The sequence below is a fragment of the Cyprinus carpio genome, chromosome A9 (assembly GCF_018340385.1).
Source record: "Cyprinus carpio isolate SPL01 chromosome A9, ASM1834038v1, whole genome shotgun sequence".
Taxonomy (NCBI): Eukaryota; Metazoa; Chordata; class Actinopteri; order Cypriniformes; family Cyprinidae; genus Cyprinus; species Cyprinus carpio.
Window position 1 is genome coordinate 28,984,998 of NC_056580.1, and position 72,089 is coordinate 29,057,086.

A 72,089-nucleotide genomic window follows, 5' to 3' on the forward strand; every position below is an offset into this window, starting at 1 on the left:
TAAAGGCTATTTTCTTATTATTTTTTTTTTTTTTTTATGGCACCCTCAGATTACAGATTTTCAAATAGTTGTATCTCAGCCAAATGTTGTCATATCCTAACAAACCATACATCAATGGAAAGCTTATTTATTAATGGACACAGAATCAGGGTCACATATGATCAAACCAAATGACATCTTTTTTTCAAAACTAATTTCTGAGGCATTTTTATATTACTTAAACTACAGATGGTAGACAACCAAAATGGGTAATACCGCCGCGCGTACCGCCGCCGCAGGGCCGCGGCGTTAACTTCAAGTCAGTCAAGTGTTAAAATCCTTCGCGAAACTACCACCAGGTGGCGCAAAGGGACGGATTGCGAACTGAATGTAATTGTAAAATGAGATAAAAGGAGGAGGTAAAACAACAATAACATTATGATATAACATTGTACCATCTTTAAAAAACCATTAAAAAATGTACAGTGAGTTAATTTCAAAATGTAGGATAGTCTTAGGCTACAGTCTACTCATCAAAAATTAAAAGAAGACCTTTTACACAAAGGATCTTATGCTTGCTATTGTTATTAAACAGTCATTAAATATAAGGCCTATATATACGGATAAAAAGCTAAATGTTTTCATTTCGGTTCATTCTTGGTTAAAAAAAAAAAAATCCTTCAGGTTCCATTTGCAGATAGAAATGAGAACGGTCCAGCATTTAGCAATAATTATGATTCATTCTGTTATTATTCTTGATTTTTCAAACTGCTAACACTTTGCATTTTTGAATTATGCCTTTACTGTGTGACCAAAAAATTTTGTATTTTCTGTTTCAGCTGTTTGATCGCGCTGGTGCCCAGCTCGCGCACATTCATTGGAAACAGTAGCCGTTCACCGTGCCATTCGGCGCGAGCAGCGGTCCACTTTGGCATATTTTTTGCTAATTATGATTTTTTATTTTTTTTTCCCCTCGATACTGAAACACGCGTGAACTACAAAGCCTATTTTTCCTAATGAATAATAGTTAAGCTTGAAATAGGCAACATCACGAATATGGAAACGTTTGGATTTTCTCCCGAATGAGAGCCCAACCTTACCTTATGGTTCGCTTTATATTATTATTCATTTATTTTTTTTTGTTTGTTTATAGCTAAGCCTATATTATTATATACTGCAATTTTATTTATCCATTAGAATTATATATTTGTAATTATTGTTCTGTTCTGATAAATTTGTTAAATTTAAAGGATTTGTTGTTAAGTGAAGAGAACTAAAAATATCCTGTTGGCACATTATAACATTATTAGGCCAGCCGTTATTATTTCTGAATGTAATAAAATGCAACTTATACATGACTTATATATTCTTATATATATACTTATATATTTTTTCCTCTCACAAACTTAATTTATTTTTTAGCCTGTTTTAAAAAAAATAAAATAAATAAATAAAATAACATGCAGCAAACGAAAATAGGTGATTAATCGGTTAAAATTTGTTACTGTGGGGTAATTATAATTATTATATACTTAGGAACAGAGTCTGGGCCTAATCTAGGCTATCCAGGGTTTTTTATTTATTTATTTTTTTTTCATTGCATCTGAAAATGACTTTGTGCAGCACATTCACGCTCAACCTGCCTCGCGCGTTGCTCAGCTGTGGACGTTTTAAAAATGTTTTGATATAAAGGTTGCTGTCCCATTTTATACAGGAATTGTTCATTTTAAAAAAAAAATCTAATTATATTGTTAGTTCTAATTATATTGTTAACCACAAGTTAATTTAGGCTATTTAACATGCACTGTGACATTTTACCCTTTTTAACTTATAAACTCCTTGAGATTTTAAAGTCAGTTTAATAGTATTGAAGTTCAAGTTTTTAAAAAAAGGTTTTAAATGCCTTAAATTATTTCTATGAATTAATAATATGTTATCAGGTTTTAATTGCTTAAATTATTTCTATGAATTAATAATATGTTATCATGTTTATTCTTGTAGAAAATAAGTGTTTATTCTTTAAGAAAATAAGGGAAAAAATAAGGGACGATCCAAATATTATTCAGATTTGTTCTGCTTCACCTATTTATGTAAGCTACAATTATTCTAAAAAAAAAAAAAAAAAAAAAACATATTGTAATTAAAAGTGCCATCGGCCTGAGTAAATTTGACCATTATAGAATTGTGACTTTAAAGGTTAGTGATTTAGGAGGTGAAAATACTGTGAAATTACAAATGTTATGGGATTTTAAAGCATAACAACTGAAGGGCTATGAAACGTTAGCCCAGTGGGTTCTCAACCTTTTTTTCCAACGGGCCGCACTATGGTCCAAGTGCAAGTCTCTCGGGCCGCGCGCATATAATTTACATATTACGTCACCATACAAACCAACCTGATTTATAATATTATAGCCTAAATATTATGATATTTAATCGATTACATTCATTGAAATAAATTAATAATTCTACTCCCCATAAATAAAACACCTGATGCTGTCGGGAGCTGACCAATTTTGTGAAATTCGGCTCGAAAGGAGTAACAGCACAATGAAGTTGCGATTAAGTTGCAGTCTGTAAGACGCGCACGGGAGCATGACTTGACGCGCGACATTGCAGAAAATGTGCGTTCACAAATGTAGCCTATGTTGATCCAAATATGGAAAGCACTTTCGAATTTAATAATATGAGGTTCTCTCCAGAGATGTTTTGCCACATTTCTGCAATTAAGGATGATTGCTGCGTAGTATGGGTGTTTTCTATTTGCCTGAACTTCTTCAAGTGAGTTACGGCGCAAACCGAAAATCCAGCCCTCTCCTTCACTGCTGATACTGTGACTATTCTTGTTTGTATGTGTTCATTTGCTGGCATTTCCACACTTCTTTTTACTCCCTTAAAAACAAAATTTGTCAATTCTGATGCTCAATTTTACCGAACTAATGGCTGTTGATGACTATTTGAATTGAATTCTGCCAAAGTGCGCGCTTGTATGTGTTCATAAAATGCGGAACGTAGGTCTGCTCATGTCTGAAAATAATATATGAAAAACAAAAGAATTTTACATATAAACATTAGGCTATAGCTTATATTTCTTTAGTACATTTTTAAATGAATGTAAAAACTAAAATGAATTGTAAAACTGAAAGTTATTTTTTTTTTAATTGTGTTCAGCATGGTGGGCCGCATTTGAATTCGTGACGGGCCGCATGCGTTAGCCAATAAAGCATTTTTTTAAATAATGGCACTTAAAGTTTTGAACTAAAATATTATTTCAACCATATAGCCTGTGAATAAACAAAATGCATACTTTTCAATGAAAGAACACTGAGAGTTTGCTTCTGGTGTTTGGATTTGTACTTCAATAATGAGCTCCAAGTTTAGGGAATAGCCAACACGGTTTTTTTTTATTTCTCTCTCTCTCTCTCTCTTTAACTCTCTATTTAATTAACAGCATTAACTTACAATGAAATACATCTTCCTTCAGGTAGACTGAATGTTTTTCTGTCTTGCTAAATGTTGGGCTCATGATGAGTAAGTTGTATTCGCTCAAACTGATTTAGTTAAATCAAAATTTGCGGACTTTGAAGCTGGGCGCAGTTAGCGCGAGTCACGCGCGCTGTGAAGCGGGAGCAGCTGATGGAGGACTCCGCTTGGTCTTAAAGCCTTCCGCAAACGCTACGTTCACAAAATAACAATGATTTTCGTAAAATAATGATTAATTATCAATTGATAATTTGTTATTATTATGGTCTTGTGAAAACAATAATATGGGCTGCGGGAAAATAATGAATAAAAAGAGTAAGGCTGCTGTGAGTGCAGGCATGTTTCAACACAGTAACATGAGAACACACCGTTCCTCACAGCCAAAAAACAGACCGAATTCAGTTCAGCTGGAGGGGGTTGGGGTAGTTATGTATACAGGGGCGTAGCAAGCTTTTCAAAAGTGTGGGGGATGGATGTGGTTTGTTTATAAACAATAAAAACGATGAATACAGTGACAGAGGGGTACAAAATGTATAACATACAAGATATAAAAAGCTTCCCATTTAAATGAGTGATACTAGATAAGTATAAAAACACACTCGGAACACACGGAAAATAAGTCAAAACTCTGTTGTGCAAATACACAACAGTAGACTTGCTAAATAATCAGAATCAGAAATACTTTAATAATCCCAGGGGGAAATTATTTTTGTTACGCCTCCTCAGCACGAGCTGACCGATAAATCTAACACAACAGGAGAGGCGTGACTTAAGGCAGAACAGCCAATCATCAGCCGGTCACACTCAAAGCCGGGCTGCGTTCAGCCCCGACAAAACGTTGCAAAACGTTTTTTAAACGGAAACGGAGGCGTGTTGAACACCCTGTTGTGATGACGCAAGCGTTGCAACTATGGCAGCTGAGAAGGCCATTCTCTGTGTTCTTTTTGAAGAATTTTCGGAGCCTGATGATATTGATATAAATACTTGTTTAATACTGCAAAGTACCCTCGATGTTACAGTCACTGCCCTTGCCGTCCAGAATGAAAGAGAACATCTTACCAAATTCTGACTGAAAACACATCTATTTTATCTCCTGGTAGCTAATCAATTCTAATTTAAATTATGTTTATTTCTAGTTCTTAATTTTTAAATACCTTGTATTAATTATCATTCTCATTTTTTGTAAAGCACTTCATTACCACTGTGTATGAAATTTGGTATATAAATAAACTTGCCTTGCAATGAAGTTAAAAATATAAACAACTACATCATCATGGTGATATGCTATATTTTACTATAAAACTCTTAAGGCAAACATGTCTTCTAATGTCTTCAATTGTTGCATATACCGAGCTGCAGCGGACACATTTGTAAACTACTTTACTAGGACCCATTGTGCGAGGTGTCTCTTTAAATACCGCGTGGTTTATATACATGCTGCCGCTGATTGGGCCGACATTTCTGACACACCCACCAAACAAGAGAAAACGCATCTCAAACCCGTTGCACACCGTTGCACACCGTTTCCAGGAAACGTGTCGTTCAACCCGGAAAAACGTAGCAAAACGTTGCGCACCGGTGTGAGCTTGAACGTGCCCCTGGTGTCATGTTTGAGAGGGAGGGGGAGAGGAGGCAGCCGCAGCGAGCGTAGACACAGAGCGGCAAGAGAAACAGAGGAGTGACTGTATTTAGGCGTTTGTGCAAAACTGCGGAAAAACAGCAGAAAAAGTGCGGGTGTTGAACCCTCTCACCGGGAAAAGTGTGGGTGTTAAAACACCCACATCCCCCACGGGTGCGACGCCCCTGTATGTGTAGCTTGTGGGGGTCGAGATAAAGGTGTGAATCTCTTGGTCTTTCATATGGACAGTGTCTTATGAGGGTATCAAACTTGCAGAACAGGTTTAGATAGGACTCGTCATTTTGGTTTTAGGGCAACTTTGAAGAAAGGTTTTGATCCACTTCAAATGTATGGGATTATTATCCTGCCATGATTCAAAACTGAAAATAAAGTTCTGAAAGGTTGAAACTAAGTGTTCGAAAGCTCAAAATCTTACAAAAAAAAGTTTTGCAAGATGGTTGGGTGATGTTTGTATGCTTGCAAAATGTAAAAAAAATAAAAATATCTCTGCAAACATTATGTTGTTTTTGAGATTTCCTTCTTCAGAACTGCAACATTTTTTTTTTTATGATGTTGCGCAAAGAATTTTTTCAGATTTACAAATTTGTCAGTGTTCTCCCACTGTATTAGTTTGTTTTCCAGGTTTGAAACCTTGTAAATGGTGATCTGAAAACTGGAGTGCGAATGTGTGAAAAAAAGTTTTGAAACTCTGAAAACAGAGTTTTGCAGGCTTGCAAAGTGGTAAAAAAAATAAAATCTCTGCAAACATAATTTTGTTTTTGAGTTTTCCTTCTTCAGAAGTGCAACACTCTTTTTTACGGTGTTGTGCAATAATTTTTTCAGAGTTTCGAATTTGTCACTGTTCTCCCAGTGTATAGTTTGTTTTCCAGATTTGAAACCTTGTAAATAGTGATCTGAAAACTGGTGTGCGAATAGGTGAAAAAAAGTTTTAAAACTCTGAAAACTGAGGTTCGAAAGGGCGAAACTTGTTACAATACATTACATTTGCACTCCTATTGCAGACTATTTTTTCAGAGCCGAGTTTACAACACCCACTTTGCGGAGATACGCCCACACAGTTGCGATTTTGCGACTCACGTGATTTGTGGCAGCGTTGTCACGCAGCTCCGCTCTGAAACTCTGAAACTCAGACTGAGCGAAAATGAAGCTTCGCAAACTCGCAACTTAAAAAAAAGCCTGGAGGGAGGGCCTTCTGCTCTTGGCCAATGCTTTGTTGTCTGCTGACGTACAGTCCAATCACAAGTCGTATTTACTGGAAGGTGGGATTGACCGACTGCTCCGCCAATGACGAAAGCGCACAGGATACGCAAACAGAGGATGCACGGATCTCTGGCCACAAGGCGGTCCCGTCTAGAGCTGCAAGAAGAACCGCGTCCATGGCTGGATAGCGTACGGTCCGGTCCGGTCCAAAAATAAGGCTACCGACTTGTCGCGGGAATTCACTATACAATTGCCAGTAGCCACTGAGTTTACCACTGATAGGCCGGCGGTGCATCATTATGCACACTCAACTCACGAGGCGTACGACTCACTTTCCGCAGCCGGAGACTCACTTTCAGCTCACTTCTTCTGAAAATGCACATTTATTATTTATTATTACATTTTTTTTGCCTCTCTCTGCCCACATACTGTATTTGGATGCAGCTAAGTTCTAAAAAAAAAAAAACTGTTTTCATTTATATATTTTACTGTTTCTGTTGTCTGACAATGAATATGAAATAGTGACCAGCTCTCCCTTCCGAAACATTAATCTGCACAAAAATCCTGATAATCGAGCCCTCGTCTTATGAAATCAAATACACATACAGTAAGATAAAAACAACAACTGTGCTGTGATTTCGGCTACACTTGCATGTAAAATTAGAGAAGCAACATCATATGCGTCTCTGTGCGTCTGAACACAGCAGACGCACAGAGAGAGAAAGCAAAGACCTCGCGCAGCAATAACGGCAAGTCTCAGGAACTAAATAGGCCTAAGGTTTGGCAAACCCTAAAGATTTGTCGCTAGGTGCTTTTTTAAAGAAGAAAAAACTTGCTAAAGGGGTCTGCAAAGGTGCTAAGTTGGCAACACTGTACATCTCCAGGCCATGGGTCAAACAGAAAATGAGTCGTTCGCTGCGTGAGGTGAGTCTGTATATTGATGCACCGCCGGCCTATCAGTGGTAAACTCAGTGGCTACTGGCAATTGTGAATTCCCGCGACAAGTCGGTAGCCTTATTTTTGGACCGGACCGGACGCTATCCAGCCATGGACGCGGTTCTTCTTGCAGCTCTAGACGGGACCGCCTTGTGGCCAGAGATCCGTGCATCCTCTGTTTGCGTATCCTGTGCGCTTTCGTCATCGGCGGAGCAGTCGGTCAATCCCACCTTTCCAGTAAATACGACTTGTGATTGGACTGTACCTCAGCAGACAGCAAAGCATTGGCCAAGAGCAGAAGGCCCTCCCTCCAGGCTTTTTTTTTAAGTTGCGAGTTTGCGAAGCGTTCATTTTCGCTCAGTCTGAGTTTCAGAGTTTCAGAGCGGAGCTGCGTGACAACGCTGCCACAAATCACGTGAGTCGCAAGCTCGCAACTGTGTGGGCGTATCTCCGCAAAGTGGGTGTTGTAAACTCGGCTCTGAAAAAAATAGTCTGCAATAGGAGTGCAAATGTAATGTAATGTAATAAGTTTTGCCCTTTCGAACCTCAGTTTTCAGAGTTTCAAAACTTTTTTTCACCTATTCGCACACCAGTTTTCAGATCACTATTTACAAGGTTTCAAATCTGGAAAACAAACTATACACTGGGAGAACAGTGACATATTCGAAACTCTGAAAAAATGATTGCACAACACCGTAAAAAAAGAGTGTTGCACTTCTGAAGAAGGAAAACTCAAAACCAAAATTATGTTTGCAGAGATTTTTTTTTTTTTTTACCACTTTGCAAGCCTGCAAAACTCTGTTTTCAGAGTTTCAAAACTTTTTTTCACACATTCGCACTCCAGTTTTCAGATCACCATTTACAAGGTTTCAAACCTGGAAAACAAACTAATACAGTGGGAGAACACTGACAAATTTGAAAATCTGAAAAATTCTTTGCGCAACATCGTAAAAAATTTTTTTGCAGTTCTGAAGAAGGAAATCTCAAAAACAACATAATGTTTGCAGAGATATTTTTATTTTTTTACATTTTGCAAGCTTGCAAATCTTATTTTTCGATCTTGCAAAACTTTTTTTTGTAAGATTTTTGAGCTTTCGAACACTTAGTTTCAACCTTTCAGAACTTTATTTTCAGTTTTGAATCATGGCAGGATAATAATCCCATACAAATGTTGACTAATGTATAGCAATATAGTTTATTAGTTATTATAACTTCAGAGGAAGTTGCCTTAACTCAATAAAATAAATAAATACGCAAACGACATCCAGAGCAGTCCAGACATCAGTATGATCCGTCTATGATGTTTTATAGGCTTTTTTAGATTTGGGAATACACATGCGTTACAGACATGACAAAAAAACTTTTTGGAACATTATTATTATTATTAATTATTTTATTTTTTTTTTATTTTTTTTTAGCCTATTTACAATGCACAAACCAGAAGCAACAATCTCTGCAGAGAAGGGTTGGCCATTCTCAAAAAAAAAAATCAATTTTATTTCAATTTTCGTTTTTGTGTTTCAGAGGAAAAATCAGTGTTAAGGCATCTCTCCATTACAGACCGTTCTGAAAGAAGAATTTATGCAAACGCGTATAAAATGCTTTAAAAACTTTAACAGAGATGTCTAGAGGCTATTTAATAGGTCTGCCTCCCATGTAAGATTTTTCTAGTTACTAGTCGTTCATTTGTCATTATTCAACTAATCGCAGGATTATATTACATTTACATCTATAATCCATAATGAGCCTTAATATATTTCGCGCTCAAGCCACATGCATTAAGTTTGCCCCAAAGCACAGGCAGAAGTAGCCCAATAATTGTAAAAAAAAGGAGACATTTTAATTATTTATTAATAAACAAATGTTTTCTTGTCGGCTGCAAGATGAAATTCACAGTGCTGCCTCTCTCCACATGGACGCGCCTTTAAAGAGACATACAACCTTCACAGATTACACAATGCTTTCGTTCTGAATTGATTCGTTTAAAAGACATTTCAAGCTTTCTGTAGATATATTTCTCATGTATGTGAGACACCACAATTTTAAGTTAATTCATTATCAGGAAAAAATTCAAGTGTTCTAGAGGGCGCCTCCCTGTCCTGCATGCGCATTAATAATTTTGGCACAAACACTTAAATATGAATAGTTATTCACATTTTGCATATGCATTACAACGTAAATTATTTTTTACATGCAATTATCCAAAATAAAACCAAACAAGATTTGTAGTGAAGATAAAACAAATAAGAATAAATGCTGCGCATGCACTCAGCATCACTCGCGCCGCGCAAATCTTGCACGCAGACATTTTACACACCTGCATTTAAATGCGGCTGCAATTTTTTTTTTTTACTTAAATTCTATGTAAGCAAGTAACGGCGGCTCCCTTTAAAATCACTGAAGTTGTCTATTAATGAAGCTCTTTTTTTTTTTTTTTTTTTTACATCATTTGCAGTTTGGTGATTATAATGAGAGAACTTGAGTTTAATCGTGAGGACGTTTTATTAATCCGTCCATTCTTTAGAATTTCAATGATTTAGCTAAATTGTGCAGGTTTAATTTATTCGTTTCTTGTTTTAATCAGGCCTAAATAATGGGAACGAAATTATACAGTGCCTCACGTTTTACTAAAAGAAAATAATTTATAAAACGAGCAACAATTTCTTACAGACAAATATATTTTCCCAAGAAGTTGTCTGTCAAAATAAAGGACAGTTAACGAATAACAAAAATGCATGTTGTTTTATTAAAGGAATTTTAAAATATAAATTAAAATATAGGCCTAATATATGAGAATATTGACATTTTGCATATAAATCCATGTAGCCTAGCTCACTAAAATAGGCTACCACTTTTAATGCTCTGATGCAAAGTAAACCACAATTTCTTTTGAATAATATAACACATAATTCATATTATATAAATAATACTGCACACCTATTAAATGTGTCAAATCTAAAATATGGTGTAATACTGTGTAGCTTAGAGAAAATATAAGCACAGGCTCAGGCACAGGCTTGACATTTATCCTGCTTGAATTCGTTCTAAGAAATGCACATAACTTCATAATTACCAAACTTTCATCAGTGAATATTAAATATTTTTAACTATAGTGTTTTTTCTTTCATTTTCCCTGACTGCGGCCGTCAAATGTAACACATCAGAGAGGCAAAACTGACGTCTATTTGCGAAAATGTGCTTTGATGCGCTTGTTTGAAAACTTGTGATTAAAGCGCCACTCAGCGGTCAAAAGCTACAAATGCACTTTGCAGACGCCGCGGCGGCGGTACGAGCGGCGGTAGAAGTGACGTTTTGGATGTCTACCTACTGTAATTTTTAAAATGAACTTTAAAATAAATACAACTAGGTTTGATCTTTTGATATATTATTTGAAGACATCATACGTTTTTAATATTCAAATTGAGCTGGAAAAATAATGTTAATATCTGTGATTAACATTTGCTGATTAATGCATTAAAATAAAAAACAAAATTAACATCTGTTTTTCACTTCCTGAGGTAAACGAAAATAAGGACCTACAACTACACTGAACAAAATTATAAACACAACACTTGTTTTTGCCCCCAGTTTTCATGAGTTGAACTTTAAGATCTAAGACTTCATGTACACAAAAGTCCTATTTCTCTCAAATATTGTTCACAAATCTGTCTACATTTTTGTTAGTGAGCACTTCTCCTTTGCCGAGATAATCCATCCACCTTACAGGTGTGACATATCAAGATGCTGATTAGACAGCATGATTATTGCACAGGTGTGCCTTAGGCTGGCCACAATAAAAGGCCACTCTAAAATGTGCAGTTTTATCACACAGCATAATGCCACAGATTTCGCAAGTTTTAGGGAGTGTGCAATTGCCATGCTGACTGCAGGAATGTCCACCAGAGCTGTTGCCCGTGAACTGAATGTTCATTTCTCTACCATAAGCCATCTCCAAAGGCATTTCAGAGAATTTGGCAGTACATCCAACCGGCTTCATAACCGCAGACCACGTGTAACCACACCAGCCCAGGACCTCCACATCCAGCATCTTCACCTCCAAGATCATCTGAGACCAGCTTCCCGGACAGCTGCTGCAAAAATTGTTTTGCAGTTCGTCATCATAACAGACCTGAGTGGGCAAATGCTTACATTCGATGGCATCTGGCACTTTGGAGAAGTGTTCTCTTCACGGATGAATCCCGGTTTTCACTGTACAGGGCAGATGGCAGACAGCGTGTTTGGCATCGTGTGGGTGAGCGGTTTGCTGATGTCAACATTGTGGATCGAGTGGCCCATGGTGGTGGTGGGGTTATGGTATGGGCAGGCATATGTTATGGACAATGAACATAGGTGCATTTTATTGATGGCATTTTGAATGCACAGAGATACTGTGATGAGATCCTGAGGCCCATTGCTGTGCCATTCATCCACAACCATCACCTCATGTTGCAGCATGATAATGCACAGCCCCATGTTGCAAGGATCTGTACACAATTCCTAGAAGCTGAAAACATCCCAGTTCTTGCATGGCCAGCATACTCACCGGACATGTCACCCATTGAGCATGTTTGGGATGCTCTGGATCTGCGTATACGACAGTGTGTTCCAGTTCCTGCCAATATCCAGCAACTTCACACAGCCATTGAGGAGGAGTGGGCCAACATTCCAACATGCACATTTTAGAGTGGCCTTTTATTGTGGCCAACCTAAGGCACACCTGTGCAATAATCATGTTGTCTAATCAGCATCTTGATATGCCACACCTGTGAGGTGGATGGTTTATTTGGGCAAAGGAGAAGTGCTCACTAACACAGATTTAGACAGATATGTGAACAATATTTGAGGGAAATTGGCTTTTTGTGTACATAGAAAAAAGTCTTAGATCTTTGAGTTCAGCTCATAAAAAAATGGGGGCAAAAACAAAAGTGTTGCGTTTATAATTTTGTTCAGTATATACAAAGTGGTAATGGTTAAAGGAGACACTGCTTTGGATGTGTGGATGCTGGAGTGCTGGACAAAAGGTCAAGAAGCCACTACATCAGGCGTATCAAATTCAGCTCCTGAAGAGCCACTGTCCTGCAGAGTTTAGCTCCAACTGTAATTAAACACACTTGGACTAGCTAATCAAGGTCTTTAGGATTACTAGAAACTTCCAGGCAGGTGTTTTGGAGCTACACTCTGCAGGACAGAAGTTTGACATGTGCTACATGCATCATGGGTTTTTTTTCTAAAAAATGCATCACATAGTTGTGCGCACTCACCGCTTCACTGAAAAGTTCTTTTAGGTCACTTCACAGAAATACTGCACAAAATGTGTACTGTAAAACATCAGACCATATTTAAGATTGAAAAATTATATTTATGTAAATTTATTTCAGGTACAAAATTCCATACTGCTACAGACAATGTAAACAAAATTATACTCTCAAAAAGAAAAAAAAATAATAATTTTGATCCTTCATAAATTAATTTTACTTGGGTTGGCTGTATGCATGCTGAGCACATGTCAAGAGTTTTTCCAAGAATTCATGGAGAAGGATTTCTTGGTCTTTATCAGCAGGTTTGCAGGTTTCCTGAAATAAAGTAAATGTCATGGTTATTCTTCTCAAATAGGACAGTGGTATCATATAGAGAAAACATCAAGTTCCAGAGTTCAACTTACCATATGGCGCTTGTTATACTCGTTTAAATTCCTCATTAGTTTCTTGTCAGTACGGAAATGCTCAAATTTGGCACCAGACAGCCCAGAAACCTTGTCTTTCAGTTCTTGCTCAGCCTGGCAGAAAAACTCACCCTGCAAAGATATTGAAATCACAGGTAACACTAGTTTGCATTGTTAGCATTAAAAAATAAATAAAAAAGCACTGACAAAAATGTAAAATTCACAGCAGGAAAATATTTTGTGCCTCAGCCTCAAATGTTACCACATAGGAGAGCAACAAAAGTGAACAAACCCAATAAAGCACTTAAAAGACACCCAGATATTAATATACTATCTTATTATTCTAACGAGTCAATAAAAATCTGTGTATCATCTCACCTTACAGCCATTCATTTCCAGTTGTGCCAGGAAGATTTTCTAGAAATAACAGATAAAATGAATATTGCAGTCACATTCTACTTTGTAAATTAAAGTACAGACCGTTTTGGCTTACTGCAGTTACTATACTAGTTACTACACTTACTTTGTTTAACCTTACCGTGGTATCATTTGAAAATCTTTTCACTTCTCTTTTCAGCTCATCAATAAGCTCTCCCAATAATTTCTTATCTCTGTTTTCCACAGGAGTGCTGGAGACCAAGACAGCGAAAGCGAGCAGTAGTATAGTCTTCATCTTGTCTGTCTGCTTGGGTTTCTCAAGACTTTGGTTGTCTAAATCCAGAGGTACCTGATTCCACCGCTGCTGAATGCTGTGTATATATACTCTCAGAAAGGCAAGACTTGGCTACCAAGCTTCCTTTTTGCATCGTAAGCTAAGCTTCGTTCATTGGCTGATAACGGCCCACTGATTATCTTGATTGAGATGTGGTTGATAATTTGTCATATTGTCCTGATTTCCTGGAACTGACACTGACAAACTGCCAAGAAAGATCATAATGATTTTTGGGTAACAGGCCTCTAGATGGGGTGCTGAAGGCTACATCTTCACTGTATTTGCCTGCTTGAGCAAATAAGTTTCAATACTGCAAAATCAAACGATCAATACTGATAGCTTTTGCAGCGAATCTGCATGTGTTTGTTCTTGCAGTTGCATCGATACACTGGAGATGCATTAGTCACTGATGACGGCAGCAGATGTCCGGTGATCAACAATGTTTGAAGATGTTGGTTGGCTGAACTTAAATGTTAAAGCTAATTTTAGAAGAATATATATGGCAAGTATTCCCTCTGATGACACATGGGTGAGTCTCATAAAATTCACACTTAATGTATGTGTGGATTTCATTGCTTAAAAATGATCAAACTAAATAATATCTTTTCAGAGTCATTTTTATTACCTAAACTATTTTTTTTTTAATACTGAATTTATTTTTGCCCTCATGTCCTAGCAGAATAACAACAGATGTAGTTCATCTCTTTAACTATGGACATGTTCCACGAACATCTGATGCTAGACATTAATTAAAAAAAGACAATATTTAAATAATTCCTCACAATATATGTATCATTTTAACATTCAAAACTTACTGCAAAACACTAGATTATTTCTTTAAAATAAATCTAACTTGGGTTGATCTTTTGATATATTATGTGAGGATGTTTTTTTACAACATTTTTAAAGTATCCAATTTAGAATTGGGAAATTAATTGTGACTAATATTTGCTGTTTAAATTAATGCATTAAATAATAATAATGCATTAATAATAATAATAATGCAATTAACAAAGCATCTGTTTTTGCACATCCTAAAGTAGCTACGTGTTTCCCCCAAATTATAGAATTATTATATGATGTGTTTGGTGCCAGGGCTGAGATTTAAATATGGTTAGGATTTTTGTGAATATTGTTTTACATTAATTAATAACTGAATGTGATTGATTATGTTTAATTATTTTAATCAATCAGCAGCACTAGTCCAAATACTTTTTGAATTGCCAACATAACAGATCATGAAATAAAAGAAATTAGAATCAGAATTAATTTTTTAATGTACATATATTTCTGAAAGAAGTCAACTAAATGAACAAGGCGGCCAACAAACACTTTGAGTAGACAGGTGCAGGGAGGCTGATAAGCCTTGTTTAGATCATGCTTAACAACTGTCCAAGAACTGAACTTTGATTCCGTCACCTCTGTAGACTAACAGTCTTTCTTCCCTCATCTGATCTGATGCATCAGTGCAGGTAGGAGTTCAGAGTGTTAATGTTACACTTGGTGATCTCTGAGCACTGGTCCTGGTTCTTCCTGATCCTGTAGAAATGCTCCACATAGTTGGATCGTCCCAGGAGCTCCACAAAATCCTCGTCGTGGGTGATAACAAGGAGCTGGAAGTTGCGTTGACGAGAGCGACTCTTAATTATCCTGCAAAGAAACCAAAAGTAATAAAAGTTGTTGTTTTGTCTTGTTCCTCCAGCTATAAATAGACTAAGTTTCCTGTTTAAAGGCTGGCTGTATTTTCTTTTTTAATAAAAACTTACTCCACCAGTGCGTGTGCCAAAGACTCTATATTCTCTCTGTCTAGGTTGGTGGTGGGCTCATCCAGAGCCAGAATCCCACAGTTCAGACAAAAGGTCTCAGCCAGAGCCAACCGTATTATGAGAGAGGCAAGGACCTGCAGACAAACACGCAGGAAACCAAAGATCACAAACATTTTATTGGAATTAATAAAAATAGACTTTGCTTTTATTTTGCAGTTACACACTCCGATCTACTAACAGTTTGATTTATCAACCAATAAAACCATGAGCCAGGTGTGGTTTGACTAAAAGAAGTGTCAGCATCCTCTTCTCATCTCCAAAATCTAATGACAAATTTGTCAACAGATAATGTGTGTGTACTGCATAGATAATGTTTTCATTAACCTCTTAACTGTCACCTGTCCCCTCTTGTGGGACGCCTAAGTTTACGAAAATGGTACATCAATATCATGTTACAAAATGTTTTCATTCATGCATTATATAAATTTATGTTACTTTGGATCATGCACTTTTAAGTCTATGTTCAAAAATGTAAGTGACAGTTAAGGGGTTAAATATGCATTAATTAATTAATGTATATTACATTTGATTGGGACCCAGGGGCGATTCTAAGAGTGACCTTAAAAAAGAACTCTTCAATGGAGTGGTAAGAGCACACAAACATACTATGCATTTTTCTAGAGAAATGCATGATGCATGTTGTGGCTTTTTGACCTTTTGTCCAGCACTGCACCGTCCACGCATGTCCAAAGCAGTGTCTCCTTTGACCATTACCACTCTATAGTTATAGGTCCTTCTTTTCAGGCCGGCGGAGGTGTTCTCATCCACATCAGAGCGTATCTCCACATACTCGATGTCTGTGAGAGATCAGGAGACGTGTAAACAACAATATATTTGTGTTTAAAGAAAGAATCATGGGATATATGAAGGCAGACCTTGTCCTCTGTATGTGCTCCGCCATAAATCTCTGATGATTTTATTAATCTCCTCCATCTTCATGCTGTGAAACTTCATTATTGTTCTGTAATGAATAAATAAACAAAATACCTTTGCCACTATCTAAAACTCCAAGTAAATCTTCAAAAACTGTAATCTTCAGCAAATCTCAACATGGGATTTTTTTTTCAAACTGTAATAACACTAAAACGCTTAAATTCACTTAAAATAATTCTGTCATTTAATCTGACTGATAAGAGTTTCTAGTATTTTATAATTATTAATAAGAATTAATATTAATAATAAATAAAAAAATATTATTTAGACAAAATCATAATGAAATTGGGAAATAATTTAGATTTAGTTTAATGCATTAAGCATTATGAACTAAAATATACATTTATAGCATTTATTAATCTTGATGTTGTGTATATGTATACTAATATTTATGTATATTAATACTTGATGTTATTTTCTATGTATACTAATCCATTTTAAACATCTTATTGATATCAGTAGAATTTTAATTTCAGTGCATATGTAATACATACAATATAAAGCAATACAACAACAAAATGCAAAGCTGAACATATGAACCACTCGTGTCTAGCAAACATGTTAGCAAAAAACCCCCCAAAACCTTCCTGTTAATCTATTGCGGTTTCCTTATTTATTGGTATTTCCATATATAATTAGTTTATCCTATGCATGTATGTTTTCAAAATAATACAGTGGCAATAAAAGCAAATGAAGAAAGATTTAACTGATTTATTAGAACTATCTGTTAGAGTACTAAATCTGAGAAACTTGTAAAACGCTATTTTGACCGTAAGAGGTTTTTATAAAAAAAACTATTTATTAGAACTGATATTAGATGAAATCTTGCAGCTAAGCATGGTGTGTCCTATCAGATTGCCACACTTCCTCTACTCTGCACAAGCAGCGATGATGGTATCATGGTGAGAAGAACGGGTCAACAGGTTTAATGTCAGACGCAGTACTACATCAGAAGAAAACTGCTTCACCAGGCTGCACTCAATCAGAAGCCTAGAAAGCAGAGTTCTTTGGACAGCTGTCCATGTACAGTGTGTCTGTCTGAAGCACACAGCTGTAGAAAATTTGATAAGTGACGTCATCCTGATTCTCAGACAATCAATCTTTGAAGCACCTATATCTGGCAAGCAGTTATAGAGACTATAGGTTTGGTTTGGCTTTGATGAACCATTGGTTGACCATTATATGTTGTTAAATGGTCAGAGAAGATACCTAGAAGATATGTGAACCTGGACCACAAAACCAGTCATAAGGGTCAATTTTTCAAAATTGAGATTTATACATCCTGAAAGCTAAATAAATAAGCTTTCCATTGATGTATTGTTTGTTATGATAGGACAATATTTGGCTGAGATGCAACTATTTGAAAATCTGGAATCTGATGGTGCAAAAAAAATCTAAATATTGAGAAAATCGCCTTTAAAGTTTCTTGAAAGTTCTTAGTGAAGTTCTTAGCAATGCACATTACTAATCTAAAATTAAGTTTCAATAAATTTACAGTAGGAAATGTACTAAATATTTTCATGGAACATGATCTTTATTTAATATCCTAATGATTTTTGGCATAAAAGAAAAATCAATAATTTTGACCCATACAATGAATTCTTGGCTATTGCTACAAATATACCCCAGCGACTTAAAACTGTTTTGTGGTCCAGGGTCACATATTTTGGAATGCTTGAATATTCAAAATCCTAAATACAACTATCCATTTCAGAAGGAAGGAATGTTTCTGTGTATTACCCGTCTAATGCCAGGGTCGGTGAGGACCAGAACCAAACAGACTAGCTTACCCAGACCAACCAGTGCCAATGTGCAGTGTAGTTCTGCGTTTAAGTTCTGCTCTTGGCTTATGCTGCACAATAATGATGATGCTCAAGAGAGACATGCAGTGTGCAATTCTGTGTATATGTCTGGGCCTTTTATGTTTCATTTGCTATCTTGCATACAAAGGTCCATTTGTTGTAAAAACTGTAAAGGGCTCGTGGAATATAACTAAATAAATAAGGCAAACTAATCCTGTCAATTGCAAAAGATCATCAAGTGGCTAAAAGTACTTTGTACAATACAATGAATTTATCTTACTTGGATGTGCTTATAAATAGACACATTAAATGTAGTGGATGGTTAACCAAAATAGGGATAAAATCAGTTATTTTATGCAATATTTACTGTAATTTCCCCAAAACAAATCTGAAAACAGAAACTGATTTTCATTCAATGACAGGCCACATCCAAGAGTTTGCTACAAGCCACGTGACAAACCCTGAAACCTTGTAAATATATATTGTGGTTTTTAAGAGTGTTGCACAATTTGGCACATTTCTGGTGCATTCTGATTAAAGTCCAAAACAGTCATCGATCACACTGATCTTTACTATACTGACAACTGTATTATTGTGCAAAGAAAAACATTCAAACCTTTAAACATAAGAAATTGAAGATTATCAGAAAAAAGTAAGAATAACACCTCCACACTTTAGATGATGCCAGAGTGATTTAGACACCCACAGACCTGCTGATGTAACTTCTGTGAACGCCAGAACGATACTGATCTAAACCAATGATGAAGACTTAAGACTTCCTCCATGAGAAACCAGCAACATCATTCTGACTGTGGTTTGGATATTAACTCTTACCGCTATATTTATTCAGAAGCCAGGATGTTCATATGGTGTAATGTGACTTCAAGTCTGTTGTTCATCACCTCTTGAACCCACTCACACCACTGAAACTCTAACTTGAACAATAAAGTAGTTTAAATAAATGTACATTTTTAGTATATTTAAATACATTTCTGGCTTCCCTATGTCCTCGGTGGAAAAACAGCATTAGAATTTTATCAGAACCAGTATAGTTCCACAAGTAACTGAATTCAGTTTCAGTACAGCAATGTCTTTATTCACTGCATTTACAAACATCAACATCAGGCGAATGAAGGATGCTGTGATCAAAGCTGCTTTTGTTTTGTGTCGTGGGTTTCATGATAACAGAGATGGAATGGAAACAATTTATGTGACTGAAAGAGCAAAAAAGCTGGGCTAATAGACAAAACTTTCTATGACAACTTTCAGTGTTATCGAGGCTGAAAAAAAGAAAATACTGCAGACAACAGGTAAACGGTGTTATTGCTGTTTTCTAAGTTTGTGGAGTAAATATTTTTACATGACTTTTTAAATTTGCTGGGTAACCGGTGTTTTGCGTGCATTTGGCGAGTCAGCATACACTCGCTCCACTGATAGTTCCTATAGAACTGTTAGACCCTGCTTTGAAGTAGCTAATTAAGTTTCTAGAGTACCTAGAAATAAATACTTTCCTAGTTTCCTAGCGACCATACCAAAAAAGGGTACTTCCACCAATAGTTCTAGGAACTACGAAAAGGTTCCGGTGTGAAAAACCCCTTATGTGTGTAAAAATGACAAAAAAAGACAGATTCAAAATTCTTTACAGCTGTCGTTTACATTTTATTTACCTACATCTTTCAAAATATATTTCTCTAGCACTTTTACCCACAATCACAAATCTCCAACACAGCTTTTACTACAAGTAATTTCCTTTTTTTAATCTTCCTTGAGGGAAGTCCATCAGCTAACCACTGGGGTTCTTCAGGGTTCGGTATTTGGTCCTGTCCTATTCTCAATATACACAAACTCCATGCATAACTCTTATCTGTAATTCTAATTTGACAACACCACCATCTAAGCTGGTATGTCTGCATGCCTTTCAGACATATCATATAAACTAGACCTGGATAATTGTTGATACTCAATCAACCAAAAAGTGCTCATCTCACACCCCTTTTGGTTTCACTCCACTGGTTTCCTATAGTTGCCTCTGTTAATTTCAAGGCTTCACAACTGTAATTGGAACAGCACCTTCCTCCCATATAATGATCCCTCTAGTGCACTACAGTCAGTGAGTGGTACCTGAAGGTTCCACGATAAAGTGGTAAAAATTCACATCGCTGAATCTTAAATCTCTCTGGTCCTCTGAGACCTTTAAGAAACAGCTGAGCTGAAGACATGCTTCTTCAATCAGCATTTAAACTACCAATCAAAGGAATTTCCTAAAAAAAAAAAAAAAAAAAACATGATATCTTCTTTAATTTACTTTACAGCATCTTTAGTGGTATAGATTTACTAAGTATTTCACAGGGGTAACAAATTTGCTAGCCCAACGTCCCGGACCTATTGTGTCTTCCAATTAAACTACCAAAATGCATCAAAGTCAAAGTCAAAGTACCTTTATTGTCCCACAAGGGGAAATTGGATTTGCAGCAAATGCTCCACATAAAACACATAAACATACAACAACACTCACCAACAAGACCAACCAGCAGAGAAGGAATTCACAATAACGCCCAATGTACATAATGTGCAAATAAATAAATAAATAAAATACAGGACAGATCAAGTGCAAAAATGCAACTTGTGCAAGTTATAACAAAGTGCTAAGTGCCATTAAGGTGCCTCACAGCTGACGGAATAAAAGATATTTGCATCCTCTTTGTTCTGCAGCTAGGAACTCGATAACGTCGCTCAGAGGGCAAAAGCTCAAACTCTGTTCTAAGGGGATGATCCTGTGAATGAGCTATGACTCTAGCTTTCCTCTGCACCTGTCTTATGTATAACTCCCCAAGTTGAGCCTGACTTCTCCTGGAAATCTTGCTCGCCACTTTGACCAGACTACCAAGTCTGTTTTTATTTGTCAGGGAGATTTGTCAAATATAAGGCCATTCAAATTCTTAATTAGCTTAAAATGGTATAACAAAACTCTTATTATTTCAAGAGGTTTTAAATTTGGGACAGACAGACAAGAAATTTGATATGTTTTAATGTGTTGATTCAACTTCAAAAGGATTTCTTTTAGTAAATATGAGCACTGCACCTCTAAAAGTCAAAACACAGTGAGAGTGTTTTTATATTAATGTATCTCTGAAGGGAACTGACTACCTTGAGAAAAGTTTCAATAGTATTTTCATTTCATCTTGCCTGCAATGCCTGAAGAGGTAGCATTTAAAAGCGGAGCACTATGTACTGCCATTACTGGGGAAACTGCTATATTTTTGCCATTCCAGATGTGCCACATGCTGGCAGAAAATGAATATGCATTTTCAATAAGCCTGTCTGCTGTTTTTGTCTATGTGAAAATCGACCCAGATTTATACACAACAAACACGCAGTTGTAAATGTGAACTGGCGGGTTGATAAGAAGACTGACTGACGTTTTGACTCCTAATTTTCTACATTAAAAATTTGTACTTTTGTTTGTATTCGGGCTAGTTAAAATTAATTTTGGGCTGCCAAGCTCTGAAGAGTGTCTGCCCAAAGGGCTACCAGGGATTGTGAAATTTTGCAAGCCCTGATTTCAGTACTGCGAGTATTGTTCATGCATGTATGAAAAATCACTATGTTTCTCATGTAAATCACTTTGTATAAAATAATGTTAAACAATTTTCAGTAGTTTCTGAATAATAAATAAATACAAAAATAATAAACAATAAATTAATAAAAATGTTTATACTTTATAATACATTGTTTTGGACCTAATTTTGTATTTATTGCAATATAATTTTTTTCTTATACTGTCAACACCTAAAGATGGCAAAATGACTGTGGTTACAACAGTTGCTATGAGTAAGTATTTTATCCTGTTTTTGGGGAGTCCCTTTGATGAAGCCCACCAGTTAGTGATGATTCAACTGCATCATTAGGGCTAAAAGTCTGAGTCAGAGTTTCCTTTAGTTTAGATAACAGTGTGCAATGGCCTGTTGCTGATTACTGCTGCTTACTGTCTGCTTAACCACATCAAAACCAAACCTACACACTCTGACAAACCGCTACCTGAAACTACCCTTCAGAAAACCCCTGATAACAAAACCTACTTACTGGTCTAGGGCTTTATAGTAGATGTCCAGGTCCTTATTGGCCAACTCTGTTGTTCTCATCACAATCATTTGGTCTCTGTAGAGATCCTCGGCCCGGCAATATTGATCCTCACTGAGCTCTTTACGAAAACGGAGGATCTCGTCTTCGTAGCCTTTCTGTCGACCGAGAGCCACACTGCGGTTCTTTTTTAGGTCCTCCAACTTTCGTTCCACTTCTCGCCGCTCACTTGACAACAGAAGATAGACTTTTTAATTTGCACATTAATTTGATGTCCCCTCGCACACTTAGTAAAGATCTATGCAAACTAGTTCACAGTTAAGTAATTCAGAGTTAGTGAGATGGATTCACCTGGAGTTACGGTAACTATATAGCATATTCTGCACTTTTAAGTCTTCTGAGCTTCAGAAAGTGTGTCAAATATTGTCAGGACTTCCTAAATGGTACTTGGTAGCTATAACATTTGATCTCATACTTGCGCAGTTGCAGAACTTGCATGTTGCCCATCTCCTTGACCAAGTCTTCACGCTTCCTGGACACCTCTTTCAGCTCCTCCATACGCTTTCGTAAAGTCAAGTTGTCCTGTAGCCAGCGCTCTTGAACCTGTTAAAAACCAATCATATAACCACAAATAAAATAGAAAGCCATATGCATCATTTTGGGGGGAAAGAAAGAAAGTATATTGCAATAGAATATGCATTCAGACAAGTGGTGTCAGATGATTAATCAGTTAGTACTGTATCATTTCAAATTAGCAGCCGACAACTGTTTTAATAATTTAGAAGTCAGAAGATTCTGATGTTACAACTGTTCAATATGCTCACTTGATGGCTGCATTTACACTTGGCATTAACATGTGACCTGTATCCGGATGTTGTCCACACATTGAAAAGACAAGTGATCGGATCTCAGCTATCCTCTGCAGACTTATTTAAATACGGCGCAGGAAAGACAGATCCAATTGGTTATCCAGATAGAGAAGCCATTTGATGTTGCCAAGTGTAAACACACCGTATCCTGACTGACTGATGATCCAGTCTGCTTTTCAATATTAAATGTTTCTTAATCTTACATTAAACATTTCTGTTTTAACTTTTTCTAAACTTTTAAATGCGATTTTAAATCCGAGATTTATACTTTTGGACACTGTACATGACATCAGTCACCTAACTTCACAGGTGTGAATATTACTATAAATTTATTTCAAAGACAATTCACTGAAATTTCGATCTCTCGGAATTCTGTTAGCTGCATGGGATTAGTTTTTGGTGATTAGTTTTTCAGCACTTTTGATGTGTAAATGAGCACAGTATTAGAAGTATAAACACCAAAACATAGGCATATGCAACAACAAAAGCAAAATCACTGCAAGCTTTGCTTGGCACCTTCTGAGTATCAATATCTTGTCGAATGTTGCCAATGTCTTTATTGATCTTCTCTCGCTGTTTTTCAGCCTCGTGTAGTTGTTTATCCACCTCTTGTAGCTCAGTTTCTTTTTGCTAAAGAAATCAAAAAGTAAACAAGAAAATAAATGGAAAAATAAATTGCATACAGGAAATGAGAGCTAAACACATAAATTTACTGTACCTCTTTGTAGCTGTCCTTGCCCTCTTCTATGTACTTGGTAATCTCTCTTTCAAGGAGGGTCACGTTTTTAACTTTTTCCTTGATTCCGTTTATCTAAAAGAAAGTATAAAGCTTTAGTCAACTCTGATGATCAGCAATGACTTCATCAATATCCACAACCTCTGATGTAGTACATTGTGGTAAATTTACAAGTTGGATGAAACATAAAACACTAATGCAAAAACAAATTAACCAACACCTTTTCCTGTCCTTCCTCCTGTTTCTGTCTCCTGCGCTCAGCAAGGTCCTGTTTCTCCTGCTGGAGCTTCTCCAGAGTGGCAGCTAGAGGAGACACCTGCTCCTTTGCATCCTAACAAACAGACAAAACATGATGAACACTGCACTACGATTCAAAAGTCGGGGTTCTGTTTTTTAAATAATTATCTTATGCTTGCCAATTTATTTGGCGAAATATTAAATATTTTATATAAATATTTTAAAATGTAAGTTATTCCTGTGATGGAAAAACCTAAATTTTCAGTATCACTACTCCAGCCTAATATGCTAATCTCAAGAAACATTTCTTCTTTTTAGCAATTTTGAAAACAGCCGTTTTTGTGTAAACTGTAATAATGTTTTTCAACAATTTATTTTAAATGGATTTCTTTGTAACAATGTAAAAGTCTGTTCCTTTTTAATGCATTGTTGCTGAGTAAAGTATTAATTTCCATAAACTTTTGAATGGTAGTGTACAGTATATGACAATCATCATTACTTTCGTGAATTACAGTTTTACTTTTAACAAATTGCAGTGTATAGTTTCAGGGTGTTTGTATGAGTAGACGGAGTAGAAAAAGAGATTCTATGTCAGGGTGGTACTGATGTGAATTGTGTCTTAACAGTAAAATGATGAACGGTTGTTGCTTGTGTGAAAATCATGTTTGTGCCCGATTCTTGTAATTTTAGGGTAATTTACTGGGTGAATAGGGCATGTGCCTCAAAAGGACAATTGTGCGCCAACACTTCTCAGAATTCTCTACAAAGGAAGCCTAAGGAAGCAGTACATACTGAGGAGTATGGCAAGCTATGCATCACCTTGCCCTTAATACTCAGGGAACCAAGGTTACAAACGTAACTGGTTACTCAATGCTGCATCTGTAGCTGACACTGTGGGAACAGTATACTGCAATGCAATACAGCCGGTAACTGCTGGTTCATCATCCTGTGAAACACAGACTGCTCAGACTGACAAACATGAAAGACTGACCGCCCGCTCGTACCCGTCAGACCTGGAGGGTGTTCATGTCAGCTACTGATGCAGTGTTTAGTGACCCTATGAAATGAAACTTTTCTCTTTAGGAATAAAACGGCACATTAAAGCAGAGTGGGCGCTCCTCACTCGAATGTCTCTGTGTAGTGTTTGGATCTCAGTGGAGAACTCCACACACTGCTCCTCCAACTGTTGACGTTTCTGCATATTGCTGGAGATCTGGAGCTTTTCTCCACGAATCTCATTTACGCTGCTCCTGAAGGCCTGGATCTGCTCCTGCTGGTCCTGGATCAGTTTCCTCTTCAGCTCGATCTTACTGCAGGCTACACAAAAGAAGTAAATAATCAAACATCAAATGAACACACAGTTTTAATAAATATTAGAACTGATTTTACATCAAATACTTTGGGAAGTTGACAAGTCCTGTGGTGTGACAATAATACATTCAGTTTTTATGACTTTTATGAATTGAGCTGCCATTTACAGTACCTAAGCTGTACACTTTCTCTAATATAACAATATAAACAGTATATAAACCAAGCAAATAACCATATGGCAAATGTTTAAAACAATGTACATGGCTTAAAATATTTGGGGTCAATAATTTTATTTTAAAGAAATTAATATTTTTGTTCAACAACATGCACACTAAATTTATTTTATTTTTTTTACTCTTTCCCCACCAGCATTTTTGAAAAAAAGTTGCCAGCCACCGCCAGTGATTTTAATGATTTTCAATCTTAAAAGTTTTATTCTTGCTTAAAGCATTCTTTTTTATCAACACTTCAATACAGGTAGGTTTCATAAAAATTTATATTTTTGAGCAAAAAGAGAAAATCACATTTTTATCAAAAACTACATCTGGACAATATTCAGTATGATTATCAAAGCATAAATCCAGTAAATCGCTTCCATCAACACCTCCAAAGCTTGCAAGGCCATATACAGTACCACTTCCTGGATCAACATTTCCCTCTATAACATTATTCAGTTTTCATTTATATGCTGTCTATTGCTAATGATTGCATTATTTATCATTTGCATCTGTTTACATAAGAGATGGCTAGTTTCTCCATCCTGTTCATGTGTGTTTTTGTTGGGGGGTTGTACTCGTTCAGAAGATGTGTAATAGCGCCCCCGAACAGTGAAAACATGAAAAGCCATAAAAACTTGTCTTTGGCGGGGAAGCGTCATCTCCTAAATGACGAGATAACTCGTCAGTGGCAGGGAAAGAGTAAATGGCTGCTGAAAATTCATCTCCACTATCACAGAAAAAAATTAAACTTTATATTAAAATAATTTTTTATTTTTTTTAAATGCAATAATACTTCACAATATAACTGTTTTGTTCTAATTTCTATCAAACAAATGCAGCCTTGGTGAGCATAAAAGATTTAAAAATGTACAGATCCTTTTGAACGGTAGTATACAGGTGCTGGTCATATAATTAGAATATCATCAAAAAGTTGATTTATTTCACTAATTCCATTCAAAAAGTGAAACTTATATATTATATTCATTCATTACACACAGACTGATATATTTCAAATGCTTATTTCTTTTAATTTTGATGATTATAACTGACAACTAAGGAAAATCCCAAATTCAGTATCTCAGAAAATTAGAATATTGTGAAAAGGTTCAATATTGAAGACACTTGGTGCCACACTCTAATCAGTTAATTAACTCAAAACACCTGCAAAGGCCTTTTAATGGTCTCTCAGTCTAGTTCAATCATGGGGAAGACTGCTGAATTGACAGTTGTCCAAAAGATGACCATTGACACCTTGCACAAGGAGGGCAAGACACAAAAGGTCATTGCAAAAGAGGCTGGCTATTCACAGAGCTCTGTGTCCAAGCACATTAATAGAGAGGCGAAGGGAAGGAAAAGATGTGATAGAAAAAAGTGTACAAGCAATAGGGATAACTGCACCCTGGAGAGGATTGTGAAACAAAACCCATTCAAAAATGTGGGGGAGATTCACAAAGAGTGGACTGCAGCTGGAGCCAGTGCTTCAAGAACCACTTCGCACAGACATATGCAAGACATGGGTTTCAGCTGTCGCATTCCTTGTGTCAAGCCACTCTTGAACAACAGACAGCATCAGAAGTGTCTCACCTGGGCTAAAGACAAAAAGGACTGGACTGCTGCTGAGTGGTCCAAAGTTATGTTCTCTGATTAAAGTAAATTTTGCATTTCCTTTGGAAATCAGGGTCCCAGAGTCTGGAGGAAGAGAGGATAGGCACACAATCCATGTTGTTTGAGGTCCAGTGCAAAGTTTCAACAGTCAGTGATGGTTTGGGGTGCCATGTCATCTGCTGGTATTGGTCCACTGTGTTTTCTGATGTCCAAGGTCAACGCAGCCATATACCAGGAAGTTTTAGAGCACTTCATGCTTCCTGCTGCTGACCAACTTTATGGAGATGCAGATTTCATTTTCTAACAGGACTTGGCACCTGCACACAGTGCAAGAGCTACAAGTACCTAGTTTAAGGACCATGGTATCCCTGTTCTTAATTGGCCAGCAAACTCGCGTTACCTTAACCCCATAGAAAATCTGTGGGGTATTGTTAAGAGGAAGATGTAATATGCCAGACCCAAGAATGCAAAAGAGCTGAAGGCCACTATCAGAGCAACCTGGGCTCTCATAACACCTGAGCAGTGCCACAGACTGATCGACTCCATGCCACGCTGCATTGCTGCAGTAATTCAGGCAAAAGGTATTGAGCGCTATTGAGTACTGTACATGCTCATACTTTTCATGTTCATACTTTTCAGTTGGCCAAGATTTCTTAAAAATCCTTTTTTTGTATTGGTCTTAAGTTATATTCTAATTTTCTGAGATACTGAATTTGGGATTTTCCTTAGTTGTCAGTTATAATCATCAAAATTAAAAGAAATAAACATTTGAAATATATCAGTCTGTGTGTAATGAATGAATATAATATACAAGTTTCACTTTTTGAATGGAATTAGTTAAATAAATCAACTTTTTATTCTAATTATATGACCAGCACCTGTATATTCACTTGAGATTCACAGAAGTTTTTATTCTACATATACTGCTGAACATACTGGTGTCCAGGCGGTGTTGGGTCTCTTGCTTCTCCTGGCTGACCTGCTGCATGGTGCGGCTGAGGTCAACTCCCTGCAGCCTGGCTGCATGTTGAGCAATCTTCCTTTCTACATCCTTCAGGTCAAGCTACAGAAAATAGGAGACATTTGGATTATGCACAGATACTGCTTGTTAAGTCATGACGTATTGAATACTGTTTCCAGATGCAAGTCTCTATAAATTTGCACTACAGTCTATATTTAATAAGAATCAAAACATTGAATTATTCTGAGTGTTCTAGGTAATAAATAAGACTTCAAAGTATATGCTGTGTTATACTGATGTGCTGTATTTAAATGGCTTGTATTTTCTGTGTTTGGACTGAATGGAAATAAGCTCAGACCTGAAAGCGATCCATGAGTGATATGTCCTGCAGACAGGCCTTAGCTGTGTCTTCCTCAGACATCAGTGTGCCCAGCAGTGTCTCTTGCTCCTCAGTGTCTCCTTTCAGCTTCTCAATGTCTCGATTCACACGCTGGAGTTTATTTCTGAGCTCTGGCAGCTCTTTCTCCTGGAGCTCCGCTATGGACTGCCTACCAGTACAGGAGATAAAGGGTTAAGTAAACAGATGGATGAACAAAGGGTAAACAGATAGATGGACAGATTTAGGGGTAAAAAGATGGATGAATGGACAAATGTATGAAGGGGTAATAAGGTGACTGGATGAATGGATGGATGAAGGGTTAAAAATTCAATGGATGGATGAGTGGATGCATGATCAAGTGGTAAATTGGTGAATGGATACACAGGTGGACAGGTGAATGGATGGATGAAGGAGTAAATAGCTTAACGATTGGATGGATGAAGGGAGTAAATAGGTGAATGGATGGATGGATAGATGAAGAGGTAAACAGGTGGACAGATGGATGGATAGGTGAAGGCATAAATAGAATGACAGACAGATGGCTGGTTGAAAGGGTTAATAGATTGACAAAAATGGAGTACGAAGCATGGATGGATGGATGAAAGGGTAAATAAGTGGATGGAGAGATGTCTGGTTGAAGAGGTTATTAGGTGGACAGATGAATGGATGGACAAAAAGTAGGATGGATGGATGGATGGATGAAATGATAAATAGGTGAAGGATGGATGAATAAATATGTGAAGTGCAAGATGGATGATTAGATGGATGAGGGGTAAATAAGTGGGTGGACAGATGGCGGGATGAAGGGCTTAATAGGTGGGTGGACAAATAAATGGACAAAAAGCAGTAGGATAATGCATGGATGTAGTGATTAATAGTTTAAGAATGGATGGATATATATACTAGGGGTGTGACGAGACACTTATCCCACGAGACAATGCGAGACACGAGACTGGGTTCACGAGAACGAGACGAGATGAGATTTTTAAAGAAATCCTCAATGGCTAAATATATAGGGGAAATAGTCTTTTATTCAACTGAAAAAACACAAAATGCAAAAAATGTAGATGCATTTTGAAATCAACTTGTGCTTTATGAAATTAAATTTCTATTATATATCTACATAATATAATATATCTATTATATGCAGCAATAAAACAACATGTAAACTAGAGCTGCACGATTCTGGATAAATTGAGAATCATGTTTTTTTATATATAAATTGGAGATCACGATTATCACAATTCTGAAGAAAAAAGATTAGAAAACGAAACAAAACAAAATAATTTATTAGTGGTTTGGCAAAATGTTCATTGCTTTAGTCTTTAAAAAATATATAAATTTGAAAAAAAAAAAAAAAAAAGTCAGTGTCTCAATTCATTAAGACTTGTTTCACTTTTGGAACCTCCTGAATGAATGTAAGCGTTACATTACATACTCATGTTAAGATACTTTCGTTTTGAACGCTACTGTAGAGAATACGTGTTCATACCCAAACTATAAACTTTTTTCCTAGTACTTATGTTAGTTATATGTCTGTAACACAGAAATTATGAGGTGTGGTTGAAAATACTTTTTGTGTTGCTCTTTCTGGGTCACCAGCCGCATGAATGATTCATTAACATGGGCAGCGACAAAACATTCTCACGCTCCACTTACACTCGCGACGTGAAACAATTGTAATAGACATAGCTGAATCATTGTCTTTCAGGAATAAGATTGCTTGTGTGTTTGAATTGAGATCGCGATCTTTAAACGATTAATTGTGCAGCTGTAATGTAAACTGCAAATTGTTTTGCGAGGATATCGTCACGTTCCGGCTGGTTCGCGGGACACATCGGATCTCGCGAGATCTGGTACCTAGAGATCTCATCACATCCCTAATATATAGGTAATGTAAAAGATGGAAGGATGGATGAATGGAGGATAGATAAATATAGATATAAATATGATACAAATAAATATAGATATATGGACAGATATAAAAACAAAAACAAATTATTATTGCCTGATGGGCTTCAGTTCCATCATTTCATCACGCCTGCGCTCCTTCCTCTTCAGGTCATGCTCAGTGTTCTTTAGTTTGTCTGGGACGAGCCGCAGCTTGGACTGCATGTCATTAATGACGTCCTGGAGCTCTGCCTCCGACGGGAACACACGCTGACACACGGGACAGCAGGGCTCACCCTCCTCCGTCAGCTGACTGATGAACTGACTGTACACGGCTGTGGCACCCGCCAGCATAGCTGCTCAGAAAACAGAAAAAAGACACTGAGAACCACATTAAGACCATGGAAGACTGTGAAAACTGGAGTTGCTGTGAATTAGCACAAACAGGGTACTGGTACACACTACTTAACTTCCGCTACATGTCATATCTACAGTTGGGGGTTAGTCGTGGCCTAATGGTTAGTGTGTCAGACTGGTAACCCAAAGGTTGCGGGTTCAAGTCTCTTTATCGGCAGGGATAGTAGGTTGGGGGAGTGAATGTACAGCGCTCTCTCCACCCTCAATACCACGACTGAGGTGCCCTTGAGCAAGGCACCGAACCCCCAACTGCTCCCCAGGCAGCTGGCATGAAATGGCTGCCCACTGCTCCGGGTGTGTGTTCACGGTGTGTGTGTGTTCACTGCTGTGTGTGTGCACTTTGGATGGGATAAATGCAGAGCACGAATTCTGAGTATGGGTCACCATACTTGGCCACATGTCACGTCACTGTGTGGGTAACATTTATCACTTACCACATTAGAGCCACCAGCTATGTCTTATCTACAGTTATTGCTGTACATGGCAAAGAAACAGCTATATCCTGTGTGGTAATGAATAGTAATTTACCATAAACCAGGCCCACACGGAATCTTCTTCTGTAAAATCCTCAAACTTAAGAAGAATTCAAAAGCCATTATTCACAAAATACGCCCCCTGGCCCTTGTGGGTTTGTGTAAAGTTTGGTATGAAACGTACATTAATTCTGCTGGATTTTGACGATTTCCCTCCAAAATTAGCACAGAAAATGTACATGTATATTTGTGAGGCTCAAAAATGTTGGTAAGAGCTGAACACATTTTTGTACCTCTCTGTTTGGAGCACTTCTCCAAATCATCCTCCAGTTTGTTCAAGTCCGACTCAAAGTCCTGACTGCCGCACACATTAAAAAGTCTCTCTTCATAGCTGGCCAGCTGCTCTTCCTTACGTTTGACTTCAGCAGTAAAGTGAGACTTCTTCTGTTCTCCAGATGCAAGCTCCTTACTATGAAACAAAAATGAAAATCTGTTGTCTAGCAATGCTAGTTTACATTTCATTTTTCATACTTTTCAAACCTGAAACACACTGCATTACAATAACAGAAGAAACATGTTTAAATCCTAAAATAATCACCACTGTTGAAGTTACTGCAAGCTGGAGGAAAATCAAATATATTGTTTTTACTTTAGAAATAAAGCATTCGGAAAACTGTACATTCTTTGACATTATTTAACATGTATTTTACTGAAATTATATATTTTTTTTTAATGAGCATTTCATGTACACTACTACAACTGCAACTCTTTAATATGAATTTTTAGTGAAGTTTGTCTAGACAGCCTTATTATAGCTGTCTGTGTAAGCTAAACATCACCATTTGAATACAACATTGTGTGTTCCACTGCCCTGAAGATGACTTATTCCTCATGAACCCAGAATCGAAACTACGTATGTCTTGAGAAGATATTACTTAAGTATGTGGGTGGTTGTTCAAATGTCAGTATTTTCTGTTGTATCAAGGTCAGTGCATGTGTCGCTTATCACGTAGACGTTTAAATTCTCTGTTAGCTGCACAAAACATATTCCAACCTCACACTAGAAATAAATGTTTATGGCATTCTCTAGCTTATTCTAATAAAGCACCACCATTATACAAATGTTCGTAAAAAAAACAAATCATTAAAAAGTGTGACAGACTTCATTTTGTTGAGCCGGTCTCTGGTGGAGTTGATCTCTTTGGATTTGGAGTAGATCCAGTCTTCTAGCTCTTTCTTGCTTGGGAAGTGTCCCATCAGAGACACCAGCTCTTCATTATGCCTCGACTTGATCTTCCTCACCTGCTCTTCTTTTTCCATCTGGAATCCAAAGCAGAAATAAACTATTTCCGTCTGGCATAAGCACTGATATTAAAAACTGCTATATATAAGAATTTGCCTAGTATTTTTTCAATAAATGTTCCAAATAGTGGCACGCTAGAATGTTTTCACAGTGTGTTCTGATTAAATTCTGAATATTTGACAATAGTAGTAGATGATTTAAGTATTCCTTGTATATAGAATATCTGTATACTGAGAAAAGTATATATATTGCTAAATTAATATTGCTGAGGTATTCCATTCTGAACATAGCTATAATCTCTTTGCTTTTATACTACATTGCTTTAAAGTAGTATAAATACTAGTATAAATACATTTTCTGAATGAATTATTACATAGATTGCCTAATGAAAAACATAAATAATGATTTAAAAAAAATAAATTAAATATTAACTTAATATTAATATTAATATATATTAAATATATTAGTAATAATAAACAATTTGATGCCTCAAGCAAATCATATAAAGCAGGTGTGGCCAAGGTCGGTGCCAGAGAGCCACAGCGCTGCAGAGTTTCGCTCCAACCCTAATCATACACACCTGAACAAGCTAATAAAGGCCTAAGCGTTGCTAGAAAGCGACAGGCAAGTATGCTTTTATCAAGGTTTTATCAAAACTCTGCAGGGTTGCGGCTCTCCAGGACCGACGCTGACCACCACTGATATAAAGACATGCACTGACATCTAGGTGTTACAGTTATATACTGCAAGCAACGTGCAGACGTACTAATACCAAGGTTCATACACATTTCTACCAATAAATGTCCATGATTTTTAAGACAATATTAATTTTTTTTTACAATAAGAATTAAAATCTGTTTAAATTTATCATAGCATGTTAACTAAAACAAAATGACTATTAATGCTACTTGTTTGCTTTATGTTTGTTTTAATAATAAGTACAAATACAACTGCACCAGGCTTTACTCCATGCAGAGAACGTATCACCAAACCACTGAATACTGTAACTGACTGTAAACTAGGGCTGGTCCGAATACCATTTTTTGAGCTTCGAAGCTTCGGCAGTAATCAACACTGAATATTCAAATCTTCAGAGGGAGGGGGCTGAACATATTCTTCTCTGTAACACGTGTCTACACAGACTTTAGCTGTTGCAGAGCGCCACGACACTACAACTGTCCTGTCCGGTGTTATAAAGGTAGGAATCTCTGTGTGTCTGTCTGTCTGTTTGCATTTTTAATATGTCGAGATCTGAGAACCGTTAATCCAATCAAGTTCACGTGTGGCGGGTGTGTTGCTGCAGACCCAAGGGAGTGCAGCAGGGCTGGCCCCACGGGGGGGCGTCGCTCCCTCACTCAGACCATCCTGCCCCCTCAACCAAGATGAGTGTGAAAATAGATTTTAATTATGAAATATAATGGTTTATTTAAAAAATATAGTTGCCAAATGCATATACTGTAGCAACACAAAGTCGCATTTTAAATGCTACTCTGACACAAACTGATCAAAATATGATGAATTTGTTTTTTTCATGTTTAATAGAGGGCTAGATTATCGCAGTTTGTTAATTATTTCGCTGTATTGTTATTGTTTGTTGCTGTTCAAGTTGTTCTAACTTAAAATGATGCATCTGTTAAATGGGTCGCAATGAATGTATTATGTCAGGGGATCAGTCGCAATGAGCTTGTGTTTCATTGTAAAGCAGACACAATGAAGTATTTCTGGTGGTTGTGGTGGTATCACTTGTCTATATTTGTGGTAAAACTGCTCACATTTTTATTTCCTGGATGTCAGATTTCTGAATTTGGTGGGTATGCGATTGTTTTATTCAATACTCTGCCATCTGTATTTGCTAAGTAGCTTTTAATAAGTTAATTCACTTAGAACGCATTTTTTATTCCACTGCTGTACTTTTCCATTTTTTTTATATGTAAATGCGCTAGCCGACGTCTTGTTTGATGTTGTGTTGTCTGAGGTCTTTAGCAGCTTCTCGCACATAATAGCCTACATCATTCTAAAACATGGAGCTCAAGTTCAAAGAAATTCAGCTTCTAAAACACGTCTCTAGACCTTGCACTTCAAAAAAAACTTCCACTGACCTGCCTCGTGACCAAATTTCTATCTGTGTGAACCCTGTATTCTAATAGGTGTAGTAATATCGGTCCGACAAATACGTGAATGGGCCACAAATTTTTTAGTTTTTTTAATTTTTTTTTTTTACTTTTACTCTGTGCTATGTCATTGCCCCCCTTTCGTCACCTCAGCTGCCCCCCCATCAGTGCTGCACTGGCACCGGCTCTGAAATGCAGTGTCGCAGTTTGGTGCAATATGGACACGCTACACGTTCAGAATGAATAAACTTTTAATAAAAGTTTTAATAAACTACAGAACAGCGTGAGCCAGAAGCGGTGCGCCTCATGCGGGCAAGGCTTAAATGCTCTGAGAACGGACACTGCACTAGTGATACAAAACACACGTCTGTTGTTAAGAGCAATACTTTTTATAACAAATTATTATTAGGCTGGGCTATGGGTGATTCATAATCAAGGGCGAATGAATACTGTTTCGCGGGGGATGCCAGTTGTAAAAAAAAAAAAAAAAAAAAAAAAAAGATTATTCGAATCTCAAAATTCGAATGCCAACCCACCGAACGAATATTCAAATAATCTAATATTCTGGTCCAGCCCTACTGTAAACGGTCATTTAAAAACAGCTGCTTGCCAGTACGGTCATTTTGACATCATTTTGTGTGTATTTGGCCACTTAAGTACAACAAGCTGTGAAAAATAAATTAATATGCTAGTTGCAAAGCAACTTCATACATGTGACTGTGAGCACACATATAAAAAAAAAATAAAAAAAAAATAAACGCCTTTGGAGTATGTTGATGGCTTATAAAAAGATTTTAAAAACATGTTCAAATGATACATTTTTGTGACTGCAACAATGCCCCAATTAGGCAAGTGAGAGTACTCTTGTATCAGTGTGCAGCAGCTCTTGTGGTGCAGATGAAACGCGCCGATGCGAGGCTACTTTGAGAGTGTGAAAGAGAGAAGGCACAGCTAAATCACTCACGCTGTTTTAAAATGACTGATTTAATCTGACGGTCTGTTTTGATTTATTTACTATGCTAATCTACATGCTACACTGAATAAATGTGTGCAGGAATTTCCCTCATTTTAAACCCGAAAGCTACCAGAATGAGTAAAACAATGCAAACTACGAAATAAATTTCCATTAATTTTCCAAAACTTCCTGGGTTTATTTATTTTCCAAAACTTTTCCAGGCTAAGAAATTGCTGTCTTAAAATTCCATCACTTTTCCAGGTTTTTCATGACCGTATGAACCCTATAATACACATCTATTACTATAAATGATTTTGTGGCATATATAATGGTCAATAATACAGTAGCTCAGTACCGCACAACACAACAAAAAAATCAAAAAAGCAAATACTATGCCGCTCCCTTTCTTGGCCACTACAGAGGATGTGTTAAATCTAAGGACTTTATACAAACGAAATCCAAATTTTGAAAATTTTACTGTAACAGTTAACTGTAAAAAAACAAACAAACAAAAAAAACATTAGCCAAGTAATTTATAAGGCTATGCGAATTTAAAGTGTTATTTAAAAAGCCTGGTGCAGTAAATCCTGTTTAAAAAGAGTTATACTGTAAGACAATTAACTCTAGCACATAGCCCAAATTTTAACTTTAAAGCATTTTTTATGTTGTTAAGAGAAACAACTGTGAAATGAATACAACAGCAATAATATGTGCAAGTTCAAGTGCAAGAGTCAATAAAAACACTGGTTTGGTATTGTTACGGTATTGTTCAAAATTATTACCACTGGTATAAAGTTTGCAAGTATTTTCTTAGCAATATGCTGTTTATACAAAGTAAACATAGCAATAGATTCTATTTACACCAGTTATAAATAGGCTTGTTTCTGTTGTGTTGTGCACTGTATCCTGGATGGTTTCTGTTAAGGTCTTGCTGTTCAGATGTGTTATTGCCCAAAGACATTTATTTTATGTTTGTTATATTTGTTTTTGGCATTAAAGTGGGGACTGGCCACTAATGGACAAAAGAGAGATGGTATGTGAGCTCACCTTGGTCTTCTTCAGCATGTCCATCTGTGTGCGTGCCGCGGTGTGTGTGTTGAGCAATTCCATCTCCTGGTCTAGCTTGCGCTGGGCCTGATCCAGTTCAGTTTTCTCCTTCTGTAGTTCAACTACCTCTGCCTTTAGACTGTCCACCGTACAGGCCTGTACAGCATTATCAAGCTCACGCTCCTATGAACACACACACTTTAGGAGATGCATCTAAAAGCAAAACAGGTGCCACTGATGTTAGTTCTGTTAGATGCAGATTTCTTTCTTCCGTTTTACAAATGTATTATCAAATTTAGTTAAGGAATCAATTGAGGACATCAACAGAACATCTGCATGCTCAAAGGAAGTCATGCGTGGTGTAGTGCAGTAGTGCAGGCCTAACCGCTTTCTGAAGTTCAGTTTCTAGCTCCTGTAGTCTGCTTGAGGAGCCCTCCAGTCTTTGGAGGTCAGACTTTATGTTTTTCAGTTCCTGTTGTTTCTTGGCCTGTATGTCTCTCTTCAGCTCAATGGTTCTCTCTAGACCTGTCTTTTTATCTCGGAGATCATCGATGCTTTGCTGCTTCTGTGCCTCTTTCTCCTGCATTTCATGCTGAAAACAAATTAAGAAATTATTACTAAAAGTGGCAACATGTTACAATACTAATATTGAACTTATAACTTGTTGACTTTCTGTTAAGCATTAAATAAACACAATGATATACATTATAGTTAGAGTTATTATTAAGTGTTACTCAAACCATACCATAGTTTGGTTAAGGGCCTCTGTGTCCTGGTCCAGTCTCTCTTTGACTTGTCTGTGGAAGCTCTGGAGCTGTCGCTCATTAAGAGGGGTCCGTTCATAACCCTCCAACTCCAGGAAAGACGCTAAACTTTTGACCTGGGTGTCCCTCTTTTTAATGTTTTGTGTGTGTCTATCTGCCTCCAACTGCAGACGGCCCAAACGAACAAAAAAATTATGATGAACAGCTCTTAGAAAGAAAATGTGCTGCTAAAGGCAATATGAGTGAAATTACTTGGCCACATTCAAGTGCTTGTGTGTTTAATGTGGTTAAAAAAAGTTTTTTTGCTATTAAATCAAAGAAGTAATTAACAGATATTCATTGGTTGCAACCCTAGTGTACTCCTACATGATCCTCCCAAAAAAACCTTCCTCTGACTTGCAATAGCAAGTAGCAAATCATGGTTTTGCCAGGCTGTGATGTAAACTAAAAGGACATCATGTTTCTTCTAGTGATTTTTTTCAATATTAGAATCAACTAAACAACCATTTGAGGATATTTAGAGAACAGACACATGCATCAATCACTGATGCATAAAGGGAAATCTGACTACCTTGCTCAACTAGCAGGTCAGATTTTATGCGGTTCGTCCTCTGGCACTCTCGGCCGGCACGTTCAAGATCACGCTGGCACTCCGTAAGTCTCCGTTCCTTCTCCTTCACCGTTCTCTGGTGGTTCTGATACATGTCCTGCAGCTGATCATCTGTGCCCTGGAACACCTAAAACAGCACAACACAGAGTCAGGGTTCCTCAATGAATGAACACATGGTGTAGCTCAAGGCTTTGTCTTAGGCCTCTTGTTTTTTTGGATATACACACTCCCTTTAGGTGATATTTTTAGTAAACATTGTATTAGTTTTCATTGTAATGCAGACAACAAACAATTTCTCAGACCAGACCAGAAGGTATAAATAATAGTTTAAAGTGACGTGATGTGTGGCCAAGTACAGTGTCCCATACTCGGAATTGGTCTGCATTTAACCCATGCATGAACTTGAATAGAAAGATGAGCTTGCAAAAGCAATTAAAAATGTTATAAGTATACCAAAAAACTTCCATTACTGAACATCCTGTGCATGTTTTCTGTGCACAATACTTCCTGTGCTTTCAGCTGATCATTATCTAGCACTTATGACTAATACTGATAGTAGTGAAACTTTCATAACTGATGAAAAGGTTTTTTTTTTTTTTTTTTAATATACTTTGGTTACCTGTTCCATCTTTTCCTCGAGTTCCCGGTTATCATCCTCCATCTGTTTCTTCCTGCTGTCCAAAGCTTTGATGTCATTATCCAACTTCATTACTTTGCTGAGGCTACTGTCTATGTCATACATTCGATTCTGAAAATATGAGGAAAGTGTGTTTGGAGAATATGCATAAGCCTTTTGGTTAAAATTGAACTGTGGTATATGTTGTAATTGGTACCCTAATCTGCATCACAATCACCTAATTTTCCAAAACAATGAACTGCCACAGACCCCAAAAAACAAAATATTTTATTTATTTTTTCTTTTTAAATCCCATGTAATTTAATCTTTCAAGTTAGCATTAAAATTGGTGTAACAAATTCTTTGTGCCTCACCTCCAGTGGGTCTATCTGACTCTCAATGCGTTGGACACTTTCTTTAGAGGAAGCCAACTGAGTCTCTTTAGTGGACAGAAGCTCTTTAATCTCTTGGGCTTTATCTTTATTCTGTTTCAGGTACTTGAGCTCCGTCTGGCAGGTTTTGATAATGCTGGCCTGCTTCATCCTCAGTGCCCGCAGGGTCTCCAATACCTTAATGTATTCAAGCAAAGGTTTTTGGTTATTTTCAGGCATTTATCTGTGATGCTACCTTAATATGTGTAAAAGACAACATACGGAAAGTCAACGGTTAAGAAAAGTAACTGAATAACTACAAATTTAGTTTAATAGGGTTTTAACAAATAATTAGTTTCAGTTAGGCTGCTCAACAATTTCTTTGTATGGATAATTAAAAAGATATAATTAGTGGGGTTTTCACAATTTTTTCAGCACTGGTGTCAAAAGTATTCACATTCATTACTCAAGTATAGATACTAGGGTTTAAAAAGACTTTTGTAGAAGTTGAAGTATCAACTCAAGCTTTTTACTAGGGGTGTAACGATGCGCGTACCGTGTACCAAACGGTTCCCGGGCAAATTCCAAATGGAAGTGATCATCCCTGTCCCCTTGGAGTGGGGACTTTGGAGTGAGCAGGGCACGTGCATGCCATTATGTAGTCGTTTGGAATGCACTTGGCAAAAGGAGCGATGTCATTTCCTCATTATCTTCAGCTGGGATGTTCCTGTGACAACGCAGCACGGTGTGCGTCAGCAGATGACGCTGTTTTAATGTCATAAATGACTTTTTATTGTTGTTAGCATAACTGTTGCAAATAAACATTATTTTTTTATTTTAAAAAAGTTTTTCAAATATGCTATATAATATATAAAAAAATAATATATATATAATTATTATTTTTTTTTTATGCTGGTGTCCATCTGCTGACGCACACCGTGCAGCGTTGTCACAGGAACATCCCAGCTGAAGATAATGAGGAAATGACATCGCTCCTTTTGCCAAGTGCATTCCAAACGACTACATAATGGCATGCACGTGCCCTGCTCACTCCAAAGTCCCCACTCCAAGGGGACAGGGATGATCACTTCCATTTGGAATTTGCCCGGGAACCGTTCGGTACACGGTATGCGCATCGTTACACCCCTACTTTTTACTCAAGTAAAAGTGTAAAAGTAGTGGTTTCATATCTACTTAAAGTATAAAAGTAATGTAAGGAAAAAAATGCCATTAAGAACAAAAGCTTAGGTCGCGCCACAGGGGCCTATTATGTACTACCCAACCTCCTCAAAAAAACATTTTTCTAAAGGCCATAGGCCGTAATGACTAATGCTATATTAAAATGTTCATGTTGAAAAATTTGGGATGCACTAGGCTACCTGTTTCAGTCGCATATATGCCCATTGAAAATGAACGCACTTTAGTACAATTCAGATACATTAAAGAACTAGAGATATGATGACTAGTTGCCTAAAAGTATTGTAATGGTGCAAAAAGTCAAACTTCAGAGGCATGTCATCAATAACCTTTAATGGAATGTAAATGTACATCCAAGCTTAGCTGCAGGAATCTGCGAGGGCAATGGACAAGAAAATTGGTGCGCCCAGGGCAGGCTTAGTAACAATTACCCTTGTATGGTTGTCTATTTACAATAAACATTAGTGCTGTCAAAATGAATGATTAATCCGAGTGATTAATCAAAAAATAAAAATTAAAAATAACTCATAATCCTAATACCTTCTTGATTGATAGCTTCCTGTATTCGCTACATACGTCTGCTATGTCCAGTGTTGGGGGGGGGGGGGGCAGGGTAACGAGTTACAAAGTTGGTATAGCCTACTTATCACAACATTGTCAATCACGTTGTCAATCACAAACGCTAATTTATTCAAATGTCTCGCTACCAAACTACCTACAGTAGGCCTAGCTTAATTTTTGGTACAAACCAATAGGGTGTCGGAATGGTATATGTTTATACTTCTCATCCAACCACAATCAAATTCACTTCATCCAGATGGCGCGATTTATCTGGATAGGTTTTTTTTTTTTTTTTTTTTTTTTTTTATGATGACAAGCCGGAATGAAAACAAGGCAAAATGAAATAGCAGTAACGAACATATTTTTAAAATGTAAGGAGTAGAAAGTACAGATAACTGCGTGAAAATGTAAGGAGTAGAAGTAAAAAGTCGGCTGAAAAAATAATTACTTCAGTAAAGTATAGATACCCAAAATTTCTACTTAAGTAAGGTAACGAAGTATTTGTACTTCGTTACTTGACACCTCTTTTTTTCAGTAAGGCTGCTCAACAATATATTTGTATGGATAATTAAAAAGATATAATTAGTGGGTTTCACAAATTAATCAAAGAATGAATCCACTGAATGTCCACTGTTTTGGTTGTAACTAAGCAAAGAATTACTATCTCTCCAATAACACATTAATAAACACTCATTTAGCGCCACCTACTGGTGTAAGAGCATTTACAAAACAAACTATAGATATTACAGCAAGAACCAATTTCCCTAGATCTTTTGAGATAAAATGGCTTGGTGAACACATACAGTACATTTCCCAAAACAACAACAACAACAAAAATACGTTATTGATAAGACAAAATAACAAAGCAGAGAATGTAAGCAGTCAGAGATTATGTAAAAAGAAAAACTAAAATATTATATATTATATATATATATTATGTGTGACCCTGGACCACAAAACCAGTCATAAGTAGTCAGGGTTCCTCAATGAATGAACGCATGGTGTAGCTCAAGGCTTTGTCTTAGGCCTCTTGTTTTTTTGGATATACACACTCCCTTTAGGTGATATTTTTAGTAAACATTGTATTAGTTTTCATTGTAATGTAGACAACAAACAATTTTTCCAGACCAGAAGGTATAAATAATAGTTTAAAGTGACGTGATGTGTGGCCAAGTACAGTGTCCCATACTCGGAATTGCTCTGCATTTAACCCATGCATGTAAAGATATTACAACAAGAACCAATTTCCCTAGAGAGATATATATATATATATATATAATATATATATATATATATATATATATATATATATATATATATATATGACACTCTACATAAGTAGTAGGGGTGTGACGAGACACTTACCCTCGAGACGAGACAAGACACGAGACTGGGTTCATGAGAACGAGACGAGACTAGGTTTTTTAGGATTTTTTTAAAGTAGTGATGAGTGAAGTAAATATATTGGGTTCATGAGAACGAGATGAAAAACACAAAATGCTAAAAATGTAGAAGCATTTTGAAATCAACTTGTGCTTTATGAAATTAAACTTCTATTATATATCTACATAATATAATATATCTATTATATGCAGCAATAAACATGTAAACTAGAGCTGCACGATTCTAGATAAACTGAGAATCATGTGTTATATATATATATATAAATGGATATATATATATATATATATATATATATATATAAATATATATATAAATTGGAGATCACGATTATCTCAAAATTCTGAAGAAAAAAAGATTAGAAAACTAAACAAAATAAAATAATTTACTAGTGGTTTTGACAAAATGTTCATTGTTTAAGTATTTAAAATATATATTAATTTGAACAAAATAAAAAATAAATAAATGAAGGAGTCAGTGTCTCAATTCATGAAGACTGGTTTCACTTTTGGAACCTCCTGAATGAATGATTCAATTACAAATATTTTTTTTAAACGGGCAGATGTCGCGACCTGCTGGTGGAAGAGTGTAAGCGTTACAATACATAATCATGTTAAGATACTTTCATTTTGAACGCTACTGTAGAGAATAAGTGTTTATGCCCAAACTATAAAGCATCTCAGTACTTATGTTAATTAAATGTCTGTAACAGAGAAATTATGAGGTGTGATTGAAAAAAAACGTTTGTGTTGCTCTTTCTGGGTCACCAGCCGCATGAATGATTCATTAACATGGGCAGCGACAAAACGTTCTCACGCTCCACTTACACTCGCGATTCTGAAACAATTGTAATAGACACAGCTGAATCATTGTCTTTCAGAAATAAGATTGCTTGTGTGTTTGAATTGAGATCGCGATCTTTAAACGATTAATTGTGCAGCTCTAATGTAAACTGCAAATTGTTTTGCGAGGATATCGTCACATTCTCACGAGACCAGCCGGATCTCGTGAGATCTCATACCACGAGATCTCATCACATCTCTAATAGGTAGTCAAGATTTTTTTGTTCATTAGAATAATAAGTAAAGATAATTTTCCATGAAGATATTTTGTACATTTCCTACCATAAATACACCAAAACTTCATTTTTGAATAGTAATACGCATTGCTTCATTTGGACAACTTTAAAGGTGATTTTCTCAATATTTTATTTTTTTGCACCCTCAGATTCCAGATTTTCAAATAGTTGTATCTCAGCCAAAGATCCTAACAGACCATACATCAACAGAAAGCTTATTTATTCAGCTTTCAGATGGTGTATAAATCTCAATTTCAGAAAATTTGACCCTTATGACTGCTTTTGTGGTTCAGGGTCACATATGACTGAGCGACAGAAGCTACAGCGAGAAACCTGTTGTCCAGATCAACATACCTTGTGGCTGAGAAAATGTCATCAAACTTCTGCTTGAGGGCTTTTCCTTCACTGAGAGGCCAGTTGGAGTCCTCTTGGTGGCAGAAGATGACATGGCTGATAACAGCCTTGGAGACGCCCAGTGCTGAGATCATCTCACGGTCCATTTCAGCACATTTAGAGCTCAGGCCCACTTTCTCTCCGTGCCTGACAGCAAGAGAGCTCAAGACATATTAATGCCAAACAAGCAAATGTGGTCCTTCAGACAGGGATTTATAAATTTCAAAGCCAAAGTGGGAGTAAAAAATTGGTAGAAAAAATGTTATAAATAGATTTTTTTTTTGACTGATCAAAATGAAGTAAAACATTTTTAATGTTACAAAATATTTATTTTCCAAATAATGCTGTTTTTTTCTTTCTTTGTATTCATTAAAGAATCCTGAAAAAAAAATGTATCATGGTTTCCACTAAAATATTAAGCAGCGCAACTGTTTTCATCACTTATAAAAATAGCAAATGTTTCTTGTGTGGCAAACATAACACTGAAGACTGAAGTAATGTCTGCTGCAAATTCAGCTATCAAATAAATAAAGCCTTGTGAACATAAGAGACCGTTTAAAAATATGTAAAAAAAATCTTACAGATGCCAAACTTTTAAACAGTTGAGTATGACACTTGTAAAACCTACTTGAATCTTGTGATGACACCCTCAAGGGTTTTGAACTCAGTTTTCTTGCCCTTCTGTGTGCTTTGCATAGACCTCTGGACAGCCACAGGATCGCCATTCACGTCTCTAAACTGGAGTCTGATCTGTGCCCGTACATCCGTCTCATGGGCATCCTACAACAGACCAACATTAGCATCAACATACATAGTTATTGTTAGTTTTTGTTCACACAAATAACAATAAGTTATACAAAATAGTTCTATTAAAAGAATAGCAGAGTACACACTACAACTAAAACCATAATGGCATAGAGGAATGATAATGTCTGAATCAATTCAGCTGATGCAAATATTGACAGCCAATCAGAACCCTTCCTGCTTTAAAGAGCTCTAGCATTTAAAGTGACCGTTTCAAATAAACAGATCTATATTGTGCACTGGTGTGGATGCTAATAGTTATCATTCTTGGTGGGAAAGGGCCTGAAGACACGCAGATCTGCAGTTTGTTTACTTGCATTACTCCTGTCAAAGACCTACTTTGGGATCATGGACGAATGTGCTTCCTTTACTTCCTGGTGGAAAGTCTCCCGAAGTGATGTACTTGAGACATTCAATGATGGTCTGCAAGTCATAAAAAATATAGTTCATTATTATTTATGTAAAATTATTTTTATATATAGTTATTGGAAGGTAGAACTTAAATATAAATGCTATTTAAAAATGTGTTTAATTTAAATATTTAATCAACACAATGTTTCACACTGGCTATGTGAAACTTAAACAATATTAATGCATTTAATTGACAATATACAAACCGTTTTTCCAGCTCCATTAGGTCCCACAAGGACCGTCAGAGGGCTGAAGAAGGTGATCACTTGTTTGTCTTTATCCTCAACTCCAAAACTCCTTACTCCCAGGATGCTCATCTTTTCGATCTTAGACATTTTGGACCAGTGCTTCGACTTGTAGACTTGAAATGATATAAAATTAAATGCAGTGAAAATCAGTGCACATAATTAAAACTATGATACATTTTAAATATCAGCAACTAGAAAACGATACTGTCGACCTCTTTCCATAAAATTCCATAACTCTTTCAAAAAATAAAAATAAAAATGACTTGGACAAGTGGCATATGTGGTTTCATAATACGTTCAAATAATGACGATGCAGTCGTTCTAGAACGCAGCTGGGCTAGAAAAGATTCCATTCAAGTTTATTTAGAGCTAATCGCTGCAAACCAACTTTACAGAAAATTCAGTTTCTGCAATATTTAGTAGTAGCTCATCAGTGTCAAACGATGTAAAAACATTAACAAGGATATACAATGGCATAGCATTTTATTAGAATAACTCACACGGGATAAACAAGGCTGTAAACTCGACGTAAACAGAAGTTAAGCCTCTTGGGTTTGTTGTTTTTCGACTCCACGCAGTACGCACTCAATCGCGTGTTTCCCGCGTCGGCGCAGTGACGTGCTTCCGCATTCAACTCACCGTCACATGAAACCTCAAGAAACTACAAATCCCAAAATGCACAGCGATCGTTTCCATTCAATAAAGAATACTTGAAATACAAGTAAATCTATTTATAATTACATAACATTGCAACAGAATGATATTCGCTTATTTCCCCCGAAGCCCCAGATATGACCACACAAATGCAATTTAATAGCCTAATTGCATGATTACTCATATTATTGCACACATTAAAACAGGATTTGTGGAAGTAGCAGCTGTTTTGGACATAGCCAATATCAGCTTTGTAGTTGTGAACTGTGATTGCTTTCACAACGAATATGGTGTATTATTAGCAGCTCACGTTTAGCTTATAAAAACACATCAAATGCTCATGTCACGAGATGAAACTCTCCCGAGGAAACCGCCTTGTCAGTTCAATATATTAAACATTAATGCTTCAGAAGTTTGGTTTGTAAACATGGCTCTGAAAAACATGAAGAACGTGTGATAAGGTCGGAATGTTCCACTCTTCAAGGATTTCAAACCTCCACACACAATCGCTCAGATCTGCACAACCTTCCTTCTCATGCTGTTTCTTGTCTGTAAGTACTCAAAACCAGAAGCAAACATTGTTTTACCAAAATCCTGACAATGTGCAGCAGGAGAAAAGTTTGACGCACGTTTTTTGTTATATGTGGTCTGTGGAGTCACGTTTGATTTCATCAAGGTGATTTCTCAAAAAGACAAAATACCGTAACTACAATTTAATCTATTTATTATTATTATTATTATTCAAATATATCTTTTCATAATCACATAATCTGTTGTTTATATTAACTTTAGCCTAATTTGTCGGGCAGATTTTCCTATTTAAAATTGATTGTCGTTGTTATACCACATCTATCCACTTGGTGCCGCTGTTTGCCAATTTAGCAATTTTGTTGCTAAATAGAGCATCTTTGCGGACTACCCTAGCAACCTTTTCTTCCAAAAGCACCTAGCAACAAATTTAGCTATTTTTTTATTATTATTTATTTGGCAACTTTTGATAAGTGTCTCGGACAATAAAAAGGCATGCATTTGCTATCCAAATTACACAAAAAGAGGAAACCAAAGATGCCTAGAAGTGCAGACATCACATGAACTGAGTTAGCTGCTATTTGGAATTGTTGAATTTAATAATAATAATAATAATAATAATAATAATAATAATAATAATAATAATTTAATAATTGTTCATTTGATACTCTTTGTTAGTAGCTTGTACCTGCGATTGATGATCTGTTAGTACACTGTAAGGAAAATAGAAAAGAGACTAGTAATTTTCCAGGACATTATCCATTGTAACCCTGTAACCTGAAAACACAATGCGTAATTTAAAATGCATGTAAAAAAAAAAAAGAAAACTAAACTAAACGGAAAATTCTTTCATATTAACATAGTAGATTGTGTAGCATATGAGTGTAGCATATTAACTACTCAAAACACTGCTTAAAGCATAACTGTTAAAATATGTAGAATTTCTAGTTTACTATCTATAAAAACATTTTTTTAATTGTAATAATTAAAAAATGTGTAAGTGTTCAATAATTCAATGCATTTAAAAATACAGTTATTTATATTTTAATGTTATATTATGCAATTTATTTTACAAAGAAATCTAAATTAACATATGTTTTTGCTGAGAATTCATGTTGTGACAATTTTGCGTCGTGATTACGCAATGACGTCATCGCAAAAAGACATCACAATGTCATTTAGCAACATTTAGCAACAAATCAACCTTCCTTTAGCAACTTTGTCTGAAAATTAGTTGGCAACACTGTGACCAGCTAGGATCTGTAGATTTAGAGAAAACAGTGGATCAAGTCGCACTTAATGTGACAAAGAAGAGGCACTAAAACCTACGAACTGTTTGTAAATGAGATTCCATTCGAATAGAGTGAGTAGAGTCATGAGAGAGCAAAACAAAATCTCCATTTGGAAGTGAATGGTGAAAACTTAACTGTGAAAGCTGAATAACGAAATATTAAAATACTCTGACACTGTTAGGCTTAATATATATTTAATTGTTATGATATAAATTACATTTAGTTTAACATTTATTTTAAGCAGCCATTAGAAAAATAATTTTAAATTGTGATAATATTTCACAATATTACTGTTGTTACTGTATTTTGAATCAAATAAATGCAGTCTTGGTGAGCACAAGAGTTCATATGACTTCTTTCAACATTTCAAAACATAAAGCCTCTTATGCTCATCGAGGCTGCATTTGTTTGATTAAAAAATACAGTAAAACCAGTAAAAGTGTGAAATATTATTGCAATTTAAAATAGCTGTTTTCTATTTTAATATGTTTTAAAAAAAAATATATATATATATATATATATATATATATATATATATATATATATATATATATTTTTTTTTTTTTTTTTTTGTCCTGAGATGCAAAGGTGAATTTTCATCAGTCAGAAAAAATAAAAAATAAATAAAAAAGAATTAAATATAATTTGACACTATTACTGTTTTAACTTTTTTGTTGTTGTTGTTTTGTTTTGTTTAAGAGCAAAATAGACAAAAAAAAAAAAGTGCTGTTTTTTCTTTATAGCATTGCAGCACATGGGTAAGGGTGATGACGCTATACGTGAGGCACTTTATCATCTTCGAGACCTCATGGATTATGCACATCTCTTCACATTTGTAAGTACAATGCTTTATAAACATATTCTTGACATCTTATTTCTACATTTACACTATAAATAATCATTATTTTCTGCATCTTTTAAAGAACATGAACGTGATATACATACCGAATGTGCATATTGAAAGCGGGGAGGTGAGTTTTGGGAAAAATGTGAAATTTGTGGGTTTGAGATGCCATTTATCTGAGCAAGCCTGGGCCTGTTTTCTTCAGATGTGCAGCTGTAAAGAGTTCATTGCTCAAGAGCTTCTGAAGACGTTAGTTTCAGCAGAAATGACTGATCAAGACGCTGCTGCTGAACCACGCACTGCACTTAGACTGTTACAGCACAATATCAGATTTCTCCTTCAGAATTCGGTAAGTGATTTCTATCACTATGTGCCCAGTAATGTACTCAGGTATGTGAATTTTTATGGATTCATGTTTTGTTTTTTTTGCAAGATTGGAGAACACTGTCTAAAAGACAAAGTCATGGTCCACAAGATTAATTTGAGGATTAATCAAGAGTTGATGTTCATTCGTCGATGTTTCACATTTTTCCAGGATTGGATGTTCAAATGCACAACCAGCAGTGACTTTTGATTTCTGATTAATTCCCTTTGACTGCTGTCGAGATTATTACATTAAATAACTGTTTAAGTACCTATTACTTTTATAAATGGCCTAACAGGACAAGATCTAATATTGATAGAAGCTGTAAAACCATGTTACTATGTGATTTGTTTCTCAATATTGCAATAAATAATAATGAGTGACCATGACTTGGGAAGCTTTCTATTTGTTGTGCTTTCAATGCACCGTATTTATTTAGATAACTTACGGTAGTAAAGTTTGCAGTAGAGGGCAGTGTCAAGCTTCCATGGGCTGCCACTTCATTTTAACACACTGTGGGAGAACAAATAGTTACAAAAGAAATGAGGTTGGACATGATTGGATTATGAAGTAGTTACATGATTATATCTTAAGAGCAGCACAAATGAACATTTATTAGTTTCTGTTTCCTGTCTGGCTTAGATTTCTCTATAAGCTTTCTATAAGATCGCTCTATTAGCTCCTCTTTGGCTGTTTTGCTTGTGTGAGACAATGTCAGGCAAATTTGACATTTTGACATTGATTTAGTATTGAAAATAGTGCATGTATAATATATGTATATGTTTATCTATCTCTCTCTCTCTCTCTCTCTCTCTCTCTCTATATATATATATATATATATATATATATATATATACACACACACACACACACACACAATATTACTTTTTTGAGTAAATGCAGCCTTGGTAAATGTATGAGTCTTCTTTATAAAAAAAAAAAAAACATTTTACTGACTCCAAACTTTTGAATGGTAGTGTGTGTTCTTCTCTCTCTCTCTCTCACACACACACACACACACACACACACACACACACACACACACACACAGATAAATAGATAGATAGATCAAGTCACCTTTATTTATATAGTGCTTTTAACAATACATATCATATAGGAAAATAGTGTGTCAATAACGCAAAAGGACAATAGTAAACACTTGATTTTCAGTTAAAGGCAGTTCATCATTGAATTCCGTGATGTCATCGTGCAGCTCAGTTCAGTTTAAATAGTATGTGTGCAATTAAATCGACAATATCGCTGGAAATTAATTGTCCCCAACTAAGCAAACCAGAGGCGACCGAGGCAAGGAACCAAACCTTACTCCACAACCTTAGGGTTAGGAGTCAAACTCTCTAACCATTAGGCCACGACTTCCCCAGTTCTCCTCTGTCCAGACGAAACCAGCAGTTTGTTCCATGCTGCAGTAAAGTCAAATTGTGCAGAGGACTCATCTGGTTCCCTTGGTCTTGTGCTGATGGCTGTCTAGGTGACGAGGTCTTCACTGGGGATCTGTCTCTGGGGCTCATCTAGATGTCCTGGTCTCCGCTGACGTTCAGGGCTGCAGAGGTCATCTCTACGTGCTGATCCACCATCTGGGCTGGATATGTACTGGATCCAGGTGACTGCAGTGACCATCTGATCCTGATACAGACTGGATCTGGTGGTTATGGTGACCTCGGAATAAGAAAAAAAACAGACTAATATTAGAGTAGATGCCATTACATCCATACGATGTAACAAGTACATTGGGTCTTATGGGAAGTGTTCCCAGTTTGGGTTTTACCTAATTAATGCAGCCTAACAATCCTTTAATGGATTTGAATATTAGAAACATTTTAGTGTGTTGTGTGTAAGCCAGGTTAAAGACATGTGTCTTTAATCTAGATTTTAACTGACAGAGTGTGTCTGCCTCCCGAACAATGTTAGTTAGATTACTCCAGAGTTTGGGCGCTAAATAGGAAAAGGATCTGCCACCTGCTGTTGATTTTGATATTCTAGGTATTATCAAATGGCCAGAGTTTTGAGAACACTACGGACGTGTATGACTACAATGCGATAAGAGCTTGCTCAAGTATTGAGCTGCTAAACCATTCAGCGCTTTATAAATAATTAGCAAGATTTTAAAGTCTACACAATGTTTAATAGGGAACCAGTGCAGTGTTGACAGAACTGGCTAATATGGTCATATTTCCTGGCTCTAGTAAGAACTCTAACTGCATTTTGGACCATGCTGGAGTTTGTTTATTAAGCATGCAGAACAGCCATCCAATAAAGCATTACAATCATCTAACCTTGAGGTCATGAACGCATGAATTAACATTTCTGCATTTGACACTGAGTGTATAGATTGCAATTTAGATATATTTTTAAGATGGAAAAATGCAGTTTTACAAATGCTAGAAGCATGGCTTTCAAAGGAAAGATTGCTATCAAATAACATACCTAGGTTCCTAACTGATGACAAAGAATTGACAGAGCAGCCATCAAGGGTTAGACAGTGTTCTAGGTTATTACATGTGGAGATTTTAGGTCAGATAATTAACACCTCTATTTTTTTTTTTCAGAATTTAGCAGTAAGAAATTACTCGTCATCCAGTCTTTTATATTGATTATGCATTTCGTTCATTTTTCAAATTGCTATGTTTCACCGGGCCACAAAGAAATATAGAGCTGAGTATCATCAGCATAACAGTGAAAGCTAACACTGTGTTTCCTGATGATATTTCCCAAGAGTAACATGTAAAACGTGAAGAGTAACAGCCCTAGTACTGAGCCTTGAGGTACTCCATACTGCACTTGAGACCAATATGATACCTCTTCATTCACTGCTACAAATTGATGGTGATCAGGGGTGTATTCCAGAAAGCAGGTTATGTGACATACACAGGTATGTTTGGGAGTAAGTAAGTGGATAACCTCAACTTTCGGTTCCAACAACGGAGATAACTTTCAGGGTATGTTAGTAGTCATAGCAACTCACTCTCTGAACTTAACCTGCTCCGGAGCAGGTTATGTTCCAGGGTTAGTTCACTTCAGCGAGCCTTCAGTGGGTGTGACAAATAGCGCACAACATTATATAATATTACAATATGTAATATAGCCTATTATATATATATATATATATATATATATATATATATATATATATATATATATATATATATATATATATATATATATGATACGTTAATGAGGAAGCGCTAATATAAGTAATAAATAAGGTAATATATTATTCTAATATGATTATTTCTTTTATTGGCATATATAAGAGTTATCTGTATAAATTATAAAACACCATGACAAAGTAATGTTTAACTTATATTTATTTATTTTATTTATTACATGTTATATTATCTCACACATGGAGCGGCATTTTCTATAATGTCTAAATTCTAAATTAAAAATACGTATCTGATATGACTTAATATATAATTAGCATAAAACAAACAATATAATTCACATTCTCAAGGATTAAAGATTAAAGGGAAAAAAATAAAAATGATTCCACAGCCATCAATTAGGTGGCGATATGCACTAAGCATGTAAACAACTAATGAATAAAAGAAGAAAGAAACAGCTTGGCACACTTTTTTTTAGCATCCGTTTCTATAGTGTTTCGTCGCTCTGTTGAGAATGTCTTGAGTCTTAACCAGGAACATACTCTGAGTTGAATGAACTTACTCTTGGACGCGTTTTTGGAACCACATACCTTGAGTAAGTAAGGTTTGGGGTTAATCAACCGAGAGTTCAGGGTTTAGTTCACAGTAAGTTAACCCTGCTTTCTGGAATACACCCCAGATAAGTACGATTTGAACCACGCCAATGCACTTTCACTAATGCCAAAAAGTTTTCCAGTCTATTCAAAAGAACAGTGTGGTCAATAGTGTCGGTTGCAGCGCTAAGATCCAGTAGCACTAATAGGGAGATACAACCACGATCAGATGATAAGAGCAGGTCATTTGTAACTCTAATGAGAGCAGTCTCAGGACTATGATGATATGTTGATAATGGCTGGTAATTTTTAAATATAATGTTTTTATGTTAGGAGGAATATAATTGTGAGGATAATACCTTTTCTAGTATCTTTGACAGAAAAGGGTGATTCAAGATCGGTCTGTAATTAACTAGATCTTTGGGGTCAAGTTGTGTTTTTTTAATGATTTTAATTTTAAAGGTTTTGGGAACATATCCCTAAAGACAATGATGAATTAATAATAGCCAGAAGAGGATCTGTGACTTCAGTAAGCACCTCTTTTAGGAGCTTAGATGGAATCAGTTGATCTATAGCACACTATCTGATGTGATACTGTAGCTGACGGCTGCATGGTTAAAAATGTATCTCTAATAGTATAGATCTTGGAAGTAAAGAAGTTCATAATGTCATTAATGCTGTGTTGTTGGGAAATGTCAACACCTGTTGATGTTATATTTTTCATTAATTTAGCCACTGTATTGAATAAATACCTGGGGTTGTGTCTGTTTTCTTCTAAAAGAGATGAAAAGTAATCAGATCCAGCAGTTTTTAATGATTTTCTGTAGGATAGGGTACCTTCCTACCATGCAATACGAAATACCTCTAGTTTTGTTTTCCTCCAGCTGCGCTCCATTTTCCTGGCTGCTCTCTTTAGGGTGTGAGTGTGCTTATTATTATACCATGGTGTCAGACTGTTTGCCTTAATCTTTCTTAAGCGTAAAAAACAACCGTATATAAAATGCTAGAAAAGACAGAGTCCATAGATTCTGTTACATCGTCAAGTTTTCCTGAGTTGTTGGATATGCTGAGGAATTGAGATAAATTAGAAAGATTATTTACAAAGCAGTCTTTTGTGGTAGAAGTGATGGTTCTACCATACTTGTAACAAGTAGAATTTACTGTTTTAGCTATATGGAGTAGATAGATAGATGAAGCATCTTGGAGATATTGCCATAGTGATTCTGGATTTAGTCATGTCATTCCAGACAGGCTGGATGATGATGAGATCAGATCTCTGTGCAGAGCACTGGCTGTTGGTCAGACTCCTTGTGCAAACAAAAATCTCACTGGATTATTACAATTAATGGCAAAATGAGTGTTTGGAAAAATTCAATTCAAGTTTATTTGTATAACCCTTTTTACGATACAAATCATTGCAAATCAACTTCACAGAAAATTAAGTTTCTACAATATTTAGTAGTAGTTTATCAGTAGTGACTGTCAGTTTATGTACATATGGCTGAAATGTATGGAAAAATCAATTAAAGACGTAATCAAACAGACGATAAACACTATTAACAGCAATTATTATGATGCAATCAAACTTATAGCAACATTTGGTAGTTCTGTATGTTGTTTCAGGGTTGGCATCATCTGAGGTCCTCTGTGGGGTTGGCATCATCTCTTCTCATGTGTTCTGGATCCAGACTGAAGCTTGTGTAAATCCTAGTTATCACAGGATGTCAATCCAATGGCTAAAACAGAGAAACAAAAAGAGACAGAATTAGCGTAGCTGCTGTTCCAACCAATTAAAATTAATTTGTTTAACCCAAGCTAAAGAATAATAATGTGATTATTGATCATTATCTTGATCAGATATAACTGCAGTCCAAGATTATGAGATGCATTATTTGAATGTTGGACCAAAGAGATGTGTCTTTAATCTAGATTTAAACAGAAAGAGTGTGTCTGAAGCCCCAACATTATCAGGAAGGCTATTCCAGAGTTTGGGAGCCAAATGAGAAAAAGCTCTACCTCCTTTAGTGGACTTTGCTATCCTAGGTACTACCAAAAGTCCAGAGTTTTGTGACCTTAGGGAGTGTGATGGATTGTAGCGTGGTAGAAGACTAGTTAGGTATGCAGGAGCTAAACCATTAAGGGCCTTATAGGTAAGTAATAATATTTTGTAACTGATACGGAACTTAATAGGTAGCCAGTGCAGAGAGTGTAAAATTGGGGTAATATGATCATATTTTCTTGACCTGGTATGGACTCTAGCTGCTGCATTTTGGACTACCTGAAGCTTGTTTATTGAAGATGCAGGAAAACCACCTAGCAGTGCATTACAATTGTCCAGTCTAGAGTACATGAATGCATGATCTAGCTTTTCTGCATCAGAAACAGGTAACATGTTTCGTAGCTTGGCAATGATTCTAAGATGGAAGAATGCTGTTTTTGTAACATGACATACATAACACCCAGATTTTTGACTGTAGAGGAAGTAACAGTACATCCGTCTAGTTGCAAATTGTAATCTATGAGATTCCGTGTACTGTTTTTTGGTCCAATAAGTAATATCTCTGTCTTATCCAAATTTAATAGGAGAAAATTATTGGTCATCCAATCTTTTAAATTTTTAACACACTCTGTTAGCTTAGATAATTTAAAAGTTTCATCTGGTCTCGTTGAGATATATAGTTGAGTATCATCAGCATAACAGTGGAAACTAATCCCCTACTTTCTAATAATATTACCAAGGGGCAACATGTATATTGAAAATAGCAGAGGACCTAAAACAGATCCTTGTGTCACTCCATATTTTGCTGGTGATAAATGAAATGACTCCCCATTTAAATAAACAAAGTGGTAGCGATCGGACCGGTAGGATCTAAACCATCTTAAAGAGGTATGGTTTTGAATAATTTTATAGTTTTGTATTTGATATATGAGTATGTTTTTGTATTTGGTGTATTAGTATGTAATGATATAAAGTAAATCTAGCAATGAGATGCAGCCTTGGTCTGATGCAAAAAGCAAGTCATTTTTAATTTTAACAAGTGCAGTTTCTGTGCTATGGTGGGCCTGAAACCTGACTGAAAATCTTCATAGAGATCTTTTTTTTATTTATTTTATTTTATTTTATTTTTTGCAGGAAGGAGCACAATTGAGCAGACACAACTTTTTCTAACATTTTAAACATAAATGGAAGAATATACTTTTGCGTTGGACCCACGACATAGCTTACGCGTAGACACACCCTACGCCGTAACCGACGCCAAAGCACGACGTGCACCTATCCTAAAATCTAACAGCGCGTCAATTCTAAGTGGACCACAAGTGCTGTGATTTGTCTGTTAGAACCTCTTCCTTCGAATGTACTTGAGTTTGGTGTGTGTTTATAATGTGCACTTTAATATATTTTTATGTTACACCTTCTTATATAAAATAAAACAAAGCAAAGAACAAGTGTCTTATCATTTATTATACTATATAACATTATACATCACCTTTTATTGTGGCCAGCCTAAGGCACACCTGTGCAATAATCAAGCTGTCTAATCAGCATCTTGATATGCCACACCTGTGAGGTGGATGCATTATCTCGGCAAAGGAGAAATGCTCACTAACACAGATTTAGACAGATTTGTGAACAATATTTGAGGGAAATATGCCTTTTGTGTACATAGCAAAACATTTTAGATCTTTGAGTTCAGCTCATGAAAAATGGGGGCAAAAACAAAGGTGTTGCGTTTATAATTTTCTTCAGTGCAGTTAATATCAGTAATACACAGAATGCACAATACAAGGAAATGGTCAGTAACATCATCACTTTGAGAAACGATATCTGTATCAGTAAGATCAATTCCATGAGATATAATTAAATCTAGCGTATCATTAAAATGATGAGTGGGCCCGGTGACATTTTGCTTCACTCCAAAAGAGTTTATTAGGTCAGTAATCGCAAGTCCTAATGCATCATTTGCATTATCAACGTGAATGTTAAAATCTCTGACAATTAGCGCTTTATTAACGGTAACCAATAGGTCTGAGAGGAAATCTGAAAATTCTTTTAGGAATTCTGTATACGGCCCTGGTGGTCTATACACAGTAGCCAGAGCAAGAGATATAATAGATTTCTTTTGCATCTCTGACAGTGTAACATTAAGCAGAAGTATGTCGAATGAGTTAAACCTGCATCCCGTTTTCTGGGTAACATTGAGAATATCAATATATATTGTTGCAACACCTCCGCCATGACCAGTCTGATGGGGCTCATGCTTTAACAGTAGTTTGGTGGAGTAGACTCATTTAGACCAATATAATCATTTGGTTTTAGCCAGGTTTCAGTCAAGCAGAGTACATCAAAACTATTATCTCCCAAACTTTAAGCCCAAACCTTAAAAATTGTTTTTGTTCATTTATTTTACATTTTTTTGGTTTAATCACGATCAGATTTTTTCTAGATCCTGCATTAAATTTATATTTTGACCTCACTATTCGGGGAACAGACACAGTCTTAATAGATTGGACAGCACAAGTACTTCTATCAGTTAAGCGGGTAAAACAAAAGCCATCATAGCAGTTATTTGAGAATTAGCTTACTAGTCATATGAAGCATAGCGTCCTGGAGATGTTGTCCGACAGGAGTTCTGCTCCGACTCTGCTGGGGTGCAGGCCATCAGCGCGAAAAAGCCATAGGATGCTCCCAGAAAAGATTCCAATTATTAACAAAGAGCAGTTTCTTTACACCATGACAATAACTATTAATTTATTATAAACTGATATAAATATAAACTGATATTTCCTATTGACACACTACACCAAAAGAAAGAAATAACTGACTTAAAACCATTTTTTTTAGCTGTTGAAAATGCTAGTTTTCTAAAAATTTTGGCCACCGCTGTTCATTGAAAGGAAAATAATAAAAATAATAATAATAATAATAATAAATGTTATAGATGCAGAGGAAGTACATCATGAAAACTGAAAACAAGGTAACAGTTCCATTCAGCTTTCATCAGTGTGTCAGTATGGTTTCTCAAAAGTATTCTATTTGGTAATCATTAAAAACAACAGGGTGCTATTGCATATGGTAGAAGTGTATGCAATGTACAAAATGTATAAAGGTGTACAGTACCTGTAGCCCGGCAGCCAACACACACACAGTTCCTTTTTAGGAACCTGAAACAAAAGTGCAGGCAGGTGAAGTGTGGTACGTGGGCAGGAAGTTATTTTGAGGTGGGTTAGGAAGCAAATCAGCTGGATCCGTTGGGAATTAGATAGTTTCTAGCAGACACTACACAGCTCTGTTATACAAAGGAGGAACAGCGAGAGAGGAGGCAGCTCGAACCCTGATTTAACAAGCTTCAGCTAAGACAGATGTTATCTTTCCCTGCCCTGACTCTACATGTGGGGACATTGGCTGTCTGAAATCGAAGAAGAAGAATAAGAAGAAAAACGCATAGAAAAGAAGGCATCAGGCCATGCGATTAAAATTCCAGTTGATTTTGTCATCTTACAGTCATCTTACAGTACGTTTCTATCTACTGGAAAACAAGTATTATAGTCATTACTATGAATAAAATATATTGTGCTCACCACAAACTTTTTTAAACAAAAAATACAGAAAAAAGAAATATTATGAATATTATTTAGTTAATTTTATGTCTTCTATTTTAATATGTAGTGTAGTTTATTCCTGTGAATCAAAGCTGAATTTTCAGCATTATTACTCCAGTTTTTAGTGTCACATGATCCTTTTGAATATGCTGATCTTGTGGTCAAAAACTTATAATCATATATAAATAATATCAATATTTGTCAATATTTAAAACAGTTACCTGCATGCTACCTAATAATGCAGCATTTTTTTGTGAAAGTTGTGATACCTTTTGATGTATTCGAAATGGAAAATTGTTTTGTAACATTATAAATGCCTTTTTATCCATATTGTTGCTGTCACTTGATTAGTTTAATGTGTTCTTGCAGAATAGTAGTATTATTCTTACAGACCCCAAATAGTGTACATTCATATAAAAAGAAAATGCAATTAACACATTAAGCCATGGTGTTCATGGAGGTGGAGAGGGTATGAGTCTGGCATTTTTCTCCCTCTCTATACAGTAAAATCACTAAACAGGCTAAATTATTATTATTATTTTTTTTCCCGTGATCTCATTTATAACCTTGAAAGTAGATTCAGTAGTTTATTTCTTAATAATTATCTCACAATAATTCAGCTCCTATCTTTTATTGCAAGTAAGTTATGTTCAGAATGGTATACAGTCATGCCTGTCATGCAGTTTTTGAAATATGCCATATGTATGTGCATATACTGTGCACAGTGTATGAATAATGCATGCCCAGTGCAGTATCAGATAGATCAAACAGGGAGTCCACATGTACATGTATGAATTGGGGGATATTATAATAGTAAATAGTCTCACCTTAAAAGCCAATAAAGTTTTGATAGAGGCATCACAACACTTAACTGAATTCCTGCTTTTAGTTAAAGAACAGTAAATGAACCAGTCTTCTCTTTTACAATTCATTTGAATGATTTGAGCCAAAGAAGCACAGTTTATACAATTTATTCTTTATTTGAAATGTTTTATTAAAATGTAAACTTGACCAACAGTTTTGTAGCATTTGGCTTTTCCTCTTTCAAGCTGTACTTCCAAGGCTGGAAATAGTTGCCTGGGGGTGTTATGAATATGGCCACCGAGCAGACTGTCTGGCCCTAAAGGGGCTTTGACAGTTCAGTAGTATTCAATTCCAGTTATCCATTTGGCATAGAGCAGAATATCTTGTTTATGTCTCACATCAGTGGCCAGGAGCGTTCTGCATGAGGTGTTACATACTAGCTAGGGATCAAAGACCGGAACCTTAGTGAGTTCAGGAGATGAGAGGAGATGACCTGATGAAACTTCTGCCAGCACTGCAGGTCCACCTGAATAATTATATTTTCCATAACCCTAGACTCTCAGATACTGTTGATGGTACTTAAAAGAGAAAAATCCTTCAAGGCGTTGACTGAATGATACTGGTCTTGTAAATTATTTAAAGTTGAGGTTTTTACAAGAAAAGGAATCTTAATTTATTGGCCTTTTATTCCTTACTGTTTGCACCTCTGAGATAATGGTTGGATTTTGCTATTCAGTATTTGGGAACTTGTTTCAAAGTAGATCAAACACAATTTATGAAGCCTTGTGAAATATGAAGCCTCGTGAAATGTAGCTCATAGTAGAGCAAACATAGTAAACTTATTCATGTTAATCATTCTGCACAATATTAGACAATAATACGGGCTGAAATGCCACCCTTGTTGGCACGCACTGAGGTAAGGCATTTTTGCAGATGGTCACCAGGTTTGCACACATCTCTGGAGGGATTTTGATCCACTCCTCTTTACAGATCCTATCTAAATCTTCAAGGTTCCTTGGCTGTTATTTGGCAACTCGAAGTTTCAGCTCCCTCCACAGATTTTCTATAGGATTGAGGTCTGGAGACTGGTTAGGCCACTTTTCTATAGGATTGAGGTTGAGCCACTCCTTTGTTGCCTTGGTGGTATGTTTTGGGTCATTGTCATGCTGGAAGACCCATCCATGACCCATCTTCAGTGTTATGGCTGAGGGAATGAGGTTCTCGTCCAAGATTTTACAGTACATGGCCCCGTCCATTTGCCCCTCAATTCAGTGAAGTCTTCCTGTACCCTTAGCAGAAAAACACCCCCAAAGCATAATGTTTCCACCTCTGTGATTGACTGTAGGGATGGTGTTCTTGGGGTCATAGTCAGCATTTCTCTCCCTCCAAACACGGCGAGTTGAGTTAATGCCAAAGAGGCTAAATAATTTTTTTGTTTTTTTTCTCCATGATCTCATTTGCAGCCTTGAAAGTAGATTAAGTAGTTTACTTCTTAAGAATTATCTCACAAAAATTCAGCTCCTATCTTTTATTGCAAGTAAGTTATGTTCAGAATGGTATACAGTCATGCCTGTCATGCAGTTTTTGAAATATGCCATATGTATGTGCATACTGTGCACAGTGTATGAATAATGCATGCCCAGTGCAGTATCAGATAGATCAAACAGGGAGTCCACATGTACATGTATGAATTGGGGGATATTATAATAGCAAATAGTCTCACCTTAAAAGCCAATAAAGTTTGGTTGATATTCTGTCTCTATCTGTTAAAATAAACCTACAGTACCATAAAAATTACAGACCCTTCATTTCTTTGTAAGTGGGCAAACTTTAAAAAAAAAAATCAGCAGGGGATCAAATAAAGTTTTCCCCACTGTAGGTACTATAAACATTCTTGAGCATGATGGATTGTAGCATTATGGAAGACTGGTTTTCAAAAGACAAATTGTTGTCTAATATAGCTAACAAACACATTTTTGACTGTAGAGGAAGTAACAATATGTACTTCTAGATGGCAATTGTAATCTAAGAGATTCTGTGTACTGCTTTTTGGTCCAATAAGTAATATTTCTCTCTTATCCGAATTTAATGTATGAATATTATTGACCATGCAGTCTTTTAAATCTTTAACACACTCTGTTAACTTATAAAATTTAGTTAGTTTTATCTGGTCTTGTTGAAATGTATAGTTGAGTATCATCACCATAATAATGAATCCCATATTTTCTATTACCAAGGGGCAACATGTATATTGAAAATATAGACAGGTCCTTGTGCAACTCCATACTTTACTGGCATTAATTTAGATGATTTTTCCATTTAGATAAACAAAGTGGTAATGATCAGAAAGGTAGGATCTATACTATCTTAACGACTGTCTTTAAATAGTTTTGTTATCGATCTATGAGTATGTCATGATCTATAGTGTAACAACAAGTTAAAGGGATAGTTCACTCAAAAATGAAAATTTGATGTTTATCTGCTTACTCCCAGGGCATCTAAGATGTAGGTGACTTTGTTTCTTCAGTAGAACACAAATTATGATTCTTAGCTTCAGGCATTGCAGTCTCTCAGCAGTACAGTGCTTGGCAATGGTCACAGAATGTATGAGAGAAAAAAAAAAACATGCACAGAAAAATCCAAATGAAACCCTGCGGCTCGTGACAATACATTGATGTGTAAAGGCACAAAACGATTGGTCTGTGCAAGAAACTGAACAGAATTTATGTTGTTTTTTTACCCTTGATTCACACAGTGTCCGAACTGTTAGAACTCTTGTGAAGGCGCTTCACAGCAGCCAGCATCATCATCTTCTTGTGGCATTATGGGGGATCGCAGACTTATAAGTGCATTACCGCCACCTATGTCTCAAATGGACCATTGACACTCCTGATTGAGATTGTAGATAGAGTGTTAATGATCCACTTGAGAGATAGGTGGTGGTAATGCACTTATAAGTCTGCGATCCCCCATAATGCCACAAGAAGAAGAAGATGCAGGCTGCTGTGAAGCGCCTTCACAAGAGTTCTAACAGTTTGGACATTGTGTGAATCAGAGGTAAAAAAGGTAAAAAAAAAAAAACAAACAAACAAACATATACTGTTCAGTTTCTTGCACAGACCGATCGTTTTGTGTCTTTACACATCAATGTATCATCATGAGCTGCAGGGTTTAATTTGGATTTTTCTGTGCATGTTTTTTTTTTTTTTTTTCTCTCATAGATTCTGTGACCATTGCCAACTGTACTGCTGAGAGACTGCAACGCCTGAAGCTAAAAATCATAATTTGTGTTCTACTGTAGAAACAAAGTCACCTACATCTTGGATGCCCTGGGGGTAAGCAGATAAACATCAAATTTTCATTTTTGGGTGAACTATCGCTTTAATAATATTGAGAAGCAGTTCTTCTGCTACAGATAACACCTCTTTCACTAATTTAGTTGGTACTGGATCTAATAAACATGTTGTTGGTTTAGATGCTGCAGTGATAAGTTTAGCTCTACCTGTCTTACAGTTGTAAGGCACTGCATGATTGAAGCACTATTAAAACACTTAAAGCACGAAAACTTATAAAATGTGAAGATAGAATTTGTCAAGACAAACTTTGATATTGACTTGACAAACTCTCATCTGAAACCTTCAGTTGAAGGTGTTACTACATCAAAACAATGATGATTGCACATTTTATAATGTTTAATCTTGACACTGGTTGCGTTTTTCCTTTGGGATGGGTCGAGACTGTTGTCTTTGATAAGCAACAGCATATAAATAAATACTAGGTTGAAAACAACCCAGATTGTTTAATACAGTATCTCTCTAATATCGTCTTAGTTACGATGTCAGAATGTAGATCTGGCCCACTGTAAAACTTCATATGTACCCATTTACTGCTTAAAATAAAAATTGTAAAATTTGAAAGAATGAATTGTAATCTGAAAGAATGAAAGGACGAATGAAAGCAGTCAGTACTGAAAGTTGAAGTCTCATAACAGTTATATTGGCTATATGACCCCAAATTCAATGCACACTCCCTGCTTGAATTCCTGCCAAATGCTCTTTTATTGTCACATGATATTTGTTGTCACATGATTCAGGGCTATTTTTAACCATGTTCAAATGCATAGAGAACATAGAGCAACTGGGACAACCTCCAGCCTAAGGGACAAAAAGACATGTTGCATTGGTAACACTTTAGTATAGGGACCAATTTTCACTGTTAACTAGTTGCTTATTAGCATGCATATTACTAGCGTATTTGCCAATTATTAGTATTATAAAGAACATATTCTGCATGGCCATGTTCTACATCCCTAATCCTACCCATTACTTAAACTTAACAACTACCTTACTAAGCAGTACTCAGGAGTTTAATAAGGCAAAAGTCATATTTAATAGTAAATTAATAGTGAGAATAGGACCTTAAAATAAAGTGTGACTGTTGAATTTTCTATAGACCATCTGTTGTGTCCTTGTGAAAAAAGTAATAAAAAATGCTTTTGAAAAGCAATTGATTTACTCTATTATCACAATGATTTGTGAAAATCATCAGAATGCTTGCTTTTAATTTTCTTCATTTTTGGTTTCCTTGAAATCTTCTCAAGCAAAAACTTGCCAATTATCATCTGGAAATGCTTGGTGACGCAAGAGATTAAAGATAATGCTCAATCTCAGGACAAGATTGATTCGGTTGGTGGCAGAGATGTATTAGCTGGTCAAATGAAGAAAAAAATATATATTTTCAAGTTTTCAAAATAAAATATTTCTAGACCGTGTTGGACCAGTTGACCAGCAGTTAAAAGTGTGAAATGGTGTAAATTGGATTGGCAAAAATGTCAGTCAAGACATCAAAGTTGAAACGGCTGATGATTAAATGGCAAGGTCACTTGTTCGCTGCACAGCCTTAAGTCAAACAGCAAACCGGTTGCTGTTTAAAATGCGGGCCCTTTCTTCGATCCAATTTAGCAAACATTGAAATGGTAGAGAGGAGTTTGATTAATTTTCTCTTCCACCCCATGTGCCCTTGGCCTGCTAATGGACCTGTCTGCATCGCTTTGCTATTCTAATGACATATCATACTCTGAAAAATAGCTGCCTTTGAAAAGACTTCACATTGTGGGTTGCCAGAAAAGTTGTATCTTGTCACTCTCTCTCTCTTATTGCTGATAATCACTAATGACAACTACATGCCAGTGTGTAGAATATCACCAGGCAGCGGTTTAATTACGGCACCGAGGTCATAATGGAGTCCAATTATTACCATCCTGAGGACAAATTAAATGAACTTAGTGTCATTAGGGACACTCATTACTTCAGCAAATGTCTGCTTTTGCCTCCTCATGGTTCCCAGACTGATTAGAGAGCAAGGGCTGTGTGACGAGACAGGGAAAGTCATTTGAAGTTGCTCTTCAATGCAAATAGCATGTCTAATCTTTTTTCCATTAGAACATACTCATTTGTGTGTCATGCATGTGTCAGCCACATGGTAAACCGGACTATGACCATGAATATAAATTTCACCATTGTCTATCATTTTGATTTGAGGTCACTAAAAAAAAAAAAAGACAATTATAACTGGGTTTGTACAAGACAATGTGAGTGGTGCTTGTCTGTGTAGTGGGTGGTTGCTAGTGTGTTACAGGGACGGATCAATTTATACATTTGTGTGTGTAATATATATACAGTATATACATTCACTGGCCACTATTAGGTACACCTGTTCAATTTCTGATGACTACAGTGTACCCATCTTCTGATGGCTACTTCCAGCAGGATAATGCACCATTTCACAAATCAAATCATCTCAGACTGGTTTCTTGAACAGGACAATGAGTTCATTTTACTCAAATGGCCTCCACAGTCACCAGATCTCAATCCAATAGAGCAGCTTAGGGATGTGGTGGAACGGGAGATTCACATCATGGATGTGCAGCTGAAAAATCTGAAGCAACTGCGTGATGCTATTATGTCAATAAGGAATATATGAATATATGCCATGAAGAATTTGTCAGGGTGCGGGCTAGACAGAGGACTCAGATGCAGAGTGGGGAAAAGGAGAATCTTTATTCAAGCCACAAAACACAAAATAACATAAACAATAATTAGATGCTCTGGCACACACATAGATCTCCGAGCTGGCCGGCCCACTGCGGACCACTCGCGCTGCCGGATCTCCGAACTACAGATCCTTAGACCGGAAAACAGAAGGTGAGAATGAAGCTTGGACATCACACAAAACACGGGCAAAGACAAAACAATCTACTCACGATGACAGACAGAAAAGCAGAGACATATAAGGGAGTGGGGGAACGAGGGACAGGTGGGGAAGAATCAGCTCGTGATCTGCGCACCCCCGCTACGATCAGTGCTAATTGCCCAGACCACGAGCTACCGAACAGACAGGACAACACAGACCGCAGGGGAAGCTGAGAAGGCACCCTGCACTGTGACAGTACCCCCCACCTCAGGGACGCCTCCTGGCGTCCCCGGAGGACTCACCATGACGTTGATGAAATTGATCAATGAGAGCGCGATCCAGAATATCGCAAGCCGGAATCCAGCATCTCTCCTCCGGACCATAACCCTCCCAGTCTACCAGATGTTGATGACCTCTACCCCTACGCCTCACATCAATGAGCCGCCGTACCGTATAGGCTGGCGATCCCTCGATGAGCCTAGGAGGCGGAGGGGCAGAGGTCAGGGGCTGAAGGGGGGAGCGAAAGGTGGGTTTGATCTTTGAAACATGGAAAACCAGGTGAATCCTTCTAAACTGATGGGGCAATCTGAGCCGCACTGACACCGGACTTAGCACCTTGGTGATAATAAACGGTCCAACAAATTTGGGTCCCAGTTTACGTGAGGGCAGTCTGAAGTTAATGTTCTTCGTAGACAACCAGACTCTCTGACCACACACGTAAAGTGGGGGCTTAGTACGGTGGCGGTCCGCCGATGCCTTGTTCCTCTCGCCAGTCCGAGTGAGGGCTTCTCTGGCGATCCTCCAAGTATGGAGGCATCTCTGAATAAATGCATGCGCGGAGGGAACAACGGCATTGGATTCTTGAGAGGGGAATAAAGGTGGCTGGTAGCCTAAACAGCACTGGAAGGGAGACAAACCCATAGATGAGACCGGGAGGGAGTTATGCGCATACTCTACCATGGTCAACCTGGAACTCCAAGATGACGGTTCAGCAGACGCCAAACAGCGCAGAACTCTATCCAAATCCTGGTTGGCACGCTCGGCCTGACCATTAGTCTGCGGGTGATATCTGGAGGATAGGCTCGCAGTCGCTCCCAGCTGTCGACAGAACTCTGTCCAAAACCTAGACACAAACTGGGGACCCCTGTCAGAAACCACGTTCGCCGGGAGGCCATGAATACGGAAAACGTGATCTAAGACAATAGTCGCTGTCTCCCTCGCTGACGGCAATTTGGGGAGGGGAATAAAATGGACCGCCTTTGAGAACCTGTCCACCACAGTGAGAACAACCGTCTTGCCTCTAGGCGGAGGCAAGCCAGTAACGAAGTCCATCGCTATGTGTGACCAGGGCCGCGAAGGGACCGACAACAGCTAGAGTAGCCCTGCTGGGGGTCGATTGGATCCCTTACCCGCAGCCCAAAGAGGACAGGCCGACACAAACCGTCAAGCATCCTGCGCCACGGAAGGCCACCAAAACTGCTGCTTGATTAACCTACAAGTACGAGTCGCTCCAGGGTGGCAAGCTAGACTAGAAGAGTGGCCCCACTGTAGTACGCTAGTATGGACTGACTCCGGTATGAAGAGCAGACCCTCTGGGTATCCAGTGGGAACAGAAGCGTCGCATAGTGCTGCGCGGACCTTGGACTCCACCCCCCAGGCAACTGCAACCACAACCCGCTTGGGATGCAAAATGGCCACAGGGAGGGTGGGTCTAGCCTCAGTCTCAAAAACCCGCAACAGCACGTCAGGTTTACCATTCTTAGAGCCAGGACGATAAGAAATGGTAAATCTGAAATGTCCAAAAAATAATGCCCAGCGAGCCTGCTTTGAATTTATACTCTTGGCAGTGTGAATGTACTCAAGATTCTTATGATCAGTCCAAACGATAAATGGGAACCCCACTCCCTCTAACCAGTGACACCACTCCTCCAGCACCAGCTTGACAGCTAGTGACTCCCTATTCCCGATGTCAAAGTTCCGTTCCGCGGGGGTTAAACGATGAGAAAAGAATGCGCAGGGATGTATTTTCTCGTCCGAAGATGATCTTTGAGACAAAACTGCCCCAACCCCCACCTCGACGCATCCACCTCTACAATGAACTGACGAGACGGGTCAGGGGTCGTTAAAATGGGCGCCGAAATAAATAGACTCTTAAGGTTCTCAAACGCAGCTTGGGCCTGCGATGACCAACAGAATCGTTTCCTTGTGGAGGTGAGATCAGTCAGAGGAAGGGCGATCTGGCTAAAGTTCCGAATGAACCGGCTGTAAAAATTGGCAAACCCCAGAAAGCGCTGGACCGCTCTACGACTATCTGGGGTGGGCCAATAAGCAACTGCCTTTACCTTGTCGAGATCCATTCGGATACCCTCAGGCGAGAGAATAAATCCCAGGAACGGAACCGACTGTGCGTGAAACTCACACTTCTCCAATTTAACGAATAAACGATTCTCCAGCAGCCGCTGGAGCACAAGCCTGACGTGCTGGACATGATAGCGCTCATTCTGGGAGAAGATCAGGATGTCGTCAATGTAAACAAAAACAAACCATTGACGAGTGCCTAAAAGACTGCCGGGGAGCTGGAAAGCCCAAATGGCATAACTAAATATTCAAAATGCCCCGTATGGGTGTTAAAGGCGGTCTTCCATTCATCCCCCTCCCTAATCCGAACCAAGTTATAAGCACTGCGGAGGTCCAACTTCGTAAAGATGGTTGTCCCCTGTAGGAGCTCGAAGGCCGATGACATCAACGGCAAAGGATAACGATTCTTTACCCTTATGTCATTCAACCCCCTATAGTCAATAAAGGGGTGCCACGATCCATCTTTCTTCTCCACGAAGAAGAACCCTGCCCCGGCTGGAGAGGAAGAGGGACGGATAATGCCTGCTACCAGAGAATCATGTATATACCTCTCCATGGCCTCTCTCTCCGGACCCGACAGAGAGTAAAGACGCCCCTTAGGTGGAGAAGTGCCAGGCAACAGGTCAATCGCACAGTCGTATGGGCGGTGCGGAGGCAGAGATGAAGCTCGGGACTTACTGAAAACCGCTCTCAAATCATGGTTAACCAGCTCCTCCTGCAACACAGAATGAGACAAGACTGGGGAAAATGTTGCACCCAAACACTGAGCTAAACAGAAAGGGCTCCAATATGAGGGTTATGTTTAACCAACCAGGTGTGACCCAACACCACTGGAGCGGTGGGTGAGTGAATAAGGTGAAATTTAATCTCCTCCGCATGATTACCAGACAAGGTCAGTGTGACAAACTGGGTGGTGTGAGTAATATTAATGAGATGGGTGCCACAAAGGGTCCTGGCAGAAATAGGTTCGGCCAGCGCAACGGCCGAAATCCCCAGACATGTTGCCAATCTGGAATCCATGAAGTCGCCCTCCGCTCCAGAGTCAATCAATGCCAAAACCTGGAAAACAGCTTCCCCAAACTGTACTGAAGCGTGAAACTCTGAACGGCCACCAGGTGGCAGTCAAGTTGTAGTGACGCTCACCATGCGCTCTCCCTTGCGTGAAAATCGTTGCCCCGCCACAGGGCACGCCGCTACCACATGACCCGCCTCACCGCAGTACAGACACAGCTGATTATCTAGGCGACGGCGTCGCTCTCCTATGGTCAGCCGTGCTCTCCCGATCTGCATAGGCTCCTCCTCCGGAAGGATGCGGCGTTGAGACAACGTGTCATATGCTGCCTTCTCATTCCAGCCGCAGGACGCGGCGAGCGTGCGGAATTGAATGGAGTAACCAGACACCGACTGCACTCCCTGTTGAAGCAGAGACAATGCTCGTGCTGCTTCAATACCACGTGCCGAGCGATCAAACACCTTGCGCAGCTCCTTCGAGAATGCCTCAAACGACACACAACAGTCATGCTTGCTGTCCCACATGGCTGTTCCCCACTCTCTCGCTTGACCTACTAAGAGAGTGATGATGAACGCTACCCTGGATTGCTCCGTGGGGAAACAGGAAGGCTGGAGAGTGAAAGTTAGCGAGCACTGGGACAGAAATGACCGACATGAGTTGGGCTCACCCGAGTATGGAGCGGGCGGATTAAGTCGCGGTTCCGTGTGGCGAGGTAGCGGGTGGGACAGCTAGGGCTGCTGAAGGGCTGGCCTGCAGCTGGTCAAGCCATTATGCTAGCTGGTTGAGTCGGAGAGAGATCTCCGAGTAGGCGCGTCGAGAAGCCGCAATTTCCTCCTGCTGTCGACCCAGTAGAGAGCCTTGCTGCAGGAGAGCTCGGCGCAGCTCCGTCTCCTCCGCTGAATCCATTTAGTGGTGAGTAGATTCTGTCAGGGTGCGGGCTAGACAGAGGACTCAGATGCAGAGTGGGGAAAAGGAGAATCTTTATTCAAGCCACAAAACACAAAATAACATAAACAATAATTAAATGCTCTGGCGCACACAGATATCTCCGAGCTGACCGGCCCACTGCGGACCACTCGCGCTGCCGGATCTCCGAACTACAGATCCTTAGACCGGAAAACAGAAGGTGAGAATGAAGCTTGGACACCACACAAAACACAGGCAAAGACAAAACAATCTACCCACGATGACAGACAGAAAAGCAGAGACATATAAGGGAGTGGGGGAACGAGCGACAGGTGGGGAAGAATCAGCTCGTGAGCTGCGCACCCCCGCTACGATCAGCGCTGATTGCCCAGACCACGAGCTACCGAACAGACAGGACAACACAGACTGCAGGGGAAGCTGAGAAGGCACCCTGCACCGTGACAAAATTAAGGCAGTTCTAAAGGCAAAAGGGGGTCCAACCCGATACTAGCAAGGTGTACATAATAAAGTGGCCAGTGAGTGTTGTCGTTGAATTTCAAATTTAATAAATTAATAAAATAATTGTGAGACTGAGAATGAAAAACCAAACAGAGGATTGTCTTTGTCTTGCTTTTAATTTCTGCAGAAATGATCAGTCTACACACAGAGAAGAAAGCTGTAAGCAGAGTGATACCCAGCAGTAAACACACCCTCACAGTCTGATTTTATAACATGTAAAGAGATACATTGAAAACAGATAAGGACCTTTGAGCCAATCATGTTGTCCAGTGCACATCACCTCATAACACATGTACAACTCATGCACAACACATGCACCTTGCTCCATGGTATGGCCTGTTAATGTAGATGTCTGGTTATTTTCAGCCCAAAGCAGTTACATGCACAAGTTACACAAAATAACTTATTGTCCCTATGGATTATATACTACCTTGATCGGTATGTTTTAAAAGGATACATTCAACAGTGTAATATGTTCTTAAAAGAGATTAATACAATCAATGCAAAATTGACAAATTAAAAAAGTTCCATAACAATGTGTATAAACAGTATGTGAGTGAGTACACCCCTCACATTTCAGCAACCATTTTAGTATATCTTCTCAAGGGATAATACTATAGAAATGAAACTTAGATATATTTTAGAGCAGTCAATGTGCTGCTTGTATAGCGGTATAGATTTACTATCCTCTGAAAATAACTTAACATACAGCCATTATTGTCAAAATAGCTGGCAACAAAAGTGAGTACACCCTAAGTGACAACAAAGCTACATGTACTATTCATCATGTTCATGTTTTTGTCTGCTTGACAGGACCATACAAATTTGTGTATCTTGTATTAGAGCAGTTAAGATTTGGTGCTTTGAGTACAATTCTCTCATACGTACCACTGTATGCTCAACATGGCACCTCATGGCAAAGAACTCTCTGAGGATTTAAGAATTATAATTGTTGCTCTCCACAAAGATGGCCTAGGCTATAGGAAGATCGGTAACACCCTGAAACTGAGTTGCATTACAGTGGTCAGGGTCATACAGAGGTTTTCCAAGATGGGTTCCATTTGGAACAGGCCTCGCAAGGGTCGATCAAAGAAGTCGAGTCCTCGTGCTGAGCATCAGGTGCAGAAGCTGGCTTCAAAAAACAGACACATGAGTGCTGCCTGCATTGCTTTAGAGGTTGCAGAAGTGGAAGGTCAGCTTGTCAGTGCTCAGACCATAGGCCACACACTGCAACAAGTCAGTTTGCATGGCCGTCGTCCCAGAAGGAAACCTCTTCTGAAGCTGGCTCACAAGAAAGCCTGCAAACAGTTTGCAGAAGACAACCTGTCCAAGAGCAAGAATTACTGGAACCATGTCCTATGGTCTGATGAGACTAAGATAAACTTGTTTGGCTCAGATGGTATGTTTGGCGACACCCTGGTGAGGAGTAGCAAGACAATTGTGTCTTGCCTACGGTCAAACATAGTGGTGGTAGCATCATGGTCTGGGACTACATGAGTGCGGTTGGTGCTGGGGAGCTGTGCTTCATTGAGGGAAACATGGATTCCAACATGTACTGTGATATTCTGATGCAGAACATGATGCCCTCCCTTCAGAAACTGGGCAGAACGGCAGTTTTGATGACCCCAAACACCACCAAGATGACAACTGCCTTGCTGAGGAAGCTGAAGGTGAAGGTGATGGCATGGCCAAGTATGTTTCCAGACCTGAACCCTATTGAGCGGAAGGTGGAGAAACGCCATGTGTCTAACATCCAGCAGCTCTGTGATGTCATTATGGAGGAGGGGAAGACGATCCCAGCAACAACCTGTGCAACTCTGGTGAATTCCATGCCCAGGAGGATAAAGGCAGTTCTAGATAACAATGGTGCTCACACAAAATATTAACACTTTGGACACAGTTTTGACCTGTTCACTTAGGGTGTACTAACTTTTGTTGCCATATGCTATATTGACAATAATGGCTGTATGTTAAGTTATTTTGTGAGGGGTGTACTCACTTTTGTGAGATGCTGTAAATATACAGTATATATATATATATATATATATATATCGAACACACACACACACACACACACACACACAC

General features: G+C 37.5%; 1 protein-coding gene across 1 annotated transcript; it reads right to left on the reverse strand.

Annotated features, from left to right (window-relative positions):
• Positions 1-14,861: 14,861 nt before the first annotated feature.
• Positions 14,862-45,309, reverse strand: LOC109087386 (DNA repair protein RAD50). Its single transcript, XM_042764390.1, has 25 exons — positions 45,174-45,309; positions 44,896-44,979; positions 44,381-44,532; positions 43,713-43,899; positions 39,126-39,329; positions 38,755-38,883; positions 38,097-38,262; positions 37,507-37,700; positions 37,147-37,353; positions 36,762-36,944; positions 32,508-32,665; positions 31,639-31,814; positions 30,574-30,811; positions 28,545-28,734; positions 28,162-28,288; positions 25,215-25,408; positions 24,075-24,185; positions 23,837-23,929; positions 23,635-23,748; positions 22,725-22,852; positions 22,253-22,477; positions 16,310-16,395; positions 16,089-16,231; positions 15,375-15,508; positions 14,862-15,258 (listed from the first exon to the last, which is right to left on the reverse strand). Exons 1-25 carry the CDS (start codon positions 45,300-45,302, stop codon positions 15,072-15,074), a joined length of 3,939 nt encoding a protein of 1,312 aa, XP_042620324.1. The 5' UTR covers positions 45,303-45,309; the 3' UTR covers positions 14,862-15,071.
• Positions 45,310-72,089: the final 26,780 nt, after the last annotated feature.

Excerpts from the sequence above, each read along its gene's own strand:
- LOC109087386 (XM_042764390.1), bottom strand. The coding sequence starts at position 45,302 with ATGTCTAAGATCGAAAAGATGAGCATCCTGGGAGTAAGGAGTTTTGGA. Across the intron at positions 37,701-38,096 it reads TGACCTGCTAGTTGAGCAAG|GCCGTCTGCAGTTGGAGGCA; the intron begins GTAGTCAGATTT and ends TTGTTCGTTTGG. Across the intron at positions 23,930-24,074 it reads AGGAGGAAGGACAGGAAAAG|ATAAACGGAATCAAGGAAAA; the intron begins GTGTTGGTTAAT and ends ACTTTCTTTTAG.